Source organism: Gossypium raimondii, chromosome 9 (assembly GCF_025698545.1).
Source record: "Gossypium raimondii isolate GPD5lz chromosome 9, ASM2569854v1, whole genome shotgun sequence".
NCBI classification, from domain to species: Eukaryota; Viridiplantae; Streptophyta; class Magnoliopsida; order Malvales; family Malvaceae; genus Gossypium; species Gossypium raimondii.
The window spans coordinates 44,154,382-44,224,411 of record NC_068573.1 but is presented as its reverse complement, the minus strand read 5'-3'; the positions used below and the strand labels follow the sequence as shown (position 1 = coordinate 44,224,411).

At 31.7% G+C, this 70,030-nt stretch overlaps 9 protein-coding genes across 14 annotated transcripts in view; 3 read left to right on the top strand and 6 right to left on the bottom strand.

Moving 5' to 3' along the window:
• Positions 1 to 1,590, bottom strand: part of LOC105800104 (transcription factor bHLH126) — a 3,313-nt gene extending 1,723 nt beyond the window's left edge. For both annotated transcript variants that reach the window (XM_052620746.1, XM_012631026.2), the window contains exons 1-3: positions 1,077 to 1,590; positions 561 to 902; positions 408 to 461 (exon numbers count right to left, since the gene is read on the bottom strand). In XM_052620746.1, the coding sequence (XP_052476706.1) occupies positions 408 to 461; positions 561 to 902; positions 1,077 to 1,340 (660 nt within the window). In that variant the 5' untranslated portion in view covers positions 1,341 to 1,590. The remainder of the gene's footprint in view (positions 1 to 407; positions 462 to 560; positions 903 to 1,076) is intronic.
• Positions 1,591 to 13,290: 11,700 nt separating this feature from the next.
• On the bottom strand, positions 13,291 to 16,815 carry LOC105800100 (pentatricopeptide repeat-containing protein At5g66520). Its single transcript, XM_012631020.2, has 2 exons — positions 14,688 to 16,815; positions 13,291 to 13,858 (listed from the first exon to the last, which is right to left on the bottom strand). The coding sequence occupies exon 1, from the start codon at positions 16,658 to 16,660 to the stop codon at positions 15,011 to 15,013; it is 1,650 nt and encodes a 549-aa protein (XP_012486474.1). The 5' UTR covers positions 16,661 to 16,815; the 3' UTR covers positions 13,291 to 13,858; positions 14,688 to 15,010.
• Positions 16,816 to 19,323: 2,508 nt separating this feature from the next.
• On the bottom strand, positions 19,324 to 22,143 carry LOC105800101 (mitochondrial metalloendopeptidase OMA1). Of its 2 annotated transcripts, XR_008188995.1 has the most exons (4): positions 21,137 to 22,143; positions 20,903 to 21,051; positions 20,759 to 20,817; positions 19,694 to 19,835 (listed from the first exon to the last, which is right to left on the bottom strand). XR_008188995.1 is itself a non-coding variant. In XM_012631021.2 (3 exons), the coding sequence occupies exons 1-3, from the start codon at positions 22,055 to 22,057 to the stop codon at positions 19,586 to 19,588; spliced, it is 1,320 nt and encodes a 439-aa protein (XP_012486475.1). In that variant the 5' UTR covers positions 22,058 to 22,139; the 3' UTR covers positions 19,324 to 19,585. The 2 variants fall into 2 exon arrangements, 1 of the variants encoding a protein (XP_012486475.1); XM_012631021.2 differs by lacking the exon at positions 20,759 to 20,817 and having other exon boundaries at positions 19,324 to 19,835; positions 21,137 to 22,139.
• A 2,594-nt stretch (positions 22,144 to 24,737) lies between these two features.
• LOC105800102 (cysteine and histidine-rich domain-containing protein RAR1) lies at positions 24,738 to 28,463 on the top strand. The gene is made up of 5 exons (XM_012631022.2): positions 24,738 to 25,959; positions 26,060 to 26,142; positions 26,337 to 26,497; positions 27,652 to 27,872; positions 27,998 to 28,463. The coding sequence occupies exons 1-5, from the start codon at positions 25,846 to 25,848 to the stop codon at positions 28,091 to 28,093; spliced, it is 675 nt and encodes a 224-aa protein (XP_012486476.1). The 5' UTR covers positions 24,738 to 25,845; the 3' UTR covers positions 28,094 to 28,463.
• Positions 28,464 to 30,317: 1,854 nt separating this feature from the next.
• Positions 30,318 to 35,720, bottom strand: LOC105800099 (protein TPX2). 2 transcript variants are annotated; one of them, XM_012631018.2, is made up of 16 exons: positions 35,063 to 35,720; positions 34,860 to 34,949; positions 34,498 to 34,657; positions 34,244 to 34,340; positions 33,727 to 33,777; positions 33,428 to 33,522; positions 33,253 to 33,331; positions 33,075 to 33,137; positions 32,887 to 32,937; positions 32,704 to 32,762; positions 32,392 to 32,470; positions 32,202 to 32,303; positions 31,963 to 32,025; positions 31,830 to 31,874; positions 31,615 to 31,718; positions 30,318 to 30,706 (listed from the first exon to the last, which is right to left on the bottom strand). In XM_012631018.2, exons 1-16 carry the CDS (start codon positions 35,247 to 35,249, stop codon positions 30,682 to 30,684), a joined length of 1,350 nt encoding a protein of 449 aa, XP_012486472.1. In that variant the 5' UTR covers positions 35,250 to 35,720; the 3' UTR covers positions 30,318 to 30,681. The 2 variants fall into 2 exon arrangements, with proteins under 2 accessions (XP_012486472.1, XP_012486473.1); XM_012631019.2 differs by having other exon boundaries at positions 31,853 to 31,874.
• A 4,531-nt stretch (positions 35,721 to 40,251) lies between these two features.
• On the top strand, positions 40,252 to 45,531 carry LOC105800098 (65-kDa microtubule-associated protein 3). 2 transcript variants are annotated; one of them, XM_052620622.1, is made up of 14 exons: positions 40,252 to 40,414; positions 41,488 to 41,570; positions 41,736 to 41,942; positions 42,029 to 42,280; positions 42,376 to 42,585; positions 42,677 to 42,832; positions 42,931 to 43,084; positions 43,178 to 43,329; positions 43,433 to 43,520; positions 43,696 to 43,769; positions 44,036 to 44,110; positions 44,245 to 44,509; positions 44,933 to 45,018; positions 45,115 to 45,531. In XM_052620622.1, exons 2-14 carry the CDS (start codon positions 41,499 to 41,501, stop codon positions 45,373 to 45,375), a joined length of 2,052 nt encoding a protein of 683 aa, XP_052476582.1. In that variant the 5' UTR covers positions 40,252 to 40,414; positions 41,488 to 41,498; the 3' UTR covers positions 45,376 to 45,531. The 2 variants fall into 2 exon arrangements, with proteins under 2 accessions (XP_052476582.1, XP_012486466.1); XM_012631012.2 differs by having other exon boundaries at positions 40,255 to 40,414; positions 44,933 to 45,531.
• A 1,992-nt stretch (positions 45,532 to 47,523) lies between these two features.
• Positions 47,524 to 49,197, top strand: LOC105800096 (40S ribosomal protein S13). Its single transcript, XM_012631008.2, has 5 exons — positions 47,524 to 47,688; positions 47,787 to 47,859; positions 47,949 to 48,087; positions 48,226 to 48,412; positions 48,923 to 49,197. The coding sequence occupies exons 1-5, from the start codon at positions 47,666 to 47,668 to the stop codon at positions 48,954 to 48,956; spliced, it is 456 nt and encodes a 151-aa protein (XP_012486462.1). The 5' UTR covers positions 47,524 to 47,665; the 3' UTR covers positions 48,957 to 49,197.
• A 2,274-nt stretch (positions 49,198 to 51,471) lies between these two features.
• LOC105800097 (40S ribosomal protein S20-2) lies at positions 51,472 to 53,319 on the bottom strand. Of its 2 annotated transcripts, none has more exons than XM_012631009.2 (4): positions 53,162 to 53,319; positions 52,516 to 52,651; positions 52,294 to 52,407; positions 51,472 to 51,891 (listed from the first exon to the last, which is right to left on the bottom strand). In XM_012631009.2, exons 2-4 carry the CDS (start codon positions 52,625 to 52,627, stop codon positions 51,749 to 51,751), a joined length of 369 nt encoding a protein of 122 aa, XP_012486463.1. In that variant the 5' UTR covers positions 52,628 to 52,651; positions 53,162 to 53,319; the 3' UTR covers positions 51,472 to 51,748. The 2 variants fall into 2 exon arrangements, with proteins under 2 accessions (XP_012486463.1, XP_012486464.1); XM_012631010.2 differs by having other exon boundaries at positions 52,516 to 52,648; positions 53,162 to 53,255.
• Positions 53,320 to 55,669: 2,350 nt separating this feature from the next.
• Positions 55,670 to 57,054, bottom strand: LOC105800095 (MYB-like transcription factor ODO1). The gene is made up of 2 exons (XM_012631006.2): positions 56,724 to 57,054; positions 55,670 to 56,318 (listed from the first exon to the last, which is right to left on the bottom strand). Exons 1-2 carry the CDS (start codon positions 57,017 to 57,019, stop codon positions 55,898 to 55,900), a joined length of 717 nt encoding a protein of 238 aa, XP_012486460.1. The 5' UTR covers positions 57,020 to 57,054; the 3' UTR covers positions 55,670 to 55,897.
• Positions 57,055 to 70,030: the final 12,976 nt, after the last annotated feature.

The window sequence follows — 70,030 nt, the reverse complement described above, 5'->3', positions numbered from 1 at the left end:
TTGCAATGCATGGAAGACAATTAATGTGTGCCTAGTTTATCATCACTTCATTTATCTGAAAAAGAAAGAAGAGGATATATGTGATAATAAAAGAACCAGATTTAACTCCACTCCTCTGGTAGTGTGATGACAGGAAAAATAAATGTGAAATACAAATGTAGACCAAGACCATTATCATTTATGGAGATGTTGAGAGATGATCTAATAATAATATTAAGCAAAAAAAAACCTCGCAGAAGATGGGAATGTGTCAGATATACATATCATAATGGGTCATACTAAGTAGAGAAGAAAGATCAACCTTACTCAAATCATAATCTAAACGTGGGAGCTTTGATGGGAAAAACTCCATTAAAGACGAAGATATGGTTTAATAGCTAGGAAGTTTGAGACAAGGATGAAATTACTTTATTTAGTTTCTGCTCCAGATAAGGTACATGAACGCCTCTCAGATCGCTAACCTGTAACAGCCAAATAAAGAAATATGCATTTGGAAAATTAGCAGCCTGATAACCATGCAAAACCCCTAATTTAATTAACCTAGTAATCAGTCAGTATACCTCAGTTTGAATGGTGTGGATCAGTCCTCCATCAATTCTGGTAGTGATACAGTTAACAACATCCAGTCCTTCCTCAAGCAGCAATTGTAGCACCCTTGAGAGGGTCAAAGCTTTAGGTCCAACACTGGTGCTGATCACAACTTCAACACCATCCAAAGATTGGCGAACTACAGCACTGCTTGGGAAGGCCTCGTTAGAGGTCATCCCTTGCTCAAAACCACTCCAATTATCCGATGCCTTCTTTAACTCATCTCTCTTGGCATTCAGTCCATCGATCCTCTTCTGCAGGTCCTTTACATAACTCACTGCTCCATTCATATGATCTGATATTGCACGCTTTCCCTGAAAACCCCATGAAATGTAACCCTAACTCATAATTATATATATGCCAAACCCAGACAGCAGTTTCTTCAATTGCAGAAGAAGCAGATACAGCAGTGCTGCTGATGTAAAAAAAAAAAAAAAAACAGATATGAGGGGGGTATCAATTGATTGGAATACAAGCTGTTTTCGTACCTTGATGTACTCAAGAGGGAGAAGAGTTCGAAGAGAAGCATAAAGGGTGGACATTTCTTGCCTTCTTTGCCTCTCAATATCCCTATGCATAGACTTTTTCTTATCATCAGCGTTACTATTTTCTCTCTTCTCAGTTGACAATAATTTTCGTTGGCGGCCTCTACTGCTGCTGCCACCCATGGGAACATAATCCAAAATCTCATCATGTGGGATCGTGTTTTGAGGGTCGGAACCGGAAGAAAAGTGGAAGAACATCTCATCCATAATGGTTGAGTGTGAAGGGAAATTATGAAATTTAGTGGGAAGCGAGGGAGGGGGAGTATTAACTTTGCCCGGAATGTGAGGCAGGGTTTTCTGTAAATAAGAGTGCAGGCAAAAGCAATGGAAGGGATATGTTTGTTAGGGTGTGAGATCTTAGATGGGGCCGAAGATGTCCAGAGTCCCTATAATCCTTAATCTGCTATAGTATAAGATCATGAGAGATATGAACTGATATCTCTAGCCATAGTATGTAGACTCTCTTTTCAACACCGTATTTTATGTTCTACACCTAACCCCATTTTTTTTTCCTTTTTAATTTTTTAACCACAAAATATGTTAATGGATTTAATATCATCTCTTGTGGATGTGTGTATCTTCATTTTTAGCGTCTCAACTTTTTATAAAATAAGAAGGTATTTTTGTTTTTTAATAATTTAAACTTAACAACTCATTTTTATTATCACAACCAAAACTTCTTCTATATCAGTTTTTAATAAATATAATTTATTTTTATGCAATTTGTATTGTAGTATATATAGGAATAGATAAATGATGGTTTTGTTTTAAAACTAGATGTCTTTGACATCGAGTGGCAGTTTTAGAAAAACGTACTTATATATCAGTAGCCAAATCTCTTTTCACGGGGATTCAAAATTTATTTTGTACTCCAAATTTATAAGTTCAATCACACTTAAATATATTTATGTTTATAAATAATTCTAAATATAGCCTTCAAAAATCATTTTATAAGCCTCCCATTATTTCCATTAAAATAAGAATACAAAAATCTTGAAAGTAATCTTGATAGTGATATTTCTTAATTCTAAATATATAAAATGGGTTATATCACATAACCAATATTATAATATCATCCAAAAGATGAAAAGATTTTATGAATAATAAAGATTCAATGTTTGAATGAGTTTTGACTTTTGCTACCTAGTTGGACCGTATAATGTGAGATTATCATTAATTTATTCCAGTACACTTCTCATTTCTGGTTTTTGATTTAAGGGCAGTGTAGGTTTTTTTTTAGAGGCCACTACTATTAATTTTTAAAAAGTATAATGATAAATTTAGCATTTAACTTGACTTTTATTTCATTTTAATTAAATTTGATTATCTTTTAAAAAGAATCAAACCGCTTTTTAATAGAAATGTTGATATGTTCAATGATGTTGGTGTGTAAATTCACATATGACACTATTCTACATCAATAAATAATTTAATAATTATAAAATGTTCAATAAAAATTTTAAAAATATATGAAGTATAAGTGGATTGCCATACAGTGCCACTGTATTTAAAAATATAATGTTTTAATTAGCATTTCCTTTATAATCAAATTCGACTCTTTTAAAAAGTTGAGGGTTAAATTTAACTAAAAAAGGACTAATTTGATAAAAGAATGTAAATTTCTAAAATTATTTTGAAGTAGTATATAAGTCATGTCATAATTCTAGCTTTGACAATTTTCTAATCCCTTAACCTATGCTTGGACAAATATTATTAAGGGAAAAGAATGGAAGGTTAAAGAAAATATTAATATTATTGGTTGAATAGTTAAAATGAATAAAGGAAAAAGGCATAATGAATATTAATATTTCTTGTTTGGATAAACGGTGGAAAGAAAAGGAAATAGTTTAATTTAAATAAATTTTAAATTTTATCATTTTATAAATAATAGATAATAATAATAAAATTAAATTATAAGAAAATACTAATATTCTTCATAGAACCATAATTAAAACATTAATCAATAAATTTTTAAAAATTTAAAAATTATACACCAAACTAGGTAGTTTATTTTAATAGATAAAATTAAAGAAAACTCACTAAAATAAGACAACTAAACCTCTTGAGTACAACCATGATTAACAAATGAATTTTAAAAAGGGTGAATACGACTTAAATAAAATTAATAAAAATTCAATTACTTTAAAATAAAATTATAATTAAATTGTATTTAAGTTGAAGTAAAATTAAATATAATTATATGTCGATCTTGACATAAACTTATCAAATTAAAATTACTTGAAAAAGTTGAATTTGCTTAATTAATTGATACATGGTGGTATCTCCAACGAAGATTGAAGTCTTTCAAGAATCGATCCCTTGTAAAGCATTGCTCCATAATGAGCTGCCTCATAATATTGCTACTATCTTCAATCTCAAAGCTAAGTGGAGTGAAATATATTTATTAAAATTTTATCTCAATTTTCAAAATTGTTTTTGATTTAAATATTAAAAGTATGATCAATTTGGTTCAAAGTTTATTATAAACATTTTTTATTAATTTATAAAAATATTTAAATAAAAAAAGCTTTTCTTTTGGAATTTCTTGAAAGCGTTCTTTGTGGCTTGAATTATCGCAGTGATGGGATTTGAAGGGTTTTTTATTTCCAAAAATGGTTTTCATTGTTAAGAGTACAAGCAGCACTTAAATTTATGTCACAAATCAATCAACTTTTCTCAAAAAAATGCATCTAGCTAAAATTTTAAACATAAAAAATATTTCAATTAAATCTTTTTTGGTGAATTACAAGAGGAGGACAAAACTCTAACAATAGCGCAATTTAAACCCAAACCACACTTGGGACGGTGAACACCCTAACTATCAAACCAACACACAATTCCATTAATTAAATTATTTTACTAATATTTTCGTTGTTAATAGTTGTTGTACTAAAGTCAATTGTCATGATGCTTATGTGGCATTGTAGAACTAATAAAAATAAAAATTGAAAAAAATTACAAATCCAAATACAAAATGACACCGAACAAAAGATGTCTAAGTTATGTAAATTTAATTTTTTATTTGTTTAAGTTCATTTTAGATGTAGTTTTGTAAGTTATGAAATACTTTTAAAAGTTTTGACCGGATTTCAGCCATAAAAACCCTTAGGCAGCACGAACTGTGAAGGCTTCCTGGGTTGGCCATTGAATCGGAATAGAGGCTTTTCAACGAGGAGTGCTTACGAACAGTGGCTAATTTGCGAACTGATATGACAGGTAAATTATGGAAGGTTGTTTGGCAGTATCGGGGACCTTAAAAAGTGAGTTTTCTTATGGCTCGTCTATTGTAACAGTTTATTGACGAATGTCGAAGGGTGGAGGCGGCATCTTACAGGGGACCAACAATGCCCACTATGTGGCTCGACCGTTGAGGAATCGACCATGTCCTCCGTCGATGCTTCAGGGTGATCAGTGTCTAGTCTAGGCTGGTCAAACAGGATAAATTAACGGAGCTTCTAAGTCTCGACACAAAAAATTGGGTACTTGCTAACCTTCAGCATCCGACATACTTTGCACGTGATAGCTCTGATTGGGATGTGAATTTTGGATTGATCTCCTGGTGCCTCTAGAACAGGAAAAACGAATTTATATTCAAACTGGAGACAATGGAGTGGGATGATGTATGGCGGATTACCCATAATTGGTTCAATGCGTGTAGGCTGATGCACTCGACTGAATTTGCAAAGGAGAGTGGTAATGGCTCGAAAGAGCTTTGGGCTATCCGTTGGTACCCGCCACCGAAGGAATGAGTGGAAACAGAGAGGACATCGATAGGTGGCCTCTTGCGAGACCATAATGGAAATTGGCTTACTAGATTTATAAGGAGCATTGGCAACACCTCTGTTATGGAAGCTAAGCTTTGGGGCATATACGATGGCATGTGTATGGCTTGATTGCAAGGTCATTTAAGGGTAATCGTGGAGTGGCGAATCGTTTGGTTAAATTGGTAATGAGGCGAGAATTGAGGCTGCAAATGCTGCAACATCCATCGGAGGAACTGCTACCTGTGATGGAAGAGGATGGAGCCGAACATGCTATAGTTCGAGCAATGATGTAGTTATTCCTAATTGTTCAATTTTTGCTTTCTTACCATTTTTTTTAAATTTTAATAAATGTATAAAAATATTAAAAGTTTGTAAATCATTATAAGAATCATAATAAAGAGAAATTGTGTGTGTGTGTTTTTGTGTGTTTGATATATTTTTGTAATCTAAAAATAACAAACAAATTATAGGATTGCAATTAAGAATAGGCTAGATTTCACACACGCTAATAAAATTTAGGGAAAACTACATTAGTAGTCACCTAATTATTAGTAATTCTTTTTGTCACCCAATTATAAAAAAGTTATAAAATGGTTACTCAATTATTAGTAAATTTCTTTTATGGTCACTTAACTATTCAATTTTGTCTTTTTTGTCACAAGTTGGCTAACGGTAGCAACTTTCTAACCCTCAACATTTACACATTTTGTAATTTGAGTGACCAAATTTTCGGGGCATTACAAGTCTACCCAACTAAAAAAAATCATCCTTGAAATTTCACTTAATTTTTTCAAAGCCTTTAATAAAGATAAATGTAAAAAATAAAAAAATTAATGATTTGTTTCATATCATCTGGAAAAAAATTTTGAGAGGTGAAAACATTTTGAAATTTTTTATGAAATTTCTAAATTCTAAATTCAGAATCACCGTTTAAATTCCTAATTGACATGTACAAAAGACTTGCTAACCATTTGTACTCCTGTTTAGACCTAAAATCAACTAAACTTGTAGCTTTGAAGCAAGAAATGTAACATCCTAAACGTAACCCAGAAATTCGATTGAATTCGAAGTCGCAAAAAATTTTAAAAATAAAAAATAAAATTATTTAATAAAACTCAATCAAATAATAAATAAGTTATAAAATATAGTCAAATTAAATAAATCCACCGAATAACAAATATTAAGTACATACAAAATTCTATACTATTCTAAAATTTTTTCCTAAACTCATAATCATATTAAAATTGTATGAACAATGAAAATATTCATCTAAATGAACAACAATTGAAAAAAGGTTAATTACAAGTTTAATCCCCATTAATTGTTAAAATTCATTTAGCTTCAAAATTAAATTAAAAATTAAAATAAATCCAAAATCCATAAAAATATTAAAAATCTAAAATTTATGTAAACAAATCATTTTACCAATATTATATAATCAAAATGAGCATTGAAGACAATATATGGGAGATGTATTGAACCAAATAGTTGGAGGGGATATTATTATAAAATTCAGTGTTGGTAACTTTCAAGATAGCGTCGCCGACATCACATGAATAATATACAATTGAGCTTAGTCTTTGTTTGCATTTTAAAATACAAAAGTTAAAAAGGACAATTATTCTTACTTTACCTTTAATTATTATCATTTCTCTTCTTTTCCCCTTTCAAGTTAGAGGTAATTTCTTAATCAACCAAAAGTTTTGTTTAAAATCAAATCGGACCCTATATGACTATAAGATTCTTATTCTTCGTCTTGATACTAAAATAAATAAATAAAAATCATGTTTTTAAAAAACAAAAATAAAAAATAATACAAGAACACAACACTATAATTATCTTGCATATATCACTTGGTCCAAATAATGAATGAATATTTTAATGTATTATTTGGGTTCTTTTTCCTTAAAGTCTTATTTGATTATAATTATTACATAAATATAAAAATGTTTATTATAGCGTAAATAATTAGTACAAATTTAATTTAAAAGTTGAACGATGTGTAAAACCTAATAAATAAAAAATATAATGTCAAATTTAGCCTTTAACATTTATGTCAAATATTTGTACTAAAGTGTAAATATTTTAAAATCAGTTTAAGTTTTCTATAAACTTTGTTTAAGGGAGTTCACACCAGAGAAATGCATGTGAATGAATCTGATATGATGAGTGTTAGTACAACATGTTGCGTAGGTATTAGATAAAGTATACACACTTACCATGTTGACAAATTGTGTTGGTTGATAGGTAAACTATGTTTGCATATTGAATTATCACATAATTATCATGTGAGGTAAGTTAATTATTGAATTTGTATGAGCTTACTAAGTGTAACACCCCTAACCCTTATCCGTTGCCGGAACAGGATTAATGAGCATTACTGGAGTTTACAAAATAAATACAATTAATTCATCTCAATTACTATTCATATCAGAAACCAATCATATTTAATCATATTGTCTCTTAAATGGACCCTCGAGGCCCAATTTATACATTTGAAACAAGTCAAGACTAAATCAGGAACTCAAAAAATTTTCGTGAAATTTCAAAATTTTTCCTAAGTACAGGGGACACACGCCCGTGTGGCCAGGCGGTGTGACTCACACGGCCAAGTGACATGCTAGTGTCCCAGACCGTGTGTGCATTCGATGTGAGGCACACGGCCGTGTCTTAGCCCGTGTCCATACCCATGTAACTCTTTGACTTGGGTCACACGGCCTGCCACACGCTTGTGTACTAGGCCGTGTGGACAATTTTAATTTTCAAAATGTAGGTGCAAGGGTCACACGGCCAAGTCACACGCCCATGTGCTAGGCCTAGTGACACACACGGCTGAGACACACGGGCGTGTCTCTGCCCATGTGATCAATTCTGAGCATTTTGTTTCTCAATTTTAATGATGCAGAGGACACACGACCAAACCACACGCCCCTGCGCATGGCCGTGTGTCACACACAGCTGAGACACACGTCCATGTCTCTACCCGTGTGAACGAAAATAGGCCATTTTTCTCACCCAATTTGTCTTCCACCTATAACAACACTTACATACAATTCACTAACCAATTCAAGGCATTAAAAAACCAAGTCAAACTAAGTCTTATGCATGATATATCATCATATTTATTCAATTAACTAACTTACCAAATTGAACAAATATTCAATTAAGCATATTTATATCTAATATGTATATTAATTCAAGCATACAAACACATGCCAACATGATATAGTCTCATACACATATACTTCAAAATATGCTTAACACTAACCATTCCAATGGCTAGTTACAACCAGAATATTTCATCATTATGTTTAACTTAGCTTATACATGCCATTATACCAAAATTAACTTGATTTATATACCGAGAAGTCCAAGGGATAGTGTGATGTGTCTCCGACCAAGTTCCAACTTTCACGAGCTTCCGAGTACTATAAAACAGAGGAAATAAAACAGAGTAAGTATTTAAATGCTTAGTAAGTTAGTATAACAGAATTTAACTTACCATTCATATTTTTTTAAAATAACATAGATAATACATCCAATTCAATAAAATCAATAACCTAAACACACAAACATCCCTATCAAACATGTTAGTTACATAATTCATATTAATACCAATGAATATAGATGAGCTCATCAATGTCTCATTTCCACATACATGTGTTTATCGTTTCAAGTTTCCAATGAACATGTACATATCATAACAAATTATTTTAAATTCAGTTTAACCCAAGTCAGAATTTTGCCCGTTGAATTTATTGGAAATATCGATAGATACACATGTAGTACACTTAAAGTGTACAAAACTGTAATCCGTCAATTCATATTCAGGGGTACCTATTAGGGCACATAATCAGGAAGCACTCTCTCTCGAGTCATATAACAGGAAGCTCATGTGAGCCATATAACAGGAAGCTCATCCGGACTATAACAAGAAACTCATAAGAGTTTAAAACAGGAAGCTCATTGAGTTTAACAGGTAACTCCGAAGAGTTATTATCAAGGAGTTCCGGCTTGTAATACCCCAAAAAATTTTACAGTAAGATATTATCTTTGATATAATAAAATAAGGAAATAAAGCGACAAAAAGGGGAAATTTTGGAGTTATGTCAACATTGGGAAGTATATTATGACATATTAGTTCAAGAAAGGATTAAATCGTAAAAGTGAGAAAAGTTTTGTTACCCAAGAGTAAATACTCAAAATTTAAGGGGTTAAAGTGTAAATATGAAAAAGCTGAAGGGCCAATGGTGTAAATATTTTAAGGGTGGAATGATAACAAGGATTAGGACCAAACTGAAAAAGGTGAAGAAATTTGAGGGACTAAATCACAATTTTACCAAATTAAGTGATGACTCAAGGATGAAATTTTAAAAGATTATAAAGGGAAAAATGGTCAATTAGAAAAGAGAGAAATCTAGAAGATAATAATGATGTTGGAGATATTTTAGATTAATTAAATAAATAAATATTAGTTTATTAATATTTTAATTTAATTTTTAAATATTATTTTATTATTTTATTATTATTTTATTTAGTATATATATATAAGAAAAGGAAGATGAAGAATCATCCAACCCACCATTTTTCCCATGCACAAACGTGAGAAAAAGAGAGAAAGAAAGAAAGTTTTACTTTCTTTACAATTTGGTCCTTCCACCAAAAATTCACCATTTTCATCTAGAAATCAAAAGAATTTCCATATCCATCAAGAGAGAAAGATAACAAGGAGACTATGGAGAGCTAGAATATCAAGTTAGATTCAAGAAATAGAAGCTGGAGGAGAGAGAAAATCAAGTTAAAGACTGAAATCAATATGACAATGTAAGAACATGAAGATTTTAATATATTTTTAAGTTTGATATTATTGAAAAAGCATGGAAATGATGTTAATGTAAAGTTTTCGTATATATGGTCCTATGTTCTTGATATGTTAGTGAAGAGAAAATAAGAGAAAGTGATGAGAAATAGTGTAGAGAAAGAAAATAAGGGTGTTATAAACATGGTAATAAACATCTTGCACTAAAACAGTTTTGGACAGCAACAGTAGGCTAATTTTAAAAAATCACCATAAATTATGGAAATGAATTAGAGGATGAAAAAATATGGAATTAAAGCTTATTAAGTCTAGTTTCTCATAGAAGAAACGGTGTAAGTAGTGGAATTTTAAATCATGAGTTATAATAAATTTTGTGAGATAAGGTCAAAATGAATTCAGATTCCCCTATTCTGACTTTGGAAAATCATCAAAAATTGAATAAAAATAATTAGAGGCTTAAATTTATATTTTAAAATCCTTAATGAGTCTATTTCAATATAAATAAACAAGAACATCATACTAATTCTGTAAAAGAGATAATTAATTTTTAGTAAAGAGGGTCGGAACTATTAAACAGTGAAACAGAGGAAACTTTAAAGAATAAACTGTACTTATTGGCTAAACGAAAAATTCTGAAAATTTTATGGTAATAATATATGTGAGTCTAGTTTCATAAAAATTTTCGGATCTCAATTCGGAGTTCTGTAGCTTAAGATATAATTAATTTAGTGACTATGACTCAAGTGAATAGCTTGTTATGAGTAAACAAGTAAATAGTGGTATTATGTATATATCAAGGATGTGGAATGGAGTGGAGGAGGAGGAAAAATATATGTGAATATTCGGATAATATGAGTTTATTTTAAAATAACTAATTTACATGTTTTAGGTTTAGGGACTAAATTGAATAAAAGTAAAATTTTAAGGGTAATTTTGTAAAATGTCAAAATGACCAAATTGCATGAAATGAATTGTTTTATTATTTAAATTAATAATTTGAATGAAATATTAACTATTCATAGCCCCTCCCCAATTCATAAATAAGAGGATAATGCATTTCAGCGCACTCGAACTCATATACTCCTGCATTACCAATAATATTCATACCAATCAAGCTAAAACTCAATTAACAATTGTGGGCTAGTAATTAACCATGTGTTTATTATAAATAAAAATATATGCTGATTTTTTAGTCAACGGAAATTCTTATTTCTTGATTTTTGTTGTGTGTTATAAATAATTGAAAACAAAAGTGCCCAATTATATAAAAAGGCCAAAGTTTATGCCACGTAATCACATATTTTAAAAATTAACAGCATCAAATTATACAGGGAATTAGCAAAAATATATCCATGATTGAAAAGTATATTTTGGAAAGCAGATGAATAAAAAATGAAAAATGATGAAATTAATATTAGAGAAATTAAATTTAAAAAACATAGTACAAATAAAATATGTTCTCTCAAAAATATAAGAACAACACAAAAACAATATCTTGGAAAAAAAATAAGGAATTAAAAATGGTGAGAAAATTTACAATTTTATATTGACATATCCATGCCAATGTGCTTTTGGAAGTTGTTGAATTGTCTGAACGTAACTTGATGAAATAAAATAGGCAAAAAGCAACAGCAAATTTTCATACGTGAGACGACAAATATACAATAAAAATCATTGGATGTTTTAGGGAAAAGATTAATGCAATTTTCCAGGATTTGGTGGTTGAACTTGAGCCGTTATACCAACAGTATCAACACACCATCATTATTTCGTTTTGGTTGAAAAGAAAACGACACAAATATAAAATAAAAAAAATTTTAATACCCCTATGGATGCCAAGAGTTGGTGAACTTTCCCAACCAAAACAAAATTGGAATCTTCGAATGATATACCCTGAATGGCGTTAACACCTTCAAGATTGTCAGTTTGAATTAGAACACTCTCAAAACCCCGATCCAATATAAGTGTCAATCCATCCAATATGCCTCATGGTTCCACATTTAGCACATTACAACTACTCAAATATTTGCTGAAGCCAAAGATCCACCCTTTGTTTCGGTCACACACTAATCCCTCAGTTACAGCAAACTCAGCATCGAACTTAATTGAACCATCCGTATTCAATCGCACCCAATTACTTGTCAAAGGTAAACTAACGATTGGTCTTTGTGTCTGGAAAGTTGACGCTTTAAAAATAGAAGCATACTGCTTTGCCCAACTATAAGACTCCTTGATGATTGCACCAGCACTCCATAATATGTTTTAAAAAGTGAAAAGATTAGTTTGAATCTAAAATAAAAAATAAAATATTTTATTTAAATTTAATTATATAAATATTAATCTTAATATAAATTATATCTAACTTGGTTGGAGTTTGGATATGATTTTTAAAAAATTGATAGGATTGTCTCAACCCAAGCTTCAACATAATCTTACTTGAATTACTATTTATTAAATTTAATTATAAAATAAATATTATTTTTAATATTAAATAATAAATTTAGATTAGATTGAGTTAAGATTGGTGGGGCAAAAAAAAAGCTTGAATAAAGACATTCAAGTCATGTCTTGACTTAATTTATGTACAAATCTTAAGGTTTAAGTTTACAACAACAATTACAAGTAATAGGTATTCAAATCAATTATAGTTAAAATGAAGCGTTACAGAGCACAATCTAACTAATATCTTAAATATATTCGGAACAAAATTAGAATAGTTTCGAGAAAGACTCAAACATAATGAAATTGGAGTGAATCCACCTATATTACAAGGCTTTCTATCTTTATTCATCATTTGTGTTTATATATAACAACCATCATCCTAAGCTGAAATAATATAGTCAATGATTTCTGCTAAGATAAAATGGTTTGGACAAACATTTACTTTTAATCGACACAAATCTCTTTCCATAGCCTATTTATATTAAATTACAGTTGAAATTAAGAAGTTAACTGTAAACCATTCAATAAAATGTAGAGAGACCTAACTTAAATATAAAGACAGAGAGTGACGTCCACAAAATCCTACTACTCTAACTTCTCTCCAACGCCCATTTACTTTTGATCTTCTAATCTTGGTTCTGGGCTTAATTTGTTTTGGAGCCCTAATAGTTATGAATGGAATGTAAAAATATGTTTATTTTAACAAATACCACAATATTTTCCAGGCAATAAATCTCGAATCTGTTGGAATAATTTTGCTTTATCAAAAAAAGAATGTGTTTAAGTTTTCTGTTTAATAAACTTAAGTTTGTAGAATAGAACAATTTGGATAGTGAAAATGAATGTGAAAAAGCCAATGGTAATAAGTACTTCAATGGAATAACATATAGAAAGAGGATGTGATGGACGAAAACAAGGTAGAAGTCAGATTAAGCCAACACTACTTCGCTATCTTTTGATAGTTTCCATTGCAGCCCACATATATTGAAGCTGCTTGTATCAATAAACCCATCCCTTTCCACAATTACGGGTGTCAGAGGTAAAACAAACCTCGTTTTGATTAAATTAAAATGATCAAAATTAAATCTATTGCTTAATTAAACCACTTTTTAACACAAAATATGTATACGAGTTTATATTTAAAACCCTAGTAAATAATATTACTTTTGATACACAAATTAAGAATAATTTTCTTTGGGCGTTGCTTCGAAGAATGACCACTAGAGTCTACCTCTTGTCTTAGCGGTATTGACTAAAACTCATTTCATGGGTTTGAATCATAAGTAATCTTATTTCTATCTGTGGTACATGAGTTGACAGTGATTTGCTCTTATTAAAAATGTATAAACTAATCGTAAATATACCAAAAAAAAGAGCGACACACTTTCAAAGCTTTATCTTCAAACTTTGAAGAGAGCCTAAGAGCATCCCACGATGCCTAAACGAGTAAAATCATGACTACTGAAGAGTTTTGTGTATGGAAAGATTCAAACTCATAACCTCTAGAACATGACAGATGATGGGTGCAAGGATGATATCACTTGCAGTAAAATGAGCCATCAGACCGCGGCCCAACCGCCCACATTCAAGGACAATTTATGCCAAAGCTTTGCTCTTAAAATTGCCAATAGTTCAGTCCAACTCAAAATTCCAGTCACTACTCACCCATTTGATCTCTACCATGAATGGATTGAATCTTCCTGCAATTGAGATAACAATACCATATAAAGCGAACAAAAATTGCGAATAACAAGATAAATTTCAAATGCTGATTTGATTGCTATTTTATTTTTGGTGCAGTAGAAGTGTAGGAGTGAAAAAAAAAATTGCAGATGCTAAATTCAAACCTCATGCTTACTAAATGTTATAATCAACATCGATAATAGAAGTAGTAATGATCACAAAGCAATAAGAAAGAAAAATAAAAATACAGATTTTATTTGGAAAATCCTTATCGAGAAAAACACGAGCAGAATAAGAAAAATTCACTATGTTGAAAAACACACACACAAGAGAAGTTCGATTACATCTATTTATGGATTAAACAACCCTGTTATAATCAATGTCTAATAGAAAAAGTATACTCTTGTACGGATTCAACTTGTGCGGCAAGGTCCTATTTTGCCTCTTTATTTTATTTCTTTAACAAGTGATAAGATTTGAGTCACACATCTCTAACACTAAATATTTCTGCCTTGAACCATAATTTCAACACATAACTGGTAATGGCAATAACTACGCAACCGGTCCCTATGATTCCAGAAAATTGTTAAAAACGGTAACAAACTAGTGCAAATGAAACAGAGAATAGAAGATTGATCGAGTATGAAACCCTCAATTCCATTAATTGTTCTTAAGCTACTAGCAATAATCTATGATAAAATTAAGAAGAATAAAAGATAGGTGATGGAAGAAAAGATGATAATATCTAGGGCATGAAAGAAACAGCAAAAACATACCAAAGAATCAAAAGTCTGAACCTTCAACAACAAGCAAATTTAACTGTGTTATCAAGATGGAGAGCTTTACCTCTGCCATGTAATTCTCTGGTTTTGTAATGATAATGGTTGCCTTTTTGCCTATGTTACTCAAGGTCGAGCGTGAGTATCGGATATAGATATGTTTCTAATACAACCATCTTCAATGTTTTAAAAGTTTTTCATGTATTTGAAGGATTGTAAAGGGCATATCCCCATTCTTATGTCAGAATATGAGTCAAACACGGATGGTCCAAGAAAAATCAAGAATCAGATCAACATAGATTTGTGCCCTTGAATGGAATAGCCGCCAGCAAAACTTAGTTCCAGCAAGAAAAAGTAGAGAATTACCAAATAATAATCCAGAAATGGTCATCATTTTTCTGAATCTAACAATATCCCATTACAGTAATGCATGGTTCCTTCCCCTTTTATCTCATTATTAAATAAATTTAAGACGAGCACTATCTCATCAGTTACTGGCACAGGCCATCCTTCAACTGAGAATTCAAGAACGAGCCCATCAACTTCAATTAAACTACAGCCTGCAACTTCTTTTCTGATACCTCTTTCTTTCATTAAGGCTCTAATCCTCTTCGCATCATCAAATCTCCCAGCTTTGGCATATATTTCACACAAGTTAATATAAGATGCATGATTCCTCGGTTCCAGACCAATCAAATACTGTGCTACCCTTTCTCCTAATACTAAGTTCCCATGAATCTTACAGCCTCCAAGTAATGCTCCCCAAACAAACACATCTGGCTCCATTGGCATACTTCTAACAAGCTCTCCTACCTCTTCAAATAACCCGGCTCGACTGAGAACATCAACCATGGAAGCATAGTGATGAAGTTGTGGTTCTACTGAATAAACACGCTTCATCATATCAAAACACCAGCGAGCTTTCTCTACCATGCCAGAATGAGCGCAAGCTGACAATAACCCAAGAAATGTGACATGATTAGGCTTCACTAGCACGGCTTCCATCTCTTTGAACGTGTCAAAAGCCTCTTTACTATAGCCATGCAATGCAAATGTAGAAATTATAGCAGTCCATGCCAAGGTATCCCTTTTAGGCATCTCTTTAAAAACCTCATATGCCCTCTCAACACTACCACATTTACCGTACATATCAACCAATGCTGTTCCAATCACCACATCACATTCAATACCGCTTCTCCTTAAGTAACCATATATCCATTTCCCGTGATCAATTGCACCAAGGTAAGCACAAGCTGAAAGTACACTAGCTATTGTAATTTTATCGGGTTTAACCTTATCATTACTTGAATTCTGCATTTCATGGAACAATTGCAAGGCCTCTTTTCCCTTTCCACCCTGAACAAAACCCGTTATCATTGAATTCCAAGTGATAATATTCCTCGTCTCCATGCTTCTAAACAATTCTAATGCCATCTCAAGATTCCCACCTCTCAAGTACCCAATAATCATCGAATTCCAAGAAACAATATCTCTTTTCAGCATTTCATCAAACAACTTCCTGGCACTGTTCAAAAACCCACATTCAGAATAAAAATTTACCAAAGAATTTTGAACGTAAACGTCAGAAAACAATCCAAATTTAATGGCTTCTCCATGAATGCTACACCCTACACGACTATCAAGCCTAATGGCGCATTCCTTTATAACAAAAGGAAACGTAATGCAATCCGGTGAAATGCCATTAAAAAGCATTTGTTTGAAGAGAATAAAGGATTTTGAATTGTGGGTATTATCTGCGCCACTGATTTTGGAAGCGTAGGCTCTAATCATGATGTTATATACAGAAAGTGTTGGGTTCTTTATAAATTTGAAAACACTGGTGGCGTAGCAAAGAGAGCCGGACTCTGAGAGGGCGGAAGCGAAGAGGAGGCGAGTAATGAGATATTCTTGATGGGGTTTGGGCAGTTTTGGAGAAGTTATGATGTGGGCATGAATTTGTTTGAGCTCTTTCAGACTCTTGAACTCTTCGATTAAGCGAAAGACGGTGTTTTTGAGATGTGGGCATTTAGGTTCCACCATATTTTAGTTCAGAAAATGGAATAGCATTGGGATTCAACGTGCACAATACGTAAAACACATTGTCTTCACTGCTTAAACTTCGCCTGTCGTCAACTAGGCCAAGGTGTAGTGGTAAAAGAGCTGCTTTCAGATCCTGGTTTATCTGGATTCTGAAACCTGACATTTGTCAAATTTATGCATAAATTAATTTTAATTCGATATAAGTAAACCTAAATTTGATTGTAATTTAACTTGGTAATTTTTCTCGCAAGGCTTGAAAATTTTTTTAAGTTAGGTTAAGAAATTCATAATTGTTTTTTTATTGGGGGTTTAAACTTGTTTTTATTAGCCAATGTTCTCACATTAACATTTAAATTATTTTTTTGTTCAAATTAGTCATTGAAAATCATATAGTTCAAACCTCAATGTAGATACAATTATCAAGTTCATGGCATAATTTACACCTAAAAAAAATTCAAACCCCAATACAAGAAAAAGGTTGTCAAGTTCAATTTCAATGCGAGAACAATTACTAACACAATTTAATTTAGACATGAAAAAAATATCCCGCTCAAGCTCTAAATAATGACTTAATTTAAATGTTGTATAAAACTTTGATTTTCATTATATCAATAAAAAAAATTTATTTTCAATCAATTGCACATATTTAGGAAAATAATATATTTTATTCAAAATATATATATATTAAATTATATAAAATTGAATTAAATCAAATTTTACATAAAATTATATAGAATGAATATAATATGAAAAAATTATTTTAAAAATTTAATTTTTTTAAAACAAATGTAAGAATCTTAAAAGAAAACTTTACAAAAACACTTGGTATCATACTAGATTCTTTTATAATGTCGATCATTATCTTATACATTGTTATTTAAGGGAAAAATCCACAGGTCTAAAATTATGACATTTATTTTAGGATGTAATAAAATAATTAAAAAGTTAATTAGTATTATCTTATATCCGTTTGTGGACAAAAGTGAAGTCAGAGATAAATTTTCTATAAGTCCTTGCTTGCCCTTTAATTAGGAGTGTTTAAACGGTTAACCAATCAATTAGTATTAACTAAATTAATCAACTGAACTGAAATTTTTCAAAAATAAATAAATTAAACCGAAATATTTCGGTTAATTCAGTTGGTTAATCAAATTAACCAAAATTTATAGGTTTTTTTTTGTTAAAACAAATATAAAACATATCAAAATAATAATATTCATTTGACCGAATTAGTAATAGCCTAATACATATAATATATAATATTATTTATTAAGTTCGATTAATTACCCAATTTTGAACTGAATTAACCGTTAACCACAGTTCTAAAAAAATCTTTAACCAACCTCTAACTGGACTAGATCAGTTAATCGATCGATTAACCAAATTACATCAGTTCGGTCGGTTAATTTGATTTTAACTGAAGTTTAAATACCCTAACCCTTAACGACACTCCTGCTTGTAGAAGTTTTTACTCTACTAGCTATGGATAAAATAATTATCTTTTAAATATTTGTGAAAAGTTAAAAAAATTATTTATATTATTGAAAAGTAAAGACCAAATAAATTCAATTGATATTAGAATAATTTAATATCTTACATATGATAAATAAATTTTAAATATTTATTAAATTAAATTAGATCAACCAATCGAATAAATCAGACTAGAAATCAACTATTATATTGGTCTAAACAAAAGATTAAACCAATTTTAGAGTGAAGCGTTTAAGATCAAAATTAAATCGTGAATCGTGAATCGATTTATTTCATATTTTAATTAGTCCAAATTAGGAAAAACATACATAATAACTTATATATAAATTATATAAAATCAATGAGACATTCGCCGGTAGATAAAGATGGAGGATTTAGCATTACTAAGGTTTGATATTTGAGTTTCAAAGTCTTACCCTATATTGATGTTATGTGAGAATTTTAGTCTGATTAATCGATTTTGTTTTGATTTTTTAATTCTTAGTTAGTTTATGTTGTAATAATTTTTAAGGTAATTATGTTGTAATAGTTAATTTTATTTATTCGTATAAACTTTCAAAACATATATAAATAAAAATAAAACTTATAAAAATATTTTACCTTCAAAAAATTATAAAAACATTTTATAAAATAAAAAAATAATATTATATATATACGAGTTCATTTTTATAGTATAAGAATTATATAAAATATATAATAAATTTCAAATTTTTATAATATATACTAAATCATTCATCAATCAATACAGATCACGTGACACCTTTTCCATGATTTGGTATACAACTTTTTTATGGTAAAAATAAATAAAATTACATCAAATTAAAAAGATCAAAAGCACCCATTGCTCTGTCTTGTTGAAAAATGCCTGGAACTTCATTAGGCACCGAATCAAACATTTGAAGACCTGAATTCCATGTAAGACTCAACTTGGCCAAGCAATCTGCAATTGCAATTGTATTATCTTCTCTAAGTATATGTCGCAACCACCATTCTCCTTCAGTTCTCAAGAGTCGTCATACCCCTCGAACCACCATTCTCCTTCAGTTTTCAAGAGTCTTCGAACCCCTGTGATGCCTAAATCTTCCCCACTATTAACAATCAAGGCTTTGATCACATAATTAATATTCCATCTAGAATACACTTAAAATTCTTAATAGACCAAAAGAAGAAGATTGATCTAACAAATAAAAGGTCATAAAACGTTAAATTTGCTACGTTCATGGTTGCAATTTGATTTACAAAGATTGGGGAAAAAAATAATAAAAGGACACTTTGTTACAGTTGCTGGAGAAAGAAAAGTGATGATCTGAAATGAAGTTTGTAAATTATTAAAAAGAAATATGCAGGGAAAATAAGTTGAAGTCCATGAAGCTCTTAGCCTTGATGGACTATTGTGGCTTTCGTGGTGCAGAAAGAGTGGGGTGTGGTGCAATCCTAAAGAAAGCCCTCCACCCCACGGCCTGCACTAACCTCTCGGTAAATCATGAGTGCTTCTTCCATTACTTGGGCTTGAGCCAGCAACTGAGCTCTTTTCTTCCCAGATGGATGCGTAGAGAGATAATCTTGCAGTGTTGAATCCTTTGCAACCTTTCCTAGTTTCTCATACACTTTGGGAGCAGTTCGAGGATCATAGCCAGCAGATGAAAGCAACAACAGTCCGATGTAATCTGCTTCAAGTTCCATCCTGTAAAAGATGAGGATACGGGTTAAGCATTGAGAAGACCATGAGAATGGCATTTGAGTAGCAAGGACCTCGAACTCGGGTGTGACTGCCAGAAATAGATATATGTGCAACAATGGGCATGTTGAACTTTTATATGTTTCCCAATGCATTTGGAAAACATCATATCTCCATAATCATGTCAGATACTAAGGCAATAATAATTTTGACAAAAAAATCCATTTAATAAATAAAACCAACCCGACTTCACAAATGCAGAACCACACAGCCACAAATAGACCTAAAATATTTCAGTAAAAGAAGTGGATCAAGACTGGAAGCTTACAAAAGTTCCCAACTCTCACTAGATATTGGATTAGTACATGGACTCTTCTTTCTTATTCCAGGGAGAAGGCCCTACCATCTTCTGGTATAGGCCAAACCTATAAAGGCTTTCACAGAATCAGAGATTGGATAGTATTTTTTAAGGAGATTTTCAGGAATTTTTTAGACTTATCATTTCCTTATAGGATCAAGCATGTTTATTCATACCCTTATTGTTGCGCCTTATCCATGCTATTCGGACTCATCAGTTTTCCTAAAGTAATTTGTCCAACATTGCATCTGACACATAATTGGATATGGGTATGGAGCTATGATGCTCAAAGTATATGAAAAACTTGCAAGAAAAAGTTGAGTGAACTCGGGTGAGATGTATCATATCTGATACTCACTCAAGTCCAGATAACAATAGGATCTTACAGCCTAGGGAAGATTACACTGTAGCATCAAACTACAGATGTATGCACATACACATATAAGCTATGTTGCCTGAACTCCGTTCTTAAAATAGATGTATTTAACACATATCCTCACACAGGTATATAAGAATATGATCCCCTAAAGATCTTCCAAATACATGGAAAATGTAAAGATTTTGAGCATACCCATTTCCGGTACTCACACCATGCGTCAATGACATATTTCGTACACATAAGGTCAAAAACTGTACACATGCATTTAGCCATTATAGTTAGTGTATATAATCTTTCCTATCTTCCAAAAAAAGAATATAGAAAATATATACAAACCTCCGAGAGAAGGGGAGCCTAAAGAAAAGTGTTGACATTGTGTTGACCAGATCAGGCATAATGAACTGATAAAGTATCAATTGTAGAATGCCAAACCACAAATTCTTGGTTATTGATTCGGCTATATGCCGAGCCACTGCATGCGCAACCTAATCAGATCATCACAATGAAAACATATCATTCACAAATCCAGCAGAGAGAGAATAACAAGCTGAACTTAAAAGCAATGTCTACCTCATGTCCAAGTATGGTGGCTATCTCTGAATCAGTACGAAAATGCTTGAGCAACCCTGTAAAGACCACAATCTTCCCACCGGGTAAACACATAGCATTAACAACAGGCTCATTGATGACCAAAACTTCCCAATTCAATCCTTCCAAGTGAGTCGTTGTCGGTTTCGACTTCGACCCTTTATCTCGACTTTCCTTCCTACTTTGTTGAACCCATTTATCATCAAGAATCTCATCTTGATGAGACCAATTGATCCCCAACTCTTCTTCCCTCCCACTGAATGTCGTCATTGCGTCATGTTTAAGTGAAGTCTCCGGTGATGCATACTCCAAATCACTCCATATTTGATCATGGCTCAACCCTTTCTGCAACGAATCGATAATATCTTTGGCAATCAGTCTCACTCGAACGCTTTCAGGGTGAATAGCAGGCAATATCTTTCCCTTAAACTGAGCTTTGAGTTGCTCAAATTGAGTCTCCCCCAACTTTTTCTCCATGTCTTTAGACATGAGCACGAAATGTTTTCGCTTTGTGTAAGGAACAGTTTCTAGGTTACCAAAGTATACAGTAATCAAAACCCCTGAACCAACCAAGACAACGATCAAAACATTCCTAGGATTTTGGATCCACCTTCGAGGACCCCGCGGCCTAAAATGGTGAACCTGGTGCCGATCCACAAAGTAAAATCTCTTGGAAACATTAGAGAAGGGATTATAATGATACCTAGTAGATATTCCCAGTCTTTGTGAGATAGAAGAATAGGAAGAGAACCCAGAAAACTTAGTAGATGAAATCGAAGAAGACCCAAAGTTGGGGAAGATTATTGATGAGGAATCCCGGAATGGAGATCTCAGAAGAGGAGTTGAAGTGAAACTAGTGCGCAAGCTGCTGATTAAAACCTTTGCCCGTCGGCAACATGCCATCACCCTGACGTTGAAATTGAAAAATAGCACACGAAGGAAATACAAGTCTGTTGCGTCTAATTATTTTAATCTAAACAACGTTAAAAGAGGTCTGGAAGGGTATGGACTAATCTGGAATATTTACAGAGGGAATGGGAGTAGCCGCACGGTTAGTTTACTTTCAATGGTAAATTTAAGGGTAAAACTATTTATTTCCAGTACGAAAAGTGATGTGCTCAGTCAGACGTGTCTCGTGATGGGCTCTAGACCTTTCGATGGCCCGGGACAGGCTGACTGTTCACAAAATTTTAGAGTGGTTTGATAGGCCCGGGCCCAACCCGAAAAATAATCAAATTTTATCAAGTTCTGTTTAAATAAAAATACTAAAATTTAAACTTGATCTAACCGTATTAAATTTATTTATATAATTTTTTTAAAATATAATACATTAAAAACACTAAAAATGTTAAAATAAATATTTTTCAATAATTTTAAAAAAATATTTATACTTAAAAAACACCAACATAGGTACAACTTAGCAAGCAAAATTAACAATAAATTAATATTTATACAATATCAAAACAATAAAAACAAAATAGTAATAACATAATAGTGAAATGGCAGCAAAACTATGAAAAAACTACTCGAGGCCCGACCTTTTTAGAATATTATTTTTATTATAGGTTTTGATCATATATGTTCTTCTTGATATAATGCTTAAAACTATCCATAGCCCCTCCCAACTTATAAATAGGAAGATAATTCGCTTCAGCGCAATCAAACCTACATCCTCTTACATTAGGAACAATACTCATACCAATCGAGCTAAAACTCAATCTATATATATATTTATTTTTAAATATAAGTGTCTATTTAATGTAACTATAACCATCAATATATATATATATATAAACTGAATATATTTGACTGAAGCAAGTCTTAACATATATACCAGTTTTAATGGTAGCATTGCATTGGATGACAGACTTTTTGGTTAATATCATACCAGAAATCTGAAATGTTAGTATTTTAAAGGAGAAATTTCAAATTAAATTTAAATATATATTTAATTATACATATTTAAAGAAATAAATGCATTAATTTATTTTTATATTAGATAAATATTATAATTTGTATATGTAATATATAAACATAAATAAATGTTATATTACTAGTTATGTCAATAAATTATGAGAAAGTGATCAAATCAAAATTATATATATAAAATTGTATATTATGTGATTTTGGAGATTTATTTCTGTTTTAAATAATCATATACTTTTGAGAAGATAAAAGAGACTCACTGTATTTGACGGACTTTCAATATAAGTCTTTTTCATTTTATAATTTGGAGGTAAAAGTGTACATGAGTTGAGCCAGGTCAAATTTGATATGAGTTCGGTTTAAGCATAATATTAACATGTTTATACTTACTCAAATTTGACCCGAGCTGAAATATGAATCCAAAATTTTGCTCAATGCCACCTATATCTGTAGATGGTTAACCCCAATTCATTTTAGACATGTCTATATTATTTTTTAAATTTATCTTGAAAAATATATTACATTTTTATTTATTAAAAATTTATTATATAGGTAATGTATTTTCTAATGTTTATGTTACGATATTATATATTACCATAGATTTAATTTTTATATATGGTAAATTACATTATATATATAAATATAACTTAACATGATATAATATATATTATTACAAACTTAGTAAATAGGTTGAGTTGGACTTAGCTTTGAGTGTTTGTGTAACACCCCCTAACCCTAAACCGTCGCCGGAATAGGGTTACGAGGCAATACTGGACATCTTGGACAATTTTACAAATAATTCTTAGATAAGTAACAAACATATATAAAGAATCATAAATTCATATAAATTTAGGCTAATTGGCTTCATTCATTTTTATTTTATTTTTTTAAAAAAATTTGATAGTATTTTTATTTATTTTTATAATTTGAGCTGGAGCTCATTTCATATTTTAAATGAATTTAATTTTTTTTTGTCCAAAATCATCCCTAAAGCTTAATATTTTTACGTAAACTCAAAGTTCAGACAAATCTTTGGCCTAGATTGTAATCCAGGTAGAACAAACTATTTAAAGGCAAGCGGTTGGTAATTTGTCCAATTAAAGCACGTAAGAGGTCCCTGTATTATAAGGACCGGATCAAATTAGTCCGTCTATAACTAAATGGATTAATTTAGTCTCTATCTTATAAAAAAATTAAATATGTCCAAATTGTAACAAAGTTAACATTTAGTGTATAAAAAATGTCTTGAAATTATTTTTGTCAATTGTAGTTCAATTTCAAACAAAATATTTTATTTACGAACCACAAAAACTTTAAAAATATTAACTTTGTTAAATAGAAAATGATATTTTTAAACAGTAAATGTTAACAATATTTCAATTAAGCCTTATTTAAATTTTTAATAATTAAGAGGTTAAATTAATTAATTTAATAATAGAAAGACTAATCTGATTAGTTATCTATATTAGAAGGACCATTTAGATACATTCACCTAATTTGTCCAGTCGGTAGGAAGAAGAAATTAAAAAGATAATTCGAGAAAAAGAAAAGATTTTCTCCTTCAAATTGAAAAAGAAAAATGAAAAAGATATTCGATGATAAACCGTCAGGATGTTCCCACGTGGCAATCTAGAAAAAACGAAGAAAAAGGAGGCAGAGTGCTCTCATCGTAGAGAGTAAAAGGACGTAGTAATCAATCCATAACCTGAAGAAATCGTGATTCGCCCTCGCTTGACTTTCCAATTCCTCGCCGTCGTCTTAGTCAACCGAGTTGTAAAAGGAAAGAAACCAGCCGCCACCACCACCACCACCACCATTTCCTAAAGCGTTAAAAATGGCGGAGCAAGCTGTTAAGCTTCGGTGCCAACGAATCGGCTGCAATGCTACCTTCACCGAAGACGATAATCCCGAGGGTTCCTGCACTTTCCACGCTTCCGTATTTATCTTCTTCTTTTTTTACCCATAGTCTGTGATTGAGTTTTTAATTTTAGTGGGTTACATCGTATTAATCAAATTACATGTATTGACCAATTAATTAACAAGCCCAAATCAAAATTAGGTATCTATTCAACCTATTGTTAACTAAATATTTCGTTTTGGAATGCAACAATTTGATTATTCCCCCTCCCTTGGGTTATATTTTAAGATTAGATTTAATTTGGTTAAAATACTAAAGAAACCCTAAGCTGCTTCACTTTTCTTAGATAGGCCCTTATTATGCTTTGATTTGTACGCAAATTAGCTTCTATTCAAATGAAATGTTGATTTAGATTGATGGTTTATTTAGGTATATATTAAATGTTAAGCTTATTTGGTGTAAATGAAAAGTGATCATTTGGGTGTAATGAATAGGGTGACTTATCGAGATAAAGTGGTAAAGTTCTTAGTCCTTTTATTACTTTCAACCTTTGTTTTATTTCTCTTGCATAGTTTACTCTTGCATTATGATGGTCACCTTCACGTTTTTGAATTTAATGTATTCATAAATACACTATAGTTACCCCTAGATTTGGTTAAATTAATGTCTCCTTTTTCCCCCCATTTCCCCTCTTATGGTTAAAATCATGAGGTTTTCTGTTTCCAGTTATAAACAAATTTGTATTATACCTCCCTTCCTTGCGGTTTAAGAAATATATCGTGGGAAATTTTGACATGTTCTCGATAGTGTGATAATTTTCAGCTGCTATTTATAATTTTTTCCCCTTCTGGAATCAGGGTGTTAATCATAGACAATAATTACTTTGCGGTGCCCGTCATGGTTAAGTATGGATTTTGGCATGTTATTAAATCTTGTGAATCGTTCTGATTTTTCTTGTTGTTGTTGTTGTCTTGCATGTTGGCTTGGTTCCTGTGCATGGGCGGATTTATGCAAACAGGGTGTAAGTAGAAATTATTAAAATTAAATAATTTTATTCTTTTCAAAACTTATTTTGCACCTTCAGTTTTAGCTGATAATGCAAACTTAAATTCCTTTTCCAGCCTATTTTTCATGATGGAATGAAAGAGTGGAGTTGTTGCAAAAAAAGAAGCCACGACTTCTCTTTATTCCTAGAAATTCCTGGGTAAGTACCTCTCATAATTCCTTTAGGTCTTGAACTATAATTTGTGCTTTTTTGAGCAAGTAATATGGAAAAGGATTGAATGTTTGTGGTCCTCTATGGAAAAGGAAGTTCACTGCTCGATAAATTTAATAATTGATTTGCATCTAGCCAATATCATTTTCTTTAAGTTTTCTTTCTATTTTTTTTCAATGCAGGTGTAAGACAGGTAAGCACACAACCGAGAAGCCAGTGTTGAATAAGCCAGTAGCTACTAAGACGATTCCAACTTCTAGTCCTGCTGTTACTCTTTCCACCAGTGCAACATCAAAAGAATCCTGCCCTAGGTGCTCTCAGGGTTTCTTTTGCTCTGATCATGGTATTATCAATAGCTTTTCCTCTTCATGCTTTGCTAGACCATAAAAAATTCTTGTTATTTGCCATATCAAAAAAATAAAAATAAAATGTTATTTAGGTCTCTTACTGTCATGAATATGATATAAATAGGGTACAATGGCACATTATAATCTTAGCAGGGAAACGCTTCACATACTGTTGTGTAGGTATTCCTTTCCCTGATGCGTCAAGTGGGTTAAGTGAAATTTCCAGTGCATCAATTATCCCTCCCCCCAAAGCAAAAAAGAAAAAAAAAACATAGTGCATTGTTCCCTTATCTGTGGCATGTCTATTTTGTCTTGAGAGATTGGAACATCTTTGGGGTAGTAACTATGTAATACTTGCCAGAAAAGAATCTGTTGGAGTCATTGGTTTGGACCATTGTTTCTTTCAGAACCTGATTATGATTGATGGTTGGTTTCCAAGTAAAGTGGAACTTTTACAGGGCCATGTTGATCAGTTTTGAGGTTTACAGTTTGCAAGCAATAATACCCGATTATTTTATGTATCTTACAAGTTGAAGTCTTCAGAAACCTGGATATGACTAATGGTTTGACTTCCAAGGAGCAAAACTTTCACTAGGTCATGTTGTTCAGCCTTGGGTTAAAGCATTTAGGCAGTCCCTGTAAGTCAAACTGCAATTTAGTCCCGGTACTTTGGAACTGAGTAATGTAATCCTTGTAGGTTTGTTATTGGTGCAAAAAAGTACGATTGATACAGTGTTTATGGAAAAACTATCTACATGATGACATTGTTTTCTCTTTATTTTGTAAATAATCTGATGACGTGGATTTCTAAAATCTGACAATAGAGACAACCTCAGCATTTAGATTGTTTTTCCATTAACATTGTTTTTTAATTTTACTTGTTTGCACCAATACCTAACATATAAGGATTAAACTTAGTTTTATATCATATAGTTTACATTGTACTTTTACTATTTCTCTGATTGCTTAGGAGCTTAAACCTCAGTTTTAAGGTTTATTTTTTGCAAGCGGCAAGTGATATTGTCTGAATATTCTGGGTCTTAGAACCTGAAATCATTAGTTATTCCTTACATTAGAGAAAACTGGTGATTTTGTTTAAAGTATGCTGTTATAGTATCGCATGTAGAGCTGAAAGTTATATACTTTGTAGGTTCACAGCCCAAAGTACCGAACCCTACCCCAGCTGTACTGGCTAAGAGCAGTGCGGATGTTAAGGAGTCTTCTCCTCCACCAAAGAAGATAGTTGACATAAACCAGCCTCAGACTTGCAAAAATAAAGGATGTGGTAAAGTTTTCAAAGAAATAGAGAACCATGAGTCTGCATGTAGTTACCATCCCGGACCTGCTGTTTTCCACGATCGAGTGAGAGGGGTATGCTATATAATCCTCCATTACAATGAAATGTTGCTATTTATTACAAAATTCTAAAAAAAAAAAGTTGTTAGCATATCCTTTTCTTAAATTACCATCCATCATTCACTTAAATCTGTTTGCAGTGGAAGTGCTGTGACATTTATGTGAAGGAATTTGATGAGTTCATGACCATTCCACCATGCAAGAAGGGATGGCACGATGCCGATCCAGTGCCCTAAGCCATAAGCATGAGGAGGAATAAGTTCCTGTCTTCTTAAAGAGGTTTCCTTTATCTTCTTTCTTTTTCCCCCTATTTTTGAACGGACTCTAGGTTATTCAATTACTTACCGCAAGTGTAATCTAGGATATGCAATTATGAATGTGTTGGAAATGTTCTTTTTTGCACTATCTTGCAACCAAAACATTTGAGACTGTTTATGGTTGTTATTTGTTTGATATGAACATGCTATGGATTCAAAATGTGATATCGGAGTGGTTGATGTCTACAACCCCGAAATTCAAAGAGTTTCCAAAAGGGTTCAGAATTTTGTGCATATGTTTGAGAAACTTTGAAGGAGTTGAGTACGATATCTTTTTTTTGTTCTGTAATTAAGGTTTTAACTAAGGACTGTGTTATCACCAAAATCCATTATGCGTGCTAATGCCTTAAAATGGTTCCACATAGTTTTTGTTTTGCATGTTTCGGCATTTTTCCACAGGGTCGGTCCAGCCAACCAAAATTAAAACACTAAAATAATTCATTTATGATATAATGTTGCGTGTGTTAATGGATGTGAGTTTGCGAAATTTATTTAAATAAATAGGTCACTTTTGGTATCACACTGTGACGGAGTTAGGCGGCAGTTTAACTCTCAAACAAAGGAAATCTTTTAGGGTATCGAAATAAAACGGAAGCAAATGCAAAAGTTAAAAAAGCACGAATGAAACAGAAAAATCACAAGAAAATAATAGAACTTTTGAGTAATTGTTTTAAAAGTATTTTGTTATTCTGGAATGAGTGATTACAAATGAGGGTTAATAGTTGAGCTTTTTTAATCTGACAGTATGATTCAAATTATATTGACGGTCGATATTAAAGTTAATTTATAATTGAGATTTTAAGGATTTTTAAAATTTTTATCATTACTTTACATATTTACCCTAATGCTCCAAAACAGCTCAAGTGAATCAAATGAACCTAATGAAACTTTAAAATGATAAGTAACAGATAGATTATATTATATTAACGTGTTTGAATCTTGAAATGCGTACTATATATTAATTCTCTTGTTATGTTTTTATACAAGTTAAAATATAAGCGTAATTTTTAATAGTCTATTTTATTCTTACTATCCTTAGTTTTTGTTATTTCTTAAAAATATTTTATTTTTTCCTTAAGTTTTGATTAAATAACTAAAATAATAATATCAATTGGTTTCACTAAATTCAAGAAAGTGTTGAATTACATGACTTATAAAATTTCATCAACAGAAATTTTGTCCAATGAGTGATAAAATTTTGGTTCTCCAATTTGTTGGAAGCAATCTTAATATTAGCAAGTTTATAAAATCATATTGAAAATAAAAGATAAAAATAATTTTAGAACTTATTTTAATTTGTAGAACCGGACATACAAGTAAAACAAAAATCATGGACTAGAAAATTCAACAAAAAATTTTAAATTAAAAACAAACAAAGCAAGACAAGTAGTAGTAACAACAAAAACAAAAATTAGCATATAACAAACTATATATAAAAGATAATAATTACTTCGTTAACGTAACTTTGGGGTTTGAGGAGACAGTCCATCTTTAGTAATTTTCTTTATTTTAGACATGGTTTGTTGAGTGACAATAAATTGAAATAAGAAGAACTAAAATTGTATAAAAGTGGTGCTTGGAACACATCTTGACATGAGAGAAAATTGATGCTCAATCAAAGTAATGTGAGTTTAATATTTACCTAAAGTTACCAAATATCTAGTTACGTCTGATAATTATATTATAAATTATTTATTATTTTAATTTTAAGCAAATCATTGCATTCATTGCATTTAATATGATTATTTTAAAATAAAATTATGATATGCATGAGATAAATATACAAATTGCATTCTCTCATTTTTTTTTTGTGATTTGCCTTATCTGTCGATCATAAATTCACAAAAGCAATCCTAATTAACAATACTTTCTTATTTGTGTTCTAGTTTCACTTTTAAATTAGAGGAAAAAAATTAAAAAGATTTAAATCCTTTGTGATTAATATAAAGACAAGCGAATAAATTTAAATTTTCATTAAAATAAATGGAGTCAACTTGATTGTTGTCACATTGCTAGCAAGTCTAAGTGAAATAATGAAGCTTGATGAAACTTGAGCTCATTCCCAACCAAACCATATTGAGCAAACTCAAGTAATTCAATCTTCAGTTTAAATTTGAATGAATTCGACTTTCCAACCGCTGGGTGATAACATAAACTAAGTACTACATATGAGTGTCAAAGGAGGATCAGCTTTACTAGTTTGCTCAATTTTAACATCTACACAAAGATACAAAAACAAATGTTGGGAACATTTCAGTTTTCATACATTATGCTCTTTCGTTACTGGAAAAGCATGTCAAAAGCTATCAAAATGTTTTAACACTGCTATTCATTGCTATTTTCTCCAAAATTCTTTCTTCTCTTTTCAAGCAATAAATACCACAATCATTTAGAAACAACGTATCCACTGTTCTCAACAAAAAACTTGCCTGCAATGAACCCGCTTTTCTCGTGCAAGAAAAAGGCCAAGATGGCAACCTAATTTACTCGGGGGGGGGGGGGTAACTTTACATTATGTCCAATCTCAATCTCCTGTGACAAGAAACAACCCTTTACAATATCGTTCAACTACATGCATCAAAATCATAAGTTACTTGATCAAACATTTACAACAAAATGTGCATTTATATATGGACAAAAATGTCAAAGATATCCCATCTAAATACTAGCTAAAATGGACCATAAATCACAAAGATGTAGGCTAATGAATTAATTCAAGACTATCATATTAGTTTTCAACGCTCAGCCCTTCCCCACAACCAACTTTAAGAATGGCATTTTGTGATTTCTCTCGGATAAGAGTATAGCATACGACTTCACATTTCTTTGATTACTCTTTTTTTCTTTTCTTTTTTTAATTTTGTTTATTGGTTTGGCTAATGAATGGCATTTTGTGATTTCTCTCGGATAAGAGTATAGCATACGACTTCACATTTCTTTGATTACTCTTTTTTTCTTTTCTTTTTTTAATTTTGTTTATTGGTTTGGCTAATGAAATTTATACAAGGTAGTTTCAGTTTCTATGAAAAGCACTTTAGAGTTTACAATCTAATCTGCCTTAGACATTAAGCTGCCAGTGCTTGACTTATTTCTTGAAATTCCAATAACCCAAAATACAGTCGTTACTCATCAAGACACTGCAGAGACCAGATATCTGACCTGTTTCACATGCAAAAATTTTTAGCTGCACTAGAATTCTAAAACTCGAAACAGACCGGGTCTTTTTTACCAACAGGCTAGTTGTAACCAATCAAGCTAAACTAGATACACTGGCATCAATTTAGCCAACGCTTCAATTATTTTCATATAGAAGTGGGAAAAGCTGTTGGAACCAAGATGTTATAGCAGAAAAAGAGAAGAAAACCCATAGGTCAAAGTTACTGATAAAAGTAGGGGGAAAACCGAGCATCACAAATCTGACAGGGTAAACTAGGCTATACCTGCTAATGTTCTCTTGTTGCCCAATTACAGCATTCCTTTCTCTTCTACACTGGTACTGCATCCTTCCATTCCTTTGCAATTTTTCCTTGGCCACTTTCATGATCTACAAATTGCATATTTTGTATTCGAAGTTAATACAAGAACAGGAGGAAGATGTATGAAATTACTTCAATCCTGTGATCTAGTGGGTGCATGCAAACATCATATAATGTACCTGACATTGCAGAAGTAAAGTACCTGGCTCATTCTCTTTCAATCCCTTAATTCAACAAGTGCAAGAACTAAATTAGTATACAATTTATAGATATGTTTAGGTTCAGAAAAATGAAGATTTTGAGGGAACCAACCTCAGAAAGAGCTATTCTTTCTCGAGGCTTTTCACCAGAATGGACTTCAGCTGACAGCGTGAGCTGGATATATATCATGCAAGTGAGCGGTGAAGTATTATTACAACCAAATCAAGAGCAGATTGAGAAATTCTACTAAGGATGGTTAAGGTGTGAATTATTCCAAAAACATTTTAGGAGGTTCATTTGAAGCTATAGGTTGTTACTGAATAAAGCTCGGAAAAAGTACGAAGTAATACCTTATCGAATAGTTCTACTGGTGCTTCATCTGGAAGCTTCATTGTGGCTGTTGTTTGGTTCATATTCTGGAGGACACCATTTTCACCTTTACTAGAAATTGCCTGAAAACCCAACAAAATGGTTCGGCATGTGATGATTGTTTTTAATAAAATATCTAAATAACAAGGACAATCAATATATTCGCTTAACCTTCTTATTAAGAGCACAAGCTTTAAATTTGTTAACAGCTTCATGTTTCTCCTCCTTTAATGAACTAATGGACTTGAAGCTATGTACACAAAGCAAAGGAAAAAAAGGGCTACTTCAGCGAGCAAAATGAAATTATCTCAATGGTTATATATCAAAAAGTTAAGAGAATGCATGCATCAAGAGAATAACTATAATTTTGGCTATTAACCAAGTGATAATTCACCACATGAGAAAAAAGAACATCAAGCACTAGAAGGAATGAAAGCTTTGTAGAAAATAACTGAGTGAAGTTAAAAGCCAAAGTGCCATTACCTTCTGAGGCCTGTGTTTTCATTTCTTGAAGTTGACACATAACTAGGTACTTTCATTGCCTGCAACCGAAGTCCCAACGATTGAAAAAAGTAATGACATGTGGAATCCAAATAGAGTTAAACTTGAGAAAACACTTAAATAGAATACAGGTGCTGTATGTAAATAAAATTTTAAATAACCCACATGAGTAGATGCATGCTGCCTGGCTCTCTCGGATGTCCTCAGATGAAACAACTGCAGCAATGAAACAAAGTAAATCTGTGTCAAAAAGTTATCCAGAAAAGGTTCATGCAGGATATTTCTCAAGACAATGACAAGAAGGGCAATCCTAAGAGGTGGCAAATTAGTAAGTTACTGTGGCTATCAATTACCTGAAACTCTGGTGGTTGAGGCAGGCTTTTCTTGGGAAGTGGCAATGAGGGAGCCTGAAGAATCTATCAAGTCCAAAGAAAAAAATTGAGATTACACATTCAACATCAAAGATTCCTGAAACTTATAACAAAATTTAAGTTCCAGCAAAAATAATTTTTAAGTGCTAGAAGTACCAACCTTTTTGTTTAAGGGGAGTGCTTTAAACAAATGAACATTTGATTTTGCATTTTCATCTGACTCTGCCTTACCCTTATTCCTGAAATCATCACCGTTTGGCTATCAGCTTTTTAGGAAAGCACAAAAACATAAATCTCAAGATGAATGGCAGAAAATGATAGGAAATCAATTGTACCTGTGTCTCTGAGCCCTTCTTGCTGTTTGTAGTTCTGGTTCTTTCGGAATTGTGACTTTAGGTTTAGCATGCAAACTACCATCAAGGGATTGGACCTGGACAACAAACTCAAAGTTGTAAGAAAACTGAAAATGCTGATGATGTTAGCTCAATTTTTATTACAGATTATTGTCCCTGCAAACACGCACAGGAGGTGATGGCATATTTAAATAAGCCCATAGGTAGTTAGCAGCAAAAGGAACTTACGCTTGAGTATTAGTCTAAGTAATAAAACACACGTTCTTAATTCTACAACATACCTTGTTTGGTTTCTTGTGCACAAATAGAGATTGATGCTTCAGATGAGCAGCCTGTTTCACAAAAATTAGAAATTATGGAACATCCTATAGGGCCAAAATCTAAAGTCTAGCAAACAGATTTGAGCTATATATGATGACGGTGAAGTAACATGTAATATCAAACCAAAAAAGAAAGCAGAAACAACTGTATATGCCATGATACAGACACGTATGTAAAAGAAGGGGAAAACAATATCATAAGCCAAATTACATCTCGCTTTACAAAATATTATTGGACATAAGATATACAAAGAGGATATTGCTTTCCCAGAATCCCTATCACTTAAATTCTAACCTGCCTGATTATTTCCATTTTCAACATCACATGGAAAATTATAGAAGGTAAACTCAGGCATTCTGACATTATTTATAATGATTGGTCTGGTTCCAGAATGATTATGAATCACCGAGACCCTTTGAACCATAATACAGGAAAAATGAGGTCCAATCGTATATTAGATAACATAAGTGAGAGTACCTTGCACAGGTAACCAGCTTCCAGCTTTTGTCGTTTGGTAGCATTGTCTTCGTTAAAGGAATTACTCTTATCAAGCCTGTCAGCAGACTTTAGTAACCTGAGTAGTAAAGGAACCAACAAGTAAATACCCTTTTACTTTATTATGACTCCAACAGAGAATTAACCCTTGAATTTGGGGCCAAAATTCATATAAAAACAGAGTTCAAACTACCAATGGCATCATATAATGGTATCCAACGACAATAGAGTAACACCTTTTCTGATATTTATTGGAAATAACCATTCGAGATTGGTTTTGCTTTGCCAAGTAACTTGCTGTAGGTTTCATCAAAGTTGAACTACGAGATAGAGATGCCTTGCTTCGAGAATTAGTTTTAGCCGTCGGATTACCTTCGCAATAGCTATTACATGGTTCTAATTCAGAAGTAAAAAGAGGGGAAAAGAAGAACATTAGTGCATTGCAAATTAATTTTTAAAAAGAACCCTTGTTCAAAAGGAGATCACATTTAATCGATCCTGCCGAAGAAAACTAAAGTTACAAAGAAAAGCACCGATTACAAACTACGATGCTAATTAAACAACTGAAGGAAAAAAAAAGATAAAGACAATAATATACCTCCATTATGTTCATCACAATCTGTTGAATCATTGCCAAATTCTCCATCTCCATTCATATCATATCTCCATTTCAACTTTATTACAAAAGCTGAAAATTAAAATATCTTATAAGATTATTAGAAGACTTTACAATAAAAGACTTTATATAGCATAATGAATTGACTAAAAAAGAAGAAGAAAGAAACACATGAAAAGGCTTACGCGAAGGCGGATAGCTTCCAGCTGATTCGAACCAGAGTTCGGCTTCTTTAGCCTCACAATCAGTTTCTAGGTGATTGAAATCAAAGCATCGCGGTGCATCAAACTCGTAATCAAGATCAAAACATCTTTCACCCTCAATCGATTCCTCGATGGAATAAAACTCCTCCTCACCGATCTCATCAACCATTTTTTTTTCCCTTTTCACAAGAATCCTCTCTGCAAATCCGCGGCACTTAAAATCACAACTTTTCAAATATTCCTTTTCTTTGTTTCGGCAATAATGTTATTACCAAATCTTGGATAATATTTTATTTCTTTTTCCGTCTCTTTCCTTTTAAAAATCGGAGCGCATTGATTTGTTTCTTTCCCAAGTAACCAACAAAAAATTAAAAAAAAAATGAAATTGTGAAGCCACTTTCTCTCTCGAGCTTGGTTCGAAATTGAGAGAGAAAGCTCTTAAGTTTCAAAACTCCATTGAATTGGCCTTTTCCCCCCCTCCTCTCTCTGTGTGTCTAAAAATTGCGAGAGCAAACTAGAAAAGAAAAATAATTGATTGGTTGATGGTGTAGAACCCTAACTTTTTATGAACGGAAAAGGGGGGTTTTTTTGGTTTGTATCATCCAAATTTGCTTCGTTGTGTCGAAGTGAACGGCGAAAATATCGGATGCCGAAGGAAACCATGAAATGGCAAAATCAAACCAATGTCCTTTTTATAGAAATTCAGCCTCCAAATTTTTGAATTGGTGGGGTCCGCCATCTGTTCGATGAAAACGAAAATTAATTTGGTGGATAATGTTGTTTACGCAATTTTATGTCGAATCATTTAGCCATCTTTAAGCCCTCTAATCAAAGTTATGAGCCCAAACAATCTCTAAAAGTAAAAAAGTGTATAATCATGACAACTTTTTTAGTTTTTTGTTATTAAAATACTTTTTTATTAGTATAGTTTCGTCTCTAGCTTCGAGTTCGCTTATTTATTTCTTTTCACTGAATTATAAGATAAATATTTAAATTTTATAATATATTCTTGAAATTTAATTTTTATATTTTATTTTTAAAATTAATCTTACTTTTAAAATTTAAAATATATTTATTAATACCATGAGGTTTTGAAATTTTAAAAAAATACGCACTTGTTATTTATATAACAAGAAAAGACATTTGTAATGAACTTAAAATTTAATAGAGAATTTTAATACTATTAATATTTCTAAAATTTCATATCAATATTTTAATCAAAATAAAGATTGAAGTGTCAAAATGAATGCATAGAGATTAAAAGTCAATTTAGCATTGCTTTTGAGAAACACTTTTGAGATAAAAATATTGCTAAACAAGATTTTTAAGCGTTTTAAAAGTGTTTTTGAGACAAAAATATTTTGCAAAAACACGTTTTTAGCCAAAAGTAAGAACATTTTTAAAAGTATTTTTGATATAAAAGTACTTTTGAGACTTGATGTTAAATTAAGTCTAAATAATTAAATTTGAAAGAAGTACAATATACAATCTATAAAAATAGAGGAATTAAAATTGAAATTAGTGATTACATTATTTAGTAAAAAGAAAAGTAATGGACATGTGTGAAGAATGACCTTAGAGCATTTCTTTTTCTTTTTATACATACTAGTAAAGATTATTCATATCATCATTAATCATGAATATTTAAAACAAATAAATATTATTTTAAATTTATCCACGTAGTTAAGTGCAACAATTCTAGTTCAGAATTATGAAAAGAAAATTTTAAATTTCTTGTTTAAACTCAATCAGATAGTCGGATCAACTTAATAGCTTGTTTATTTTTAAAAATATAATATATAAATATATATTTTTATCAATATGGAATAGTAAATCGAGTCTTGTCTGTTTGAATTAAGAATGATTTTGTCCGAGCTTCAATACATCCATCATGGGACTACTATGTATCTAATACAGTTGTGTTGGAACTTTATTTTTATTTTTAAAATTTTCTTTTGCTTAAATGACGGGTTATTTAAATTTGAATTCAAGACTTAGTGTGAATATGCTTGATGACAGATTTGCACATCACAAAATACTTAATAATTGAAAATTGTTTGCCAGACAGCAAAATATGATAAATATATAATTAATGACTTTTTCTATATTTTAATTATTTACACTATAATAATATTTATTTTAATCGAATTAATTTAATTCATGACACTAATTAAATGAGTTACGTTATAATATTCAATAAGATAAGATACGATCCAAATCGAACTTTCTTATTATATAGAAATTAATAAAGACATTAAATTTCAGTAAATACTTTTATAATTAGTAGAACTTTTATCATTTTTGACATTTTATTATTTGGCCATAGAACTTAAAATAAATGATTCTAAATGAATAAATTTAAAAATTGATTTTTATCTCAATTGATAGAATCGAAGCTAAATTTCAAAAATTAAAATTTAAATGAAGCTTGAAGCCTTATATAACTACAGACGGTCCATTTGTTTCCATATTGTGGGTGGGGAGAAGACAGCCTAGAAATAACCTTTTGGCATATTATAATTTGGAGCAGACAAATAGTAAACAAAACTCATAGACACAGGACGCTCCCCCCAATTCAAATCCCGCACAATGCTTACACTCTAGCTTTTGTCAATATATAATTTCCAAATTTATTTATAATTTAAAAATAAATTATTGTCGCGCACGCACACATCACGTAGGCTTTGAAGTCAACTTTGAATTTTAAACATGCTTTTACTTTGACACGTGTATTTGCTTGCAAGTATAATCATGGTATAACCAAAAAAACATTAAAAATAAATATATTCGTGTTAGAAAAATACCCAACACCCACTCCAATGAGATGATAATTTTACAGTAGGCTTTGAGTTGTATTCCAGATCATTGTGCGCACTACAATACTTAAAACAATTTCCAAATCCATATCCGTCTTTAAATTTAGAATGCTTGGTTAAATGCGGACAAGGTTTGTCTTAAACTTAATTAAATGTTGGTTTGGACAATACATCAATGTTTAACGTTTGGTTTTAGTATCTTCGTAATACTAAATATTGACATGTTTGTTATCACCCTATTTTTCTTTATTATAATAACATTCAAGGTATTATATAGATTTAATCACTTTTACTATGTTAGAAATTTTAATTTTTTTATCTTTGACATATTTATTTTTATAACATTATTATTAATAAATCTAATTGATAACGATGTTGTTGATGATGTGAACATCGTTCAAGGTTGATTTTGTGTTTCTTCCTTTTTTAGGTAAATTTGGTAGCAATAATCTTAAGAGTATCATATATCTTATTATTGTATCTAACACTTATTGGTAGATTTTTTATATTTTAAAATAAAAATAAAATTATTTCAATATAAAATAATTTATACAACAACAGATTTCATTTTCATAATATTATTAACATTAATTACAGTTTTTAATAAATTATTCAAAACATACAAATTATTAATTACTTATTGTATTCTCCACGAGTTAAGACACTATTTATATATCCTAGATTTTAGGTACCTTGCACTTAAATATGCATATATATTTTTATCTAATACAATATTTTTAGATCATGTAACTAATGTAAGTAATAATTATTAAAATAATTAAAACATATAATATTCAAAAATAAATATTTTAAAATCATAAATTATATAACATTCAAAAATAAATAATTTGAAATCAAAATTTAAGTAATTGAAGTTATATATGTTTAAAAGATGGACGTCTGTAAAATCTACATAAATAAATTAGTTACATTATCAATGCATTAAGTAACCAATATTAATTTTAGGTATAAAATGTATTGCTTATCAATGTTAATAATATTCTATTTTTAGATGGTACGGAAATGACAATATTTAAGTATTAAATATTATTTATATTGATAAATCTTAACCATAATTATATGTAACCATGATACTAATAAACTAATAATTAATCTAAAATATTTATTATTAATATTTAATTATTCTTTTATGTTAATCTCAATTGTATAATTCAAAAGAATAAATATTCTATTATAAAATATTTTTTATAACATTTTATCTTTTATTAATTAATTAATTTTTATACAATTATTTAATTAATATTGCTTGAATCTAAATTTTAAATTGTATAATTAAAAAGTACAAAAGAATAAACTTATTTTACAATTGTGCCTACCAAAATAAAGCAACTTCAACATACAGGACTATTACTCCTAAAAGTTTAGGATACATAAAGCAAGAATAAAATGTGTAGTGCGAAAATGATGAGATCGGCTTGATGACCCTAGACTTAAAAATGGGCTGTGCCATTTAAAGTGAAAAGATTTGAGTAAAATTATAGGTCTAAAAAATAAGTTTGGATAAAATATAAAACTTGTTTAAAAAATTTGTTGGGCCTAGGTAAGGGTTTTAGGCTTGACCCTACCCGAATTCATAAAAAATTAAAAAAACCCCATTGTTTTCCTACTGTTTATATATAATTGTATTAGTAATTTATAAGAATTTGATCTAATTAAAATTTTATGTATAAAATTGTAAAAAAAAAATAAAGTTCATATATACAATTACACATTAAGCTATAATTCATGTATAGTTTGATTGGCTTGAGCTCAAGCTCGACTCGATAATTACCGAACTGAGTTTAAATTTTTTTAGAGTTGAACTCGAGTAGCTTGCAAGTACTAATGTCTCATCTATACCCTTAACTAAAACACTAATTCAATACTTGAATAAATTGATGTCACAAGTTAATTAGATAATACTCAAATTAGAATCTACTACAAAAATTCTCTATTAAAAAATAAATAGTAATATTGATGATTTTATTTTATTTTATATTTCTATATAAAATATATAAAAATAATCTAAATATGAAATAAATAAATAAAACCCCGAAACATTAAAATCCCTAAACTCTTAATTTTGCTACCTTTTTTTATATAATATTTTATAAATATAGTATTTAATAATTATATTTCATCAAATAAATACACATAATAATTTCTTAAAATGATAAAATCAAATTTAAATTTCTTAACTATAGCCAATATCGGACCCTTGAAAACAAATCCGTAACGAACAGGTGCATTCTAACGGTCCATTTTCCATAAACGCCTGCACAGCACACAATCTCTCCCTTTCTATCAACCTTTGATTTCATAATTTTTGTTGCAAATCAGAAACCACATCAAACCTCTAATTCTCGCGTATTTTTCTGTACGCCTTGCATTTCTCATTTCTAACCCATTTTTTATTTCTTTCTTTCATACCAAACAAACACAAAGCTTTTGAGAGAAGCAATATTTAAAACAAAACAAAACAAAACAAAACTGTTCGTCTCATTCTCTTTTTCTTCAGGTTTATCTTCATCTCTGCACCTTTTCTTTTTCTTTTCTGTTTTCCTTCAAATTCTTAATTTGCTTGGCTGACGAGGAGAGCTTAAAGTTTATATTTCATGTTTTTCGTTCTTCGTCAAAATGGATAGTTCTTGTAGTTGCTCATCCTGAAATAGTTGGTGCTCAGTAACTTAAAATTTTAATATAAGATCATGATTTAGTGTGTGTTGTTGAGAGGTAAACATGCTCATTGATAAAACTGTTTCCATTAATCTTTACGTTGGAATTGATTTCTTGAAATATTGGCTGACGATCAAATTTAGAAAACAAAAGGGAAAAAAAACATGAGGAGAGCTGAAAATGGAGGCTAATTCTTGTAATAATGTTCTTAATTTTGATTTTTGTTGGTGATTATTCACTGAATATTCTAGAATAAGATAAAAATTTTGTTATTGACTGGTAAACAAGGTCCTTGAAACTTTAAAGCCATGAAGCTTACAATTGATTTTTATAATGAGATGTTGATCGAATTGGGTTAGTTGACGGATGAAACTAGGTTATCTTATCGTCATGGATCCCATGCCATTTTCTTTCCCTTTTCCTTGGCATGTTCCTCCGAATATTCATTTGTAATCAATTCCTAGTTTAATGCTTAATTTAGAAAAAGAAAACTATGGAAATCCAGATCCCTGTATACTGTGTATTTGCCTAAAATAGTAACAGAAAGTCTTAAAACAACCATTATATCGAATTTGGATACTGTTGTTATTGACAGATTCTTTAATTTCAATCATAGTAGTCCAGAACAAAGTTATTACATGCTACGAATTGGAGTCAGGAAAACAATAATTATCCATTTTCATGTCCCAATGCAAGCTTAAAGCTTCAGCTTATATACTTGGTGAATGCAATTTTTTTTTCTTTCTGTTGTTTCATTGTTCTTGCTTCTCATTCTTACTGATAAAATTGACCTGAATCAGTATTGGCCATTTTTCACACTTTTATATATCAGCCGAACTTTCAGTTTTCCATTTTTAGTCTCCTGGCTTGCATTACTGTGTATGATTTCTGATTTGAAGATACTGGTTTTGTCAGGAATTATTAACATGTCTACTCAGCGAATTGATCCACTTGTTCAAGTGGAAACAACCTGTAGAGCCCTTCTAAATGAACTTCAGGTATTGCGGATCGTTCCACACAAAAGATACCTTAAAATCTTTTATTTTTGTCCCTCTTGACAAGTTAATTCCCAGTTAAAATATGCATCTTTCTGCTTCTATTCTAAAAAATTGAACTCTAATCTTATATTTATGCTTTCACGGTTCCTTGAAAAAAAAAATTAGATAATCTGGGAAGAAGTTGGGGAGACAGATGCTGACAGAGATGAAATGCTGCTTGAGCTTGAACGAGAGTGTGTGGAGGTATACAGAAGAAAGGTAGATCAGGCAAATCACTCCAAAGCCCATATAAGACAGACAATTGCTGATTCTGAAGCCGAACTGGCTGCCATCTGTTCAGCAATGGGGGAGAGGCCAGTGCATATTAGGCAGGTCAGGAACGAAAGGATAATGAACCCTAGATGAATAGTTTCCAATTAGATTGAACTATTTACTTATTTTATGGTTCACTTTTTCAGTCAGATCAAAACATTGGCAGCTTGAAGGAAGAGCTCAGGAAAATGCTTTCACAAGTGGAGGAGATGAAGAAAAGGAAGGAAGAAAGAAGAAATCATTTCATAGACGTCCTGGACCAAATAGAAATGATCATAAATGAGATAAATGGATCCACGGAATCAGTTTCCTCGGAAACGGTTGTGGATGAAACTGATTTATCCTTAATGAGGCTTGAAGAATTGCATAGACAGCTGCATGAACTTCTGAAAGAGAAGGTCAACTTTTTTTCTTTTCCCAATTCTTTATTGTTTCCACCTCATGAAAACACATGCTTATCTTTTGCTCTCTGACTGATCTTTCTCTTGTGCAGAGTAATCGTCTGAAGCAGGTTCAGGACCATCTTAACACATTGAACTCACTCTGCTCAGTGATGGGTATGGATTTCAAGCTTACAGCTACCGAGGTCCATCCTAGTTTAGGTGACTCTGAAGGATCGAGGAGCATTAGCAATAATACACTCGAGCAACTGGGAACAGAAATAAATAAGTTGCGGGAAGTTAAGATACAGAGGATGGAAAGGGTAAAAATGAACTTTAGTATTTTGCATACCGCAAAATCCGGGGCCTCTCCCTTCTCTTTGATTATAATAGTGATCGTTTGACCCTTTACAGCTACAAGATCTTGCAACTACTATGTTGGAGTTGTGGAATCTGATGGATACACCGATTGAGGAGCAACAGAAGTTTCAGAATGTTACATGCAATGTAGCTGCTTCAGAGCATGAAATTACTGAACCCAACACTCTCTCTGACGATTTTATCAATTATGTAAGTGATGGATGTTTAAAGGCCAGTTTAGCTGAACTTCAACTATATAAATTCTTTACTCTGGATTAACAGAGAAATAAATATGCTATGCTGTGCAGGTTGAGGAAGAAGTTTCTAGATTGGAAGACTTAAAGTCGAGCAAAATGAAAGAGATCATTCTCAAGAAGAGAGCAGAGCTAAAGGAGATCTCTACAAAGACGCACTTGATTCCAGACACTCAATTAGAAGATGCAATTGAAGCTATTGACTCAGGTACATGCTAATGATATATCACTGTCATCATACCATTTGTGCTTATTGCACCACTTTTTCCTAGTGAGTGTCATTCTTACTTTCTTTATTCAGGAGTGATTGATGCTGCAACTATACTAGAACAAATTGAACTTCAAATTGCCAAGGTTAAAGAGGAAGCTTTTAGCAGAAAAGAAATACTTGAGAAGGTTGAGAAATGGTTGGCAGCATGTGAGGAGGAATCTTGGCTTGAGGAATATAACAGGGTGAACGTTTTACTTTTTGCCATCCCTTCAGAGGTTCTTTTTTTTTATTATTATTATAAATTCCTAAGATGGTAACGTTGCTTCATTTTATGTTATTCCATAGGATGAAAACCGATATAATGCCGGAAGAGGTACTCATCTTACACTGAAGCGCGCTGAGAAAGCTCGTTCCTTGGTTAATAAACTTCCAGGTATATGGTACATTTAAGATAAATGGTTGAGAAATAAACTTGGTTTTGTTGTTAAGATTTCACATCATCAATCCCAAATTTTTGAGGCTTCTTGCAAAGTGTTTCTGTTTCCTACCTGTTTGGAGCAGAATTAGTTAACACAGTGCTGAAGCTTTCTTATATCATATTAATGCAGGAAGGGTGGAGGCTTTGACTTCAAAGATTATGGCTTGGGAAGAGGAGAGAGGGACTGAATTTTTGTATGATGGTGTGCGTACTCTAATAACTTACCCCCTTGGGTCTTTATGTTCCATATTTGCTTGCACTTTTGGTATCCAACTGTAGACCTAGCAAAATTAGACGACGATATAGAAACATAGACATGATGTGAATATAAAAAATATTGAAATCTATATTCTATACGATACAAATTATTAACAGCTCAGAGTTTGTTTAAAATATCAAACAGAATTATGACAAGAAAACTATAGACAAATTCCAAACTCTGTCTAACTGACCCGTTCTACACTATCTAGACTCCTGTTCTTTCAATGCTTGAAGATTATGCTAATTTACGAGAGGAGAAAGAGCAAGAACGACGTAGGTTGCGGGTAAGATAACTAAACTTATTCCCTAATCATGGTGCACATGTTAATAATGTTCTACCGATTTAAGAACCTAGACGATATGCAAATGGGGACATTTCCCTAGTTGAAATTGATCTTTAGTCATTTTTGTTGTTCAGGACCAGAAGAGACTTCAGGGACAACTAATAGCGGAGCAAGAGGTACTCTATGGCGCAAAACAAAGCCCACCAAAGCCGCAGAGTGCAAAAAAGGGTTCCAAGCAGTGTACTGGAGTTCCAAGCACTAAAAAAGTCGCCTTGGGGGGACCAATGCTTCAAGCTCATAAACTCGATTCAGTTAATTCCCCGAGGATTTCTCAAACACGTTCTAATAAGAAAACTGAGTTTATGTTACAAAATGACGCCATTCCAGCTTCCCCAGCTTGTAAGTTCTCTGTCCATGCTTGTTACAATCAAGAACATCTCAACTAGACTTAGACCATGTATTCATGCGTCATATTTGTGTTATAATTGTGTTCATGTGTCAAACATTGGAAGAATTTTATCTACCCAAAACCGATTTATAGATTCATTTCACGGTTTGACTTAACAGCTGATATTGAAGGTTGTATATTTTTATATAAAATATGGCATGTTAATAATAATTTGTGTTAAATATATAGTGATATGTTTGTATATTTGTCCCATACTTTATAGTCATGTAATTGTGCCATGTTCAAAATTAACAGTCCTAATCTCAACTGTAACCAACAATCAAAATTTGTACCAACTACTAAAGCACCTTCGGTTCTTTCAAAATTTGTTCATTCTTTTAGGTATTAAAGCCTGACACTTTCACTATTTGCAGTTAAGAGAGGCCAGGACATTGCCGATGCTCCCTTTCGAAAGCACCCATCAAACGGCATAAACACTAATGAAATAGAATCACCACTGGTTCGTAAGCCATTCTCGCCCATCTCTCTCCCAGTATCATCAAAAGCCAATATGACAAACAAGCTAGAAGATAACGGTGAAAGTAAAACTTTACAGAAAACAATTCCGACCAACGATCCATCCAACAACACCATGACTCCCTTGAAGACGATTTCTTCAGTCGACGAAGAGAATAGGAAGCCAAAGGCAATGCATTCAACAGCGTCAGTTCAAATGCAGACAGACATAACACCACCTCCAACGTTACAAACTTCACTAGTCGAAGAAACTCATGAAGAGATGGAACAGTCGTTTGAAGAAAAGAGACTTGCTTTGATGCATTCGGATAAACAAATTCCATCAATGATACAAGTATGAAAGCTTCAGAAACCTTCTTATTACTTGATTTTTTAAAAAATTTCACTCTCTTTGATGTTTATAATTTTGACTGTTCTGCTGTGAATGTATAACTGCGAGCCTGAACGTGGACGAATTGCAAGCTTTTATTAAAAGAAAATACCTTGTTTTCCCTTCTGTTTTTGGTACAATTTTTTTATCCAGTCTTAAAGGTTACAGTAATTATTTGGCTTCTTTCTGACTTTGGTTCTTGTCTAATTAAATCTAACCATAATCCAATCTCATTTTATTAGTCCGAAAGAAAACAGCAAAGGAAATACTAATAAGATAAGGATAATAAAATAGAATAGAAAAATAGCATGGCCTTTTGGATAATGATGAACCAAAGGAAGAGATAAACTCATAGCCACAAATCTAATTAGAAATGGCAAGCAAATACATCAATAAAATGAAATTGAAAGAACAAGAACGAAGAAAACAAAATTTGAACAAAAAGAGATGATGATGATGACGATGATAATTATTTAAAGGAAGAGAAATAAAAGAAGAAGAAGAGGTGGATAATTGGTCCCCCAACAGGTTGTTTCTCTAAAGACAATCTGGTTGAAATGATGGCATACAACCTTTTCAAGTTGATCCTTGACAAATCCAGAAATGAAAAACTTCTTCTGAAGAGTTATTGTGAAAAAGAAACTCAAATAGAAATAATAAAAAAAACATGAAGCTGTATGGCCAGCCCTATTGATAGTCTCCAAGTAGTAGCTCTCAAGGATAAACTCTTCTACCATCAGAATTTTAAAAGAAAACAAAAACCATAACAAGTCAAAATTCGTCAATTTAAAAACTCTATAGGTTGTGCCAAGACAATAATAAACAATCCAAATGAACTAATTTCCTCTTAAATGTCTTCACATTTGCAGGCTTACTAAAATGTTCCAAACAACATGGAACTTAGTTTTCACTGTTTGTTCCTTCCAATCTCCTCTCTTATATGTCTTTTAATACACATTTTGAAATAAATAAATAAAAATTCCCTCACTAACCATGTATTTTATAATTAGAGGTGAAGTTAAAAAAAATTCCTACAAGGTTGGAATAAAGTGTACTTTTTTAGAACTGAAATGTAATTTTGCAATTTTAGTAGTTTATATATTTTTAATTTTTAAAAGATTAAATCAAAATCTTGTAAAATTTAAAACTCAAAAGTGAAATTTTACATTTTAGGGGGCTAGGGCCCTTGTCAGCCCCCCTCAATGCCGCATTGGTTGTAATGAACTTAATTTAACAAAATAAGTTTAACATTAATAACAGTTGAATGTGAATTTTGAAATAATAAAAGTAAAATGACTAAGTTCGTAAGAATAAAAGTATGAGAATTAAATTCCAAATTTCCGAATAGTACATGGGCTTAAGAAATATTTTAACCGTTTGAATAATATTGCTTTTGCATTAATACATGAAGCAAAACTATATTAGACTTCGTAATTTTCTAATTGAGTTGGTGTCTAATTTAACTTGACACCGACTTATTTATGAAATTATTTAAAACATATTTTAATAAAGAATTCAATATTAATACAATGGTACTTTCGTCTTTTACTATTTTTATATGAAATATTTAAATAAAACAACTAAAATGTAATACACAAAGATTGAACCCAAGTCCAGCAAATGCTTAATAATAAGCACTTTATCATTTTACTTATAACACAATAATTTAGTAAGTAGTATTAAAAATTAAGTAATTAAGTATTAAATTTAAGTTAAAATTAAATACGAAATATAATTAGTTTATTTGATAAATATAAATTTTAAAAGTTTTAAAGTAAAGTATTTAAGAACTAATATTAAAAGAAATAAAATAAAATGTTGAATTTTTTACATTAATTGATAAATAACTCATTATCTACTTATCAATTTTACATTTTATTGTTAAATTCTATAATTTTTTATTATAACTTATTAAACATACTTAAAAATTAAACTAGTGAAAATATTAATTTTTATTTGGTTTAATTAATTTAAATATGAGACAAATACTTTTACAAAAAAATTTCTAATCATATATTTTAATCATATTCAACGAAAAACAAAAATAAAAAGAAACCAATTAGAAGCTAATTATAATAATTTAAAAAACATTATTTGAAAAACTAATTAAAATTTTGATAAAAACCCTAAAGACAGAAAAACGCCATATAAAAGTGATAAGAAGGGTGGAAGCTAGGGTTAGTCGTGCGCCTGCCTTGTACGTAGTAACAGTAGCGGGAAAGAGAGAAGCCTCACCGCCGCCGCCGCAGCCGCAGCCACCATGGGTCGTATGCACAGTCGCGGGTATCCTCATCCTCCTCCTCCCTGTTCCTCCCTATCTATATATGTGTGTGTGTTTTCTGTACATTGTTAACATTTCCTTTATTTATTTTCTTTTGCAGTAAGGGTATTTCAGCCTCAGCTCTGCCTTACAAGAGGACCCCGCCAAGCTGGCTCAAGATCTCGTCTCAAGATGTGAATACTTGAAAGCCCTTTTCTGTTTCCTTGATTAATGAAATGCCCATGGATGTTTTCTAATGGTTCAATGTTAATAATGTATTCAGGTTGAGGAAAACATTTGCAAGTTCGCAAAGAAGGGCTTGACCCCATCTCAGATTGGTGTCATTCTCCGTGATTCTCATGGTATTGCTCAAGTTAGGAGCGTTACTGGCAGCAAGATCTTGCGTATCCTCAAGGCTCACGGTATTATATTCTTCTTCCCCCTTGGATCTTATGATTCACTCATTTTTTATTTCTTGTCTCTGGTGGCTGCAAATTTTCATTTTTTATGCTAAGATTGAAACACTGGGTTGCAATTGAATTTATTGTTTTCATGTTAAGGTCTGGCCCCTGAAATTCCGGAGGATTTGTATCACCTTATCAAGAAGGCGGTTGCCATCCGCAAGCATTTGGAGAGAAACAGGAAGGATAAGGATTCCAAGTTCAGGTTGATCCTTGTTGAGAGCCGGATTCACAGGCTTGCTCGCTACTACAAGAAAACAAAGAAGCTTCCCCCTGTCTGGAAATAGTACGTCTCTAATCTCTTCCTATTTTCCCTCGTTGTGTTGATATTGACATAGCGATTGTTTGATATATAGTGATTTCTTCTGCTCTTGTTTATTTGGGTTCAATTGTTCTTTATATCCTCTCTAGGTCACACGCTGAGCCTTCTTGCAATCTATGTCCAGTTTCTGAACTGGGATTGTTTACTCTATTCCTTCATTCATACCATTCTTGGCTTGGTGTGTTCAATGTAGTATGTTATGATGGTGAGAGGGTTGAACCTAAAGAGTTATCACCATACTTTGCATAATGTCATTACAAAATGGATATTCTGCACATTGTTTATCTAAGGCCATAGCATTAGATCATAAGAAACATGTTAATTTGTCCTCCATTTGTTTCAATTGTATTTCTTGTACCATTCTTTGTTATCTATTACCATGTATGTTTCTTCCTATAAATCTGGCCTGTATATATATTATGTTTTCTCCAAAGCTTTGTGTTGCAATATTGATTCCGACATCTCGGTTTGCAGCGAATCTACAACAGCCAGCACTCTCGTTGCTTAAGCTAGGCATGTGGGGTGGTGCAATTTTGAGGGAATCCGGGTTCGATGTGGATGCTACGGTGGAAGCTAGATTGTGTTTTGTTGTTCTAGTGAGATGTCCTGCTATAAGACTTAAATTATAGCTGTTAAAATTTTTGTTATGTTTGGAAAAGGAAGTCGAAAACTTGTTTTACTTATGAGATTCTACTTGTTATCTTTTCGTCCATTTGAAATTTTAAGCAAGAAATCTTTGAATTTTGAAACCTTAGTGCACCCTTTTCCTATAAGGGTTCTCGAAAGAGAAGGGGTTGGTGTTTGAAGAGGCATTTTTGTGTTCAACATCGGTTCTGTTCAAAACCTTCACATGGACTTTGGTTTTAAAACAATTTCTCCTTCATCTCCTTCGAGATGCTGACATGCTATGTTGAACGTATAAATTATTTGTTGTAAACTATCTTAGTTTGTACAATTTATGGTATTAATTTGTTAACATAATTTTAGTGTATAAATATGAGTTTGATATATGGACTAAAATTGGAAAATGCATACATTAAAAACTTGTTAAGAAGTAAAATAGTTTCATTATGATTTTAGTTTTTCTTTCTATGTAAGATTTAATCTCTCTAATTTAATATAGTCTGATTTTTTTAATTTTATAATATTGTTGTTAGTAGGTTAGTTGCTGACATTAGAATAATGGTGTGAATTTTTGGTCACTGTTTGCATAAGTTTTTAGTTACAGAATTAAAAATAATAATTTTATAGTTAGTGATGTTATTGATTTATTATAATATTGTGACTAAGTTGTTCGCTCTCATGTCTAGTTCACCTGCGGGGTTTTCATTTTAGATCAAATTGAATTATGATATGGTGACTGAGTTGTTAACTTGGGCATATTAATTTCAATTGTGGAGTTTACTGGGGTTTTTTTTTTTTTTTAATAATTTAGTGAGGGTAAAGGAATTGTTTAGGATAAACTAAGTTCTCATGCCTATAATATAATGTTTTTACATGAGTTAAAGAGGTTGTTTGTCTTGGTCTTTATATTTTTTAAATTTGTTAATTGCATCTTACATCTCTAACTTATAATATTTATTTTATAATATTTATTTTAAATTAGTCTGTAAATCTTAAAACGTTCTGACTATATTCCCAAACTATTAAGGTTTTTTATTACAAAAATAGTTCATTTAACCGTTATGAGACGTTAAATCTTATGTGACATAGTTTAGAATGAAAATTTTGATGAAAAAATGAATAATGTAAAGTGGTAGTAAAAATATTGGTTTTGAAGTTTTAAATTTTTATAAAAATTTTATCATTCATTCTCTATTTTTTTTACTTTATTTTTGGTTTAAAATTTAAAGTTTGCAGGTTTACTTCCTTTTTATTTAAAATTATGTCACAATAAGAGAACCTGATTAATATAATATTGATATTTTGAATATGTAATTAGAATGTTTTAAAATTTAAGTACTGATTTAAAATGAAAATCAAAGTTTGGAGATGACCTCTAACATTGATCACATTATCCAACAAATTATTTCTAAAATGAGTAGCATCATATGCCCCTACAAGGGGCTTTTAACACAAACTTCCCAGATAAATTTTCTTTGATCAACATCAACTTGAAGCAAAATTGAATCATACCCATATTTACATATATAAAGTACTCATCAAATTCCGATAAGTTTCAATCCACGGGCCTGTATGGGACCTATATGGGCCTCCCATTAATAGCTCCACAAATGTTGGGGAATGAAGTAAGTCATAGCCAAGGGACTAGCCACCATGTTGGTGATTTTCGTTCAAAGAAGAGCGTGAAGCGAAGGTTTTAGTGGAGAAGCCATGGCAGAGACAAGAAAGGACCATGGCTACAGCGTAATTTGAGGGAAGGGAAAGATCCAAGGCGGGTATAAAAGGCTTGAACTTCTCGGCCATGGTGGTGAAAACCGGGTAGGAGAGTCCGTACAAGGACTGCCTCCAAGTGTCATGGATTGGGGTGTCCATGGACCAAATAATATGGTCCGTCAAGAGAGTGTGAAAAACCGTGACGCGTAACTGGGAGGAAGACAACGGAGGAGGGGATTTGATACCATAAGCAAGAATGTTCCATCCATTGATGGAGGAAAATAGGGGTTTAGTTGGATGCGAAGAAAAATATCAATTTTGACAATGGATCCAAAGCGTTATGTTATATCTCCTTTGCTTCTTGATGCAAATATTTTGGTGAGAAAAAGAAATAAAAGAAAATTCAAAAGCAAAAATTTGAAAAAAATAAAAATTAACTACATAATTTGACCTAAAACTCTATTAATGTAGTTAATATAATAAATCAATAACGATAATGACCATATTCATTATTGGACGGGATATTTATACAGTTTTGTTTATGCAGTGGAGGGGGGAATGATGAGAATTCACATAGAATGAGAAAAGCATTATCAGATAGCCTCGTCTTCCCAAGCTAGTCTTTTTAGATGGATCACTGATGTTAGTGAACACTTGGGTCCTTCACTAATCTTTGAATCAAGGGATGAACATAAAGCAACTCATTTCATTCCTTAATGCCAAATAATGCATAAAATCAAAATATCGCAACATAATCTTTAGGTTACAAAAAGGAAAGAAACTATAAAGCCACCCAACAGATTAGAATTTTAATTCCATTATGGGAAAAACACCAACTATAGAAACCCTACAACATTCATCCAAGCTTGAGATTGATCCAAGCAAAGAAGGTCACATCAATCAAAAGTCTCTTTCAAATAAACTAAAAACCATGTGAGGCCAAAAAGCAAAAGTAAGGCACATTTAAGAATCTGCAATGGTGACTTCTACCTCAACACCGGGTTCAATGGTGATAGATGTGATCTGCTTCACCACGTCAGGGGAGCTGAATAGGTCAATAACTCGCTTGTGAACACGGAGCTCAAACCGATCCCATGTGTTTGTTCCTGCAAAGCCAAACAAATTACTCACATTACATGAAACCCTTAGCATGCTTGACTAGATAGGCCTGCATGTCGAAACGCTAGCTATATGGCTAACATACACAATCAAAAGATATAGTTCCAAACAACTACATCATATTCAACAGTAAACCAGTGGGCATCCAATTAAAAAGAACACACGTATAAAATCCATTATGTAGGGCAAACAAAACAATGTGTACCAAATGGTAGTCCTTAAAGATTGTTCCAAAAAATATAAAAAAAAAGGATGGTTCTAGAATTCAAATGGTAGTAGACAAGCATATACAACATCATCAGATGTGTTTGAATATGCGTTGAGCATGGATAATTCAAGAAAAGCATCATAAATCATAAGAGTCAGTCAGATGCAAGGCAAATAAATACCTTCACCACAGGGAGACTTCCTGGTAGTGATGTGAAGAACCTTGGTGGGCATTCTTACTGGTCCCTTAACCCTCAGTCTCTTATCCTTTGCCCCGCGAACCAAATCAGCACAAACTACCGATCAAACAGAAACACATTGAACTAATGAATTCTATAATCAATTGAGTCAATATCCATTATAAATGAAGCCATACTACTCTCATCAAACAAAAAAATTTGTACCTTTTTCTAAGTTTTTCACATTCTTAGAGGAGAGAGTGATCCGGATCTTGTGAATCTGCTCTTGGGGCTCCTCCAAACCCGGCTTGGTAGGCTTCATCGCAGCATACGCCATTGCTACTAAACTGACTTCTGGCTTCTGGTTCAGAACAATGAATTACAACAAACAAAATTTATCATCAAAAGCTTAATTCACAAAGTTTAAAATCTTAAAACCATTGAGTGTGAATCACAACATGAGATTGAATCACCAAATTCAAACTACTTCAAGCTAAGAACAAAACTTTCCCATATTTCTTACATAACTCAAAAGCCAAAATTATCTGAAACAAGTAGGAAAAAAATCTATCTGCAACAGAGATCCTTGTATTGCATGAATTGAAAAGGTTCTAAGCTAAGATTAGTGGCCTTTTATCCTTTTACTGGTTTGATTGAAGATCAAAACTCGAAAAACAAAAACACAAAACCTGATGGTAAAACATTAAATACAGTAGAACAAAAAAGAAAAACCAGGAGGATGAAGAAAAACAATCTGAGCCTCCATTGCAATGAAAGCCTTTTCATATATATATATATATATATATATATATATATATATATATATACAGATTTAACATAGGAAGGAAAATATGAAAAGCGAGGGAGAAACCTGGAAGAGGTGAGAGAAGAGAAGTGTAAAGCCGCGGCCTCTGCTGCTTTTTTTCTCGAAATGAAATGGTGGGGTGCTGCTGTGCTTTGTGCTTTATCATTAGGGTTAAGGTTTTTCGAGAGCAAAAGCTGTTCTCCGGGTCGGGTTGCAGATACTTGACCCACGACGGAATCAATTTTTTTGTCTTTTAGATATTGGATGGTATTAAGTTAAATTTGGTGTAGCAAAAACTCAACTCAATTTGAAAAAAATTTAAAAGAAATTATATTTTGAGTTAATCAAATTGAGTTATAAGAATTAATTTGAATAAGTAATTCAAGTTTGAGTTCGAATCAAGTTGAATTTTAGAATTGAATAACTTGAATAATAGATTGGTGTAAATACACTTTTATTCCCATCAATTTTGAAAATGAATAAATTGGTATTTCTCTTAACAAAAGTTTAAAAAATTCAAAATAATTTTTAAAATTCAAAATATTTATAAAATTCCAGAATTTATATATGAAGAAAGTTAAAATTTTCTAAAATTTCTAAAATAATAATTTTGGGACCTAAACAAGTTAATTAATTATTCAAGTTTATCATACTAAAGTACCTTATTTTTTTATTTAATTTTGAAAAAATAAAATATATATAATTTCAAATTTATGTGCTTTAACATGGAATTAGTTATACTGTTATAAGATTTTTATTTGACATGTTTAATTTTTAATTTAATTCGAACAATTTCACTTTATTCGATTCGACTCGAATTTCATTTTACTCGACTAGATTTGAAAAAACTTCAAATTGAGTTAGGATGATAAAATAGGACTCGTCAACTCGATTAATTTGAAATTTTTTCACTAGATTCGATTGAATGCTCAACCCTAGTTTAAACATAGCGTTTGCCGTTTGGGTGTCATTTCAAGAGAGTGTTTGGTCCTTTTTAAATACTCAGAAAGGTATTAAATTTGTAAATTTATTCTATTTCAATTAAATAAATTATTAAAAGTTTATAAAATAAAAATATAAAATAATTTAAAATTTTTAATTTAATTAGTTCAATCAGCTTTATTGTCTCAATTAAGAGTGATTTGTAATTCAATCGGTTCAACCTTTTTTCGGGTCGGTATGTGGATTGATTATCAATTCAACCAATCCAATTTTATCAACTATGAGTTTTACAATAAATTTTTTTTTTGAATTGTCTAAGGGTTAGGCTATCCGTCCAAGTTGAAATTTACTTAAAATATAAGAGAACTTGAAGAAGAATGCAAAGCTTGAAAATTGAGTCTTGATAAAAGTTTAGACCTGTTTTTATTCGGGCTGGACTTTAGAAAAGAAATATTTCGACTTACCGGGTTTATATTTAAATACAATATTTATATTTACAAAATTTAAATATATAGAAGCCTAATCCAAGTATTATAAAATCGAAAGTCCAAACCCAATGCTTAATAAATAAAACCGAAGCCCAAATTAGATTTCTACGAAAGTTGAAACTATTTTGCCATCAAACAATATTTCCTGCAACCATTTATTTATTTTCTTCTTCTTTTTGAAAATATCCTGCAACCATTTCTAGTCTATCATTTCCTTTTGTTCCCATTCTATTCTTACTATCTATGACTAAAATGGTGATTTATCAAAATAATTTGAAGAGGGTGATTTTGTTAGGAATTATAAGATTGATTCCATGTGTGGGCTTTCATATGGCTCATCATGTTGTTTGCCTTGTGACTTTTGGATCCCGTGGAGATTTGATTTTCTTTAGTCCTTTGTGGCTTGGTCTCTTGAGTTGATGGCAACTGTTGTTTGAGGTTTAGGGTTGTTTCCACTGCTATGACGTCAAAGTTTTGATCACCTTGATGACTAATAACGCCGAGGTTACATGTTGGAGTCTTTCTTTGTCTCGGTTATTGACGAGGAGGCCTAATTCAAACAATGACGGCATGTTTCTTCTTTCACTAGTCTGGAAAGACTTTGTTTAGTATATGATTTAAGGCCCTTTCTTGATTTCTCCGCTTCGTGAGAATGAGTTCATTACTTTGATGACCTCTGTATTGTATGGATGAAAAAACCTTTTATTTCTTTATGATTCATGAATGTAAAAAAAATCAATACCATCTTCATATTGATGGATGTGATTTTTACATTTGTTGTAAGAATTTTTCAAACGTGTTTGAATACATGATAGTTTTCACTTTGGGGATGGGTGTATGAATTGTATAAATTGAATTAATAAATAAATTTAAAAATTATTAAAAGTAAATATTAATTAGAATATTTTTTAACATGTGTATGGAGGGGTGAATAATATTTGCACCCACCAAGAACCTTCCCTGGCTACACCCTTAAATTTATGAACATATGCTTCAAATATAAATATTCATATTTCAAATTAATGGGAATTTTAGAAGAAAAAAAAAGGGGAAATAATATTTATAGAAGATCTATATTTGAACAATGGAAAGATTTGGGTGTGGATGCTACATCATCAACAATAGTTATATTTGACATGAAAGCTTTCTTAAGTCTCTTCACTTTTATTGATCCCCTGTAATCATAAATAATTAATCTGGACATTAAAGCTTAATGAGGTCCATTAACGAACAGCTAATGCCTCTTTTCATTGTTCACAGGCGAGCACAAAGGCAGGGCAGTCCCTATTAGGTGCATGCTAAAACTTGCCACCCATGTCAAGGCAAATTCATCGCTAATATTTCACTGAAACCACCAAATCCCAAGTTCCCATCATTGTTCCCCAGCATCCCCCACCAACCATGAAAAACAGGTCTCCTCCTTTGAAGATGTCCCAATTTCACTATATTCTTTCCACCAAGAATCTGTGCCATGGAAGTTCTCCGACAAGTCATGGAGAAATGCCTCTGGCCATATCAAGTTGATCGAGGGGTCATCATCGGACTCCCAAGATGATCTCCATTTGTCGGGCCCAGTTGGAAGGCTGAATTCATGGGCACAACTTTTCGACAAGTTTTCTGGTTGATTAGGATCGAGATTTGGCTTGTTTTGAGGGGTGTCTGGTTTTTGTAAAGGCTCATGTGTGACAGGATCGATCCCCATCTTAATAAGCTTCTTTTTTATATGGGTGTTCCAATGATTCTTGATCTCATTATCAGTTCTTCCAGGCAATCTTGCTGCAATTTTGGACCACCTAAGGAAAAATCAATGCCATTTTAATGTTATTTCTTTTAAATATAATACACTGTTTTTACTTACATATAAAACATCTTTAAAAATGGCAAATTGCAATTAAATTCAATACACCTATATCTTCAATTAAAATGTCATAATAAAAGCAGTATAAAAATTAATAGAAATTGTTAACTTTGTGAATCTTATCTAAATTATACTCTCTTTTCGGAATCAATTCTCTATAATTTATGTTACGTATGCGCAAGATGAAACCAAGGCCACATTGATCGTGTATCTACTATTTTATATATGTTATCATTATCATCGGGTTATAGGACCCAAATAAATAAGTGAAATTAATAGTAATGAAATTATGAATTACCCATACAGTTCCAAATAAAAAAAGCAATCGAGGAAAAGAAACCTATTGCCAAGGCGCGCATGGAGATCAATAACAAGTTGCTCTTCATCATGATTGAGGAGACCTCGTTTCAAGTCGGGCCGGAGGTAATTTGTCCAGCGGAGTCGACAACTCTTGCCGCAGCGGCGGAGACCGGCGAGCTTAGGGACGGCCCGCCAGCAGTAATAACCGTGAGTGCGCATAAAATTCACTAATTTTTTGTCCTCCTCAGCTGTCCAAGGACCCTTCTTCACCCCTAGCTTGTCACAACAAGGCTGCCTCCCCATCCCTCTCACCTTACACCAATCAACTCCAACCATGCCCAGTTCTTCTCCTACTCACCCGCCTTTATATGCTATCGTTTTCATCTCTTTTTATTTTTTTTTTGGTAAATCATATTTTAATTTCGGAATCCTGAGCAGCCTCACGGTCTTCTTGCGCGCGTGTGCTCACTGCCTTTCTTTTTCTATTTAGTCTCCTATGAATATCAAAATAATCAACCCATAATATATTTAATATTTTTTTAAAGCATTACGACTGGTATAATTTTAAATATAATTATAAGTAGCAAATTGTTACAACACAAATCATCTGAGTAATCACTAAAATCAAACTATTATAACACAAATAAATTTAAAATTAGCACAATCTAAACTAAAATCAATAAATTAAGCTAATTAGTCTAAGTCTACATATAGCAACCATACACGATGAAACTCAAAGACCCACACATCTAATTGTCATGGTGAGTCTCAAACTTTGATGGCCAACTAAATTAAAGCCTTATTAACATGTTCAATAATTTTGAATTTGATAGAAAAATACAAAAATATGCCATATGTTAAGTAAAATATAATATATGGTTATTTAATACATATATTACATTTGTATTTAAATTTTATATTAATTATTTTTATTTTAAGTTTAACTATTGTAACATAAATATATTAAATAAGCTCTAAATTGTAAGTATTTTTATTTCGGTAATTAAAACGAAAATATCTAAAAAATTGAGTCACCAATTAAATAATTTATCTTTCAATTTTCATTAATAATTTTTATTTAAAATTTAAGGTAAATAATTATTTTTTAAATTCTAAGTTTCTAATTTTAAACATTTTTTAATAGCACGATGCACTCTTAAATGTTTTTTAAATAAAAATATTTTTAAAACGTACTATTTTTAAATTTAAACGCATATTCTCTTAAGTTTTTAAAGATAATTTAAGCTCAAGTAATAGAAAATATATTTAAAAATTTTAAGGTTAAAATAATTTAATCTGAGAATTTAAGCATGTAATACCTAATTAAACTTTTATTTCAAAGTAAATGTTGATTTATGGTTAAGAGTTTATTTAAATATAAATTAAATATTAAAATGATTATTTGGGTAAAAAGGCTTAATTTCTTCTTTTTTTTCTTTTAGACTTATAACCTTTAAAAAAGTAAGCTAATTTAAGGCTTATTAAGATGTTATCAATTTAAAACGGTTTACCTAAATAAAAAAGTTAGAAATATTTTATTATTTTTGCTCCTTTTCAATTAAAAAAATACCAAATAAATAAGAGAGTGCAAATCACGCTCGGAAAAGAAGGGGAAATATGTGTGAGGCCGAAGGGGAGGGGCTTAGTGTCACGGGGCTAGACCTTTCGTCTCGCGATCCGTGCGGCCTTAGGCGATCCGTTCGTTCGCCTAAGTCATCATTTACTCAAGTGAGGATTCCTTAAAAACTCCTCTAAGGCACCAAGTTGAAGAGCGGAAGCGATTTATGCCAAAAGAAGCTACAAATAACAACAGAAAGAGCGCACACAAAGTGTTTGAGTAAATTCTCTCAATTCTCTTATTCACAAAGAATAATGAAATAATGAATGGAGTGCGTACAAATGAGGGGGAGGCTCTCTATTTATAGTTGAGCTCCCCAAAACCAACGGTTAAGATACATTTACATCGACGGACGAGATTAACCATATCCCTTTGTTTTAGGGATTTACAAGATATGTCATATCAAATCTAATCTAAATCTTTACAAGATATGATTCCCTCAATCTTCTAAGATTAGTTACCAAATTAGCCTAAATTGCCATATCTTCATTATCAGGCCAACCAGGTTTCAATCTGACAGGTTTCTCCAACAATTCTTTGAATTGGGCCAATTCTCGTGGGCTAAATGTTCCCCATCTAAACAATAGACCTCAATTGGATGCATTTGGCGCGATGGTCACGGGTTTTGAACTGCAGCCAGTGACATTCTCCCCCACCCATTCTCGCAACGCCCTCATTGCAACTCTGAATAGCACTGACTTGATTCGCCTCGGTCTCATCTCGACGCCTTAGCTTTCCCTTTTTTTCGGGACTTTTGCCCCGGCTTACGTCGCTTCTTAACTCGAACCGTCCTACTCGTTTGTACATCTCGATGACAATAAGTTATGTCACTCTCTTGCCCACATTCTAACTTGGCTCGAACAGGATCTTCTTGATTCACAACACTTGGCTTCGCTTTGCCCACAGTCTCTGAGCCTCTTGCTCAAGAACTTCGAAAGGGCCCCTACGTTCTTGCCAAGTCAAAAAGTTAGAATGCAAAACACTATCAAAGTATTCGCAATGCACCTTTGCATTTACTCTGGTCAACTGTCCCACATGCATCACTTTTTTTTCCTTGAAGTCCAATGCATCACCTACCTCTCCCATAGGTGGAAACCTTGTCGATGACTCGACAAACTCCGACGCTTCACTCAATTTGAGTCTCATTGGTCCTAGCTTCACTATTTTCATCGCAACTTTTCCCTCTAATTTCGATGACAAACTCACATCTTCCTTGGGTGGAATCCCTTCCGATGACTCACCAAGCTCAGACGTTGCCTTTCCTTTGACTCCGGCTTACTTTGGACAGTTCCGTAACTCATGCGGACCACGGCACAAGAAGCACTTTACTCGCTTCTTTTTGCTCTTCTTTTCCCTCTTGGCTTTGGCTTTTCCCCTGCTCGAACCAAGCTTCTTGGGCTCATTGTCTGCTCCATCGTTCCCATCGATGACAGACTTTTTCGGACACTTCCGCAACCTATACGGACCATGACACAAGAAGCACTCCACTGGCTTCTTCTCACTTTCAGCCTATTTGGCTTCGACACCCGTTGCGCTCAAACCAAGTACCAAGGCCTTACCCACCGGCTTCTCTTTAAGCGCGGATTTCTTTAGACATTTCTTCAACATGTGTGGACCGCGACAGAGAAAACATTTCAGCTTGTCCCTTTTTCTCTTGGATTTCTTCTTACCAACTCGTGGTTTCCCATTACCACTATTGTCACCGTTGCCATTGCCATCAACAATATCTTCCTTGTGATCCTTTTCACATACGTCTCTTTCCTCGGACTTGGAAGACCCAAGCTTGTCTTTCCCTAGACCAAGCTTGACCACGGACTCTACTACCGTCATGACTTTCGAAAGCTTTTGACACCTCTTTGTTCCACCTCCTGTCTGACCCACAACTTCAATCCATTCTGGAAAGCAAGCAATGCTTTTTTCTCGGTCACCTTTGAAACTTGTAGCATGAGTTCCTTGAACTCTCGAACATACTCCCCCACTGTGCCCCGTTGCGTTATCCCTTGCAACTTTGCCCGAGCTTCTTCCTCGATAAATTTTGGGTAAAACTGTCCCTTCAACTCACATTGGAACTCTTGCTAGGTCTCAATCTCACCTTGCCTTTTATCTGTGATCCTGTCTCGCCACCATAAAAGCGCAATATCAATAAGAAATATTGAAGCAGTGTTTACCTTAACCGCATCATCCACGATGCGTTTGGCACGAAAGTAGTTTTTCATCCTCCACAAAAAATTATCCACATCGCATGCAGACTGTGTCCCCACAAACTCTTTTAATTTTGGGACATCTTTGTTTGTAACACCCCCTAACCCCAAACCGTCGCCGGAACAGGGTTACGAGGCATTACATGACATATCAAACAATTTACAAATAATTCATATAAATTTTACTAATTGACTTCATTCATTTTTTTTCATTTTTTTATAAAAATTTCGGCAGCATTTCTGCTTATTTTTACATACAACCCCCTGCAAAACTTCAAACATAACCAACCCAATTCCAGTATTTCAACCAAGGCATTTATATACTTAAATCTTACTTGACATATTGACATAACAACTTATTTAATAAAAATCCTATTATCATTTCTAATTAACACATAAAACTAATCAAGTCATTTCAATTCGATACCAATGCCATAAAGGACTTCTACCAATTTGCTAATATAATCATCAAAATACATAATATCTTACTTTACAACAAAACTATATAACATACCAAAATAACTATTATAATTCTTATGTACATGCCACTTTCTCTTAAAGGAAGAAAACATCACCAAAATCTTTATGTCGGAGTCGGGAGTGTCCTGAATGCTAAACTGAGACTCTGATCCCTTTTTAACCTGCGCACGGAAACAACCGTACGCTGAGTATTGTATACTCAGTGGTATTATCATAATTCAAATTATAATAACAACAAAGATTTATAATTACCAAGCATGTAACTATCCGATTTCTTAAATATCAATTAATTTATAAACTTTCATTAACTAACAATAACAATACAATTTTTAGCTATTCTTCAATTTCAATCATATATCACATGTAATAATTTCAATCACTACATAAACATTAAATTCATGCCTTTCATTTTCAATCTCAAATTTCAATCCACAATTTTAAATTTTCTTCTTTCAATTATTCACCCTATTAACAATCTGGACTTTGACGGATACACGGATTCCAACCCAAACACACCAATGCGGCACATTGTGCCTAAAACAGTACATAGTACCTGATCAGTATACGACACATAAGTTCCTGAAACGACACACGAGGTGCCTGCTACGACACATAAAGTGCCTGAGAAACGACACATAAAGTGCCTTATCGGCAAAGCCGATAAATCCCGTACTCTTCTAAATCCTATGGCATGCCAATTATAACCGACTCAGCCCGACTAGTTAATAGGGTATATAAATTTCACAATCTAATTTTCACTTTTATTTCAAAAATTCATTTTCAATATCAATTATACTTTTTCCATTCACTAATTAAACACAGTTCAATACCAACACATACTTTTCTCATTCAATTTAATTTTTTTTTTCAAATTCAATTCAATAAAGTCACTTACCTTATCATATGCTTACCATACACATAATTTAAATTTAACATCAAATAATAAATAATTTGAATTATAGTAATACAAACCCGAATTTTGCTCGATTATTCCTCAATAACCTTCTCATTTCCTTTGTGTGCCGATGCCTCGAGTTCCTTGTTAGCTACGAAAATAATAATAATTTACACCATCAATTACAACATTAATTTATAATATTAATAAAATTTCTATCTAATTCATACTTTAATTCCAATTTAATCCTAACTAAATTTATTTACTTTTCTAATTTAATTCACACTCTATTTCTATTCAAATTTCTTCTAAACTCAAATTTAACTACCAAATTTTCAACATATTTCATTAATTTCGAATTTCCCTCAATTTAATCCCTACAAACATAAAACTTATAGCTTACTTCACAATTTAATCCTTTTATCAACTCTAACTAGAAATTCTATCAAATAAAACCTCAATTCCATCATTTATTCAACATAAACCCTACTAAAAAAATCTATAAACTTTCAAAATTTCAACTTAAATCCAAGAGTATTTCACTCTATGGTTCCAAAAACATCAAATTTATGAGAAAATGACTTGATTTAGCTTACCTATTAAACTTCAAGCTTCAAAATCTCAATTTTCCCTCTTTCTTTTCTTTCCTTTTTTCTCCTGTTTTCGTCTCTTTCTCTGTTTCTTTTCTGTTCTTCTTTTGTTTCTTTTTCTTTTTGTTTTACTTACTTACTTTATTTCTTTTATGCATTAGTTAATAATAATAATATATTATAATAATCATATAATAATATTTTATTCACAAATATCTTTTACTTAAACTATAAGAAAATATTTTATTTTATTAAAAGTGTGTTTTATATATTTTACACATGTATTATTTTATCACCACATAATTGTCTTTATCTTATTTGCTTCCTATAATATATTATCTTAATTTTAATTAATATAATTTATAATATTTTAATTTAATAATATTTTATAATATAAATCAAGAAAAATCTAAGATTTTTCCATCTATTGCCGCCTAAACTTAAGCCATTGGCTTATTTACCTATTTAGTCCCTCACATTTTATTTTAATCTATAATTAAACTTTTACTTCTATTGTAATTTAATCCTTTTTACTAATTACTCTTAATTAAGCTAAATTCATCTATCTAAAACCTAATTAAACACACAACTAGTTTAATAAATATTTCTAATAATTATTTTCGAACTCAATTTACTAAGACGGAGGCCCGATATTATACTTTTCCGATGCCCGTGAATTTTTTGGTCATTACATTGTTACTGAGTGCTGCACTTGACACTCATTTCCCTACGACTGCTCGGCACAAGGCCAGCTCTCCTTTGAGCTCCTTTATTCTTGTGCTTAAAGCCATCGTCATGACCATTGTTTCCTCCTTCAAAGCCTTCACCATGGCTTCGAAAGCATCATTCCTCTCCGTCAGCTTCTTCCTTTGGGAATCTAGCAACTCTTGCATGCTATCCCTTTGGGAAGTGAGACACATGGTCACAAAGTCCCTGGACTGCTCCCTCAAGTCTTCAATGCTTTCCCCAAGCGCATTGCCTGACTCTTTTGTGTCCTCCATGGACTCTTCAAGTTTACCCACACGTTCCTCAACAACCGACAGCATCTCCCTCAAAGACTTTCTCACCCACCTTTGTTTGAACTCTTCTTTCGACATTCCAACGGTTCCTTCAAGCCAATAGCTCGAATATCACTTGGTTCGAACCAACAGCTCGAATACCACTTGTCACGGGGCTAGACCTTTCATCTCGCAATCTGTGCGGCTTTAGGCGATCTGTTCGCTCCAAACTTGCCTAAGTTAGCCTTTACGCCCAAAAGTGAGAATTCTTTTAGAACTCCTCCAAGGCACCAATTTGTATAGCGGAAGCGATTGTGCCAAAAGAAGCTACAAATGAACAACAGAAAGTCAAAGAAAGAATGCACACAAAGTGTTTGAGTAAAGGCTCTCAATTCTCTTATTCATAAAGAATAATGAAACAATGAATGGAGTGCGTACAAGGGGGAGGCTCTCTATTTATAGTTAAGCTCCCCCAAAACTGACGGTTAAGATACATTACATCGATGGACGAGATTAACCATATCCCTTTATTTTAGGGATTTACAAGATATGTCATATCAAATCTGATCTAATCTTTACAAGATATGATTCTCTCAATCTTCTAAGATTAGTTACCAAATTAAGGCCAACTAGGCTTAAATCTGACAGGCTTCTCCAACAGTTCTTTGAATCAGACCAGTTCTCGTGGGCTAAATGATCCCCATCTAAACAGTAGGCCTCCATTTGATACATTTGGTGCAATGGTCACAGGCTTTGAACTGTGGCCCATAACACTAGGGATGAGTTGATGAAAGAAGGCAGCTACTAAAACATGATATCACTCTCTCACTTTACTACTTCCTTTTTTTTATACGAGTAACACATCCCCAGTATATCTAAATTATTAAATTATTATTATAAGTTTTATTATTAATTTTTTTTCAAAAAAATAAATAAAATGTTTTGTTTGAACCTAATAATAACATATTTGCAATATGTACGAGTGAAAACTTTTGTATAATAATATTAAAATGTAAAAAAAAAAATCAAAATGAAGTATTGGTTATATTCAAAATGTTGAACAGTCGAGCTACCAATTTATTGGTTTGAACTATTCAACCAATCCATTTTGTTCAATTGAATAAATTATTAAAAAAATTAGTTTAATCGATCCATATCAATTTTCGAGTCAACTGATCTAATTGTTTCCTTTGGATTGACACTCGATTTAAACAACATTAGCTAAAATAGTAAAATTGAGGTTTTATACATGTTGTTGGTATGAGTTAGAGGTGATCATGGGTTGGGCTACCCGGCCCGGCCCGACGGCCCACTCGAAAAATGGAAGGGTTCGGGTAAAAATATAGGCCCAATATATAGGTTTGGGCAAAAAAATGAGGCCTGTTTAGAAAACGGGCCGAGCTCGGGTAAAACTTTTTTAGCCCGAGCTCGGCCCAACCCAGCCCAAATTATATATTAAATATATATTGTTTTTATTTTTAATCAAATATATATTATATATATTTAATATATATTTAATATGGGCCGGGCTGGGCTCGGGCTTAGTAATTTTCTCTCGAGTCGGGCTTGGACAAATTTTTAGGCTCATATTTCGGGCTGGGCTCGGGCATAAAAATCGAGCCTAAAATTTTGTTTTGGCCCAGCTCAAACTCGACCCGGGCCATAATCACCTCTAGTATGAGTTCAAATATCATCATTTGCACTTTTTATTAGTTTTATTTTAAATTAAAAAAAATTAAAACTAGCATGTAAGAATATAACTATTTCAAATATGTAAGATAGTAATTTTCATAACCAAATTATTGTCTATGACACCAATTCAATTAAGAGTTTAAATAATATATAAATAAATTAATTGATAATTTCAATTTAAATTTAAATAAGATTCAGAGATATTAAAAATAAATTTTAGATTAAAGATCGTAAATGAATATAATAATGCTCAAATATCAATACTTATGGAAGCATAAAAATTATTTATCTTATACAACTTAAAAAATTAGATATGATTGAACTCACACTTACAATCACAACAATATCAATTTCAATCAATTTATTTTATAAATTTTAATAATCCAACTGAGTTGTTATATTCATGAATAGTTTTTTAGTAAATTACAATAACAAGACAAAACTCGAACAATCAATGCTACTTGAACCTAAGTCACACATGAGATTATATAGTTAAAAATAACCGAGATTTATGATGATTTTTTAATTAGGAAATTAAAAAGTACTCGAGCATGAAGACAAATCTTATATATTTAATATGATTAATTGAAAGTTCTGGTGCATCAGTTAAATCTGTTAAATGAGAAAAGTATTTACTAATTCAATTTCGTTCCTACTTTTGAATGTCGGTTCCGATAAAGTAATTAAGCATTAATCACATGATTTACAATTTTTTATTTGAAAAAGAAAAGAAAAGAAAATTAACTATTTAATTTCAGTTTAATTACAACTGATCCCTGCATCTCTCTTACTTGAGCATATCACCAGCTATTACGTCAGCTCCCTTTAATTATAATTTCTTATTAAAATCGTAATGATTTAGTGTATTAAAATATCTTATCTAAAAAATAATTTCGTTTTTCAAACCTCATACTTATAAAAAAATTTATACCAATTAATGGACTTCGTACCAGTTTAAAACAACTTAAGATAAAAAAAATCATAATAAACTAATTAGTTGAAGTAATGACGTAATATTTGAGTATTGGCATCGTCACATATAGAAATTAAAAAGAGACGAGGAAACTCTGTGAAGCCCCTTCAATGAGTTAAGTGGGGAAAGGGGTAATCATTAATCTACAGATTTTTTTTTTTTTTGAAAAAAGTAACACAATGGTGGAGGGGGAAGTTTTGAGTTAGACCAGCTTGAAACGACCAGGAAAGCATATCTTGTTTGCCATGTAAAGAACAGTTTGCTTGGCCGACACATTTTGATATTGATGGTCCTTATATTTATCAACAGGCTCTTTTATCATTGTATGATTAGGAGGGCAACTGAACCATGTTGAAGTTGAGTTTATATGACAAGTCAAGGTGGCGAAGTCTTTATAACAATGCTCTTAGTTGAGGGGGAGGTCATAATCTTCACAATGTTGTTGATGCGATATATGTTATAACCATGGTCACACTTGAGATTTGACTTTTTTCAATCATCCTTTTCCTAGTATGTAGCTCGAGTTTTTTTCAACTTTTAAGTTAGCGCTTTATTTTTCATTTTTGCTTCTACCTAAAAGAAGCATCTTTTCCAATCTTTTGTCATTTTCGATGGATATTGCCAAGAAAAAGAAAAGGTAAAAGGCAAAAGTAAAGTTGTTTCGCTTATTTCAATAAGTGTTTGGTGTTCAAAGGATTTAAAGAAGTGTGTTTTTTGTTATAGTGAAAGTGAAACTATACTTACAGGCAGGGGCGAAGCCAGAACAATTTTTTAAGGGGATCGAATAAAATTTTAATTTTTATAGTCTATATCTTTATAATTTTTAAAGGATTAAATCGAATTTTTATAATTTTAGGGGGGCCAAAGTGTAATTTTACCTTTACTAATTTAAAATTTAAAAAAAATTTAGAGGACCTAAATGGTAATTTTTCATTTTAAGGGGGCCGAGGTCCATGCCAGCCCCCTTAGAATCACCTCTACTCATAGGACAAACATGTAAGTTGGTTCCTCCTTTTCAAATCTATGCTTGAGAGTTTTTCATGCAAGAATTATTTAACGCAGAAAACATATACCAAATAAAAATTCAATACATCTTAAGAAATAAAGTTAGAGATTTAAAAATACCATTTGTGAAGGATGTAACCATGATTGAAACTTTAAGTTCCTTAATCAAAAGCTTCAATCCTTGACGCTTTTCTTCTTTTTATCTAATTCTTTCCACATAATTAGCGGGCCAGTTTTATATATAAACATTCTCCCACTCAGTCCACTAAATCGATTATGTAAAAGTTGATATTTACATAAGATACCGTTAATCTTTATTAAATTTGCCTTTCATTTTCATAGCTCCATGAGTTACAACAAGAGCTAAAGGTTGTCCATCTTGCCTCATTCTCAATTTTTCCTGAACGTACTTGCTAGTTAGCTCATTCAAATTCCATTGCTCGTGTTATAGTTATTCTTGAATGGAGCAAACTGAGGAAGAGAGTTAAAGATGAAGTGGACCGAAAAGGATTTATTCACATTCATACCCAAAATTTTAAATTTTGCATCATTTTCATTTTTTTCCATTATATGTTGCTGAATTCCTTTCTGGCTATCATATTTTGTGCTGGTCAGTTTAGCCATCAAAGTGTCAACAAGAGATTTATTAGCATTTTTAAAACCCTCCTCCTTATATTTCAAAAATTCCAAAGCTAAGTCAATTTGAGGAAGAGAAGTCTTGATATTCGTGGCAATGGTCATTTTCATAAACACGAGACTAAGTTTGTTCGAACTTATCTAGGCTTTAAATTTTCCACCTTCCCTACAGTAACTTCCAAAGGTTTTATAGTAAATTACAGAGGTTTCTCACTTAATAAAACTATGTTAAGATCCAATACACCCAAAGAAACTTAAACCTTTTCATATTATTAAGATAATTCTGTCTATCAAAAAATTATCATTCCAAATGCAAGAGAATGTAAGGATGTAGGGACTATAAAAAAAATAAAACAATGCCCACATTAGTATGATGTTATTGAAATCTATAAATGATGAACTTTTGATAGTACTTAAAATTTTCCTTTGGGTAAAATCCTAAGATATCTAGTGTTCACTGATTATATTTATTATAATTAAGCTTCAGATATTTGTATTACCTACATATGTTACCTTTAAGTAATCATTCTTTATGTGACCCAATTTTCAGTGGTATTGAAAAATACAGTTTCAGGTCCTTGTTTCTATAAATATTAAATAAGGATATTTATGGAGTTAGTGTATAGATGAATTGGAATTTGGTTAAGCGATTTAGCGAAATTGTCAGTAATTATGGCTAAGGGACTAAATCGTAAAAGTTTAATCGCTATAGATTTTCAATTGGATTAAGGCTTGGGGACTTAAATAGCAATTATTCAAAGGATCAAAATACTAATAAACCAATATTAAGTAAAATTTAGTGGATGTTGATGTTGATTAGCATTATGATTAACTTAAGAATGATTAATATGATTAAATTTTAATTAAATTAATTAACTGAACTTAATTAAAGGTTAATCTAAGTATATAAGGAAAGATAGTGGAGAAAGAAGAGAAAAACTATCATCTTTGTCATGCCGCCACCGTCCTAGGTTAGAAAAGAAACCAAAAAAATCATTTTTTAGAAGCTTGAAGCATTCGACCCTTAATTCCAAATAAGTCCCTAGCCATTTTTCATAATATTTTTTATAGATTTGAGGTCATAGGAGCTTGATTTAGTTAGCTCATGTACTAATTTGTAAAACTGTTAAAGTTTTTAGAAGTTTCCATTGTTGAGAATTAGATTAATTGGTGTGAAATAGTTAGGAATTAAACTGAGTATATGAAAATGGCTAAATTGTAAAGCTTAATTGTTAGTTTCATACATTAGGGACCAAGTTGAATAAAATACAAAATATTATGAAATGTTGGTAAGGATAGAAAATAGAAGGTCCCTAATGAGTCATGGTGAAACTGAATTCTAATTTGAGACCCTAAATTAAAAGTTATGTTTGCCCAAGTTTTAGGGACTAAATTGAATAATTTGCAAAATATGTAAAATTTCCACCCAATTTTGATCTAAATTAATATTTCATTCAACTTATTAATTTAAATAATAAAACAATTCATTTCATGCAATTTGGTCACTTTTTGACATTTTACAAATTTACCCTTAAAATTTTACTTTTATTCAATTTAGTCTCGATCCTAAAACATGCAAATTAGCCATTTTAATCAAAACTCATTCTAGTTGAATAATTATATATTTTCCTCCTCCTCCTCTCCATTCCACATACTTAATGTATATAACATGCTTATATATAACATTATCTATAATTTCACTATTTATTTATATGTTCATTCAAAGTTGTCCACTTGAGTTATAGTCATCAAATTATTTATATCTTGAGCTACGGAACTCCGAATTAAGATCCACTAAATTCCTATGAAACTAGACTCACATATATTATTACCATAAAATTTTAAAAATTTATGGTTTAGCGAATAAATGCAGTTTATTCTTTAAAGTCATCCATGTTCTGCTGTCTGACAGTTTCGACCCTTCTTCACTAAAAATTAATTATCTCCTAGTACGGGATTCAGATGATGTTACCATTTGTTTCTATTGAAAATAGACTCATTAAGGATTTAAAAATATAAATATAATCCCCTAATTATTTTTCTAAATTTTTTGATGATTTTCAAAAGTTAGAACAGGGGAACCCGAATTCATTCTGACATTGTCTCACAAAATTTATTATATCTCATGATTTAAAATTTCATTACTTACACCATTTCTTCTATGAGAAACTAGATTCAATAAGATTTAATTTCATATTTTTTTCATCCTCTAATTCGATCTCCAAAATTTATGGTGATTTTTCAAAGTTAACCTACTGC

Bases quoted from the DNA above. Each gene is read 5' to 3' on its own strand.
- LOC105800100 (XM_012631020.2), bottom strand. From the start codon at position 16,660: ATGGTGGAACCTAAATGCCCACATCTCAAAAACACCGTCTTTCGCTTA.
- LOC105800101 (XM_012631021.2), bottom strand. From the start codon at position 22,057: ATGGCATGTTGCCGACGGGCAAAGGTTTTAATCAGCAGCTTGCGCACT. The intron at 21,052-21,136 runs GTAGACATTGCT...TGATCTGATTAG, and splicing joins CCACCATACTTGGACATGAG to GTTGCGCATGCAGTGGCTCG. The intron at 19,836-20,902 runs GTTTGTATATAT...CATCTTTTACAG, and splicing joins AGGCTCCCCTTCTCTCGGAG to GATGGAACTTGAAGCAGATT.
- LOC105800102 (XM_012631022.2), top strand. From the start codon at position 25,846: ATGGATTTTGGCATGTTATTAAATCTTGTGAATCGTTCTGATTTTTCT. The intron at 26,143-26,336 runs GTAAGTACCTCT...TTTTCAATGCAG, and splicing joins TTATTCCTAGAAATTCCTGG to GTGTAAGACAGGTAAGCACA. The intron at 26,498-27,651 runs GTATTATCAATA...TATACTTTGTAG, and splicing joins TTTCTTTTGCTCTGATCATG to GTTCACAGCCCAAAGTACCG.
- LOC105800099 (XM_012631018.2), bottom strand. From the start codon at position 35,249: ATGGTTGATGAGATCGGTGAGGAGGAGTTTTATTCCATCGAGGAATCG. The intron at 33,523-33,726 runs GTATGTTGTAGA...TTTGTTGTCCAG, and splicing joins TGCACAAGAAACCAAACAAG to GTCCAATCCCTTGATGGTAG. The intron at 30,707-31,614 runs GTATAGCCTAGT...TTCTTGTCACAG, and splicing joins CAACAAGAGAACATTAGCAG to GAGATTGAGATTGGACATAA.
- LOC105800098 (XM_012631012.2), top strand. From the start codon at position 41,499: ATGTCTACTCAGCGAATTGATCCACTTGTTCAAGTGGAAACAACCTGT. The intron at 42,586-42,676 runs GTAAAAATGAAC...GACCCTTTACAG, and splicing joins AGATACAGAGGATGGAAAGG to CTACAAGATCTTGCAACTAC. The intron at 44,111-44,244 runs GTAAGATAACTA...TTTGTTGTTCAG, and splicing joins AAGAACGACGTAGGTTGCGG to GACCAGAAGAGACTTCAGGG.
- LOC105800096 (XM_012631008.2), top strand. From the start codon at position 47,666: ATGGGTCGTATGCACAGTCGCGG. The intron at 47,689-47,786 runs GTATCCTCATCC...TTTCTTTTGCAG, and splicing joins GGTCGTATGCACAGTCGCGG to TAAGGGTATTTCAGCCTCAG. The intron at 48,088-48,225 runs GTATTATATTCT...TTTCATGTTAAG, and splicing joins GCGTATCCTCAAGGCTCACG to GTCTGGCCCCTGAAATTCCG.
- LOC105800097 (XM_012631009.2), bottom strand. From the start codon at position 52,627: ATGGCGTATGCTGCGATGAAGCCTACCAAGCCGGGTTTGGAGGAGCCC. The intron at 52,408-52,515 runs GTACAAATTTTT...TTTGATCGGTAG, and splicing joins TGTGAAAAACTTAGAAAAAG to TTTGTGCTGATTTGGTTCGC. The intron at 51,892-52,293 runs GTATTTATTTGC...TTGGCTTTGCAG, and splicing joins GAAGTCTCCCTGTGGTGAAG to GAACAAACACATGGGATCGG.
- LOC105800095 (XM_012631006.2), bottom strand. From the start codon at position 57,019: ATGGTTGGAGTTGATTGGTGTAAGGTGAGAGGGATGGGGAGGCAGCCT. The intron at 56,319-56,723 runs GTTTCTTTTCCT...ATTTTTCCTTAG, and splicing joins CATGCGCGCCTTGGCAATAG to GTGGTCCAAAATTGCAGCAA.